Genomic DNA, 71,570 nt, shown 5'->3' with positions numbered 1-71,570 from the left:
AATTTTACATGTATTGTCTCATTTAATCCTCACAATAACCAACTTGCCTAAGATTTTGCTGCTAAAAATGCTGCTGAACTGGACAAGTATTAGACCCTAAAGCTCATGCTCTTCAGCGCTAGATCATCCCGTCTCATGTACAAAGATCATTTATTTTACAATCAGAGAAACCATGAGTTTGAGAAAATCCTGTTCAAAACTCCACCTCCCCAGGTCTCTGTATTCCCAGGACAATGTGTGTCTTATAGCACCTATGGCGATCTGATTAGCGCACAATTGGCTGAGTCCCTTTCTCTACCTTAGATCCCATGCAGCCGGCCTGCCTGAAACCCAAGCCCACCTTCTAGCGGGTTTTTTGCAGCGCGCGCTCCTTACGCGTTACATTGAAATGTGCCCTTCTTTTGGGATGAGCACTGGCTGTTGTATGCAAACCAATTTGACAATAAATTTCATATATTGAAAAAAAAAAAGAAATGTGCCCTTAACTCGGCTCACGAAGAACTTGAATTGAGGGGTAGTGCTCACACGCTATAATTTCTTTCCAAGAAATATAGGCCCGGGGCAAAGCGAGGCCTCTCCGTTTCCCCCCCCACAAATTGGTTTCTTTGCAAGCACCTGCTTTATCAACTCTCCCTCCCCAGTTTTCTCCCCTAACCCGGGGCCCAGAGTCCGAAGGCGTCTTCGGTCGTAGGCCGTCCCCGGCCAGCAGCCACTAGAGCCCAGCGCCTGCTCTCAGACAGGAACAAGGAGAAGGCTCGGACCGGACTTCCACGTGGGCACGGAGGCGGCCATCTCGCGTCCTGGCAGGAGCAGTCCGCGGGGTCAGAGCGGCAGCCGGACCGGGAGCTGCCGCCCGTACTCAAGATGGCGGCCATGGAGGGCGTGGCCTGTGACTCGGAGGTTCCGAAAAGGTGCCGTATCATGGCGGCGACGGAGGAGCGGAGCCGAGAGGAAGAAGAAGAGGAAGAAGAGGAGGCAGTGAGTGGTATTGCGACGGCCTGTGCGGCGGAGGCGGCGTGTGGGGCAGGGAGTCGGGATGCGGCCGGCGGGAGGCAGAGTCCCCAGCGCGTGAGGCCAGGAGGGCGGGCCCCTGCCCTGGCTGCCACACGGTCGTTAGAATGGGGAAGTAGAGGCAGTCGCTTTCGGTAACGTCGCTTGCTTCCTCTCATTGAAAGCAGGACTTAGCGTTCACAAAGGTTGGGGTCGTTGCATTGGGGAGTTTTGGCTTCTCTTGTTAACTGCCTCTTTCTGCACACTGCGGTGCTAGCATGTTAACTCCTCTTTCTTCCACCAGGAGCAGTTGGTTCTGGTGGAATTGTCCGGAATTATTGACTCAGACTTTCTATCAAAATGTGAAAATAAATGCAAGATTTTGGTGAGTCTTCTAGAGTTAGAGGATATTTGTAGGTTTTCTTACATTTAAACAAGAATGAAAGAAATACGTATCCCCGAAGATCTATTCCTCGTTACAAAGCATTGAATTCTAAGGACAATTAGGTAGAAGTACAAAGGGATTGTGGGAGAAAATGCCACACTCGGCCTGAGGGTCTGAATGTGTGGCTGGCGAGAGTTTAAGATTTAGAGGGGGTAGCATTTTGATATGGAACAATACATTTTGAAAAAAACCCACAGTGTTTTAGATAGTGCGGGAGAAAAAACGCAGCGAAGAGAGCTCAGATGTGCACGCAGACGCCACCTGGAGAAGGGAGAAAAGATTCGTACTAAACTTGTAAGACCTCAAGCTCTGCTGTTGACTTGAGCTATGGTGTCATAAGTTACCATCTGTTTTATCACTTTACTTTAAAATCTTTCAGCTATTGTGGACAACACTGCTTTTACCTTGAGGAGGATGTTGATTGAAATACACGTTACTCCTTGGATATGAATTAAGTGTTCTTCAGGCCCTTAGCTGCTGTATTCAGAGCATTTTTATCTTATCTTGTACTTGCTAGTTCAAGCTCCAGAGGTTCCCCAGTTGTGGAGATCACTCTCCTTGGTAGCAAGGTTATGTATTGAGTGCTCTTTTATGGCTTTAATTGAGATAAAATTGACATATAACATTATATTTCAGAGTACAACATAATGATTTAATAGTTGTATGTGCTGGGAAATGATCACCACAAGAAGTCTAGTTAACATCCATCACTACACACAGTTACAATATTTTTTCTTACAGAATTTTTGTTTGTTTGTCGAAGTAAGTTCTGTGCCCATTGTGGGGCTTGAACTCAGGACCCTGAGATGAAGAGTTGCATGCTCTACAGACTGAGCTGGCCAGGCATCCCATCATAACGAGAACTTTTAAGATTTGCTCTCAGCAACATTCAAGTATACAATATGGTATTATTAAGTAGAATCACCATGCTGTACGTTACATTCCCAGGACTTATTTATTTTATAACTGAAAGTCTATATCTTTTGACTGCCTTCACTCATTTCACCCAACCCTGCAAGGCTTTTTCTAATGATGATTTTTTTATGATCCTGTGTTCTGTTGTAGGGAATTGACACTGAGAGGCCCATTCTGCAAGTGGACAGTTATGTCTTTGCTGGAGAGTATGAAGGTAGGAGGATGTCAGATAGATGAAACTTCTTTTTTTATATGCTTCCCACAGAAAATCATTGTTATTTCTCAACAAGGTGCTTTCAACTTTTCTGCAGACACTCTTGGGACCTGTGTTATTTTCGAAGAAAATGTTGAACATGGTAAGTGCTTGCAGTGCTGACTCAGATCTTTTTACTGTGAAATATTACAAACTTATGTACAGTGAATGTTAAACTTAAACATCTCATGTATCCATTGTCTAGCTGTATCCAATCCTACCATTTTGCCAGATAGCTAAAAAACATTCCAGATACATTTGAAGCCTCTTGTATACCTCTCTCTAAACATATGTCCCTTCCTCTGTCTTGATAATCACTATTCTGAATTTGATGTATTTCTTTCCTGTATTTGATTTTGTTATATATATATATATATATACACACATATATATATATATACATGCATATATATGTATATGTATATATATATATGTGTATATGTATACACACATCTATCCATCCACAAACAATAAATAGCTTTTCTTTTAGTATATTTTCAAACTTGATATAAATTACATGTATCATTCTATAACCCTTTTCAGTTATAGATAGGTTTTGAGATTTATACATATCGGTATGTATAATTCTATTTTCCCTGTTGCTTAGTATTCTATTTATGACCATACCGCAGTTTATTCTCCAGTTACTGGACAGGTTGATCACTTTTATTTTTACCGTTAAATATTGATAACTCTGAACATTTATTGAATGCCTTCTATTTGTTAGACACTGTTCTAAATGCCACATGTATTAACTCATTTAATCCTCATCACATCTGTGAGGTAGATACCATTGCTGTCTTCATTTTATATTTGAAAACACTGAAGCACAGAGAGGTAGGTAACATTCCAAAGATCATACACGAAGTGCGACAGCCAGGATTTGAACCCAGGTTGTCTGGTCCAGAGCCTCTGATCTTAATTATACGTATTAACTCATTGCAGAAATGCGGCCATGAGTATTTGTGTGTCTCCTTGTGCATGTATGTAAAAATGTCTCTAACATATACGCTTAGAAATGGAATTACTAGGTTGCTGAGTGTGTGTTAGGTTTAACCATATGAAGTGACCAGCTTGGACTGAATATGGACCGTTTCATGTGGTTCAACCAAACAGATATGACTGGATCCTTTCTAAAGGGTAGTATCAGTTACACTCATGTAACAGCATGTGCAAATTTTCATTGTGCTTCACACCTGTAGCTCAGAGCCTCATCCTCCCTCTTGCCCGTGCCCACGGTTTCCTATAAAGCTGTACCCCCAGGCAGCAAGTTTTTTTCTGAGCCTTCTTTCGTGATTGGGAATGTCCTCACTCCAGTCTCTGGCTGCAGGTAGTAGGTCTGACTTCGGTGCTTCATTTTGAGTGGTAGAATTTGAGACCTCATTACCCTGTAAGGCCAGCTTCCTGGCCCCACTTCTGTACTTCAGGGCTGGAGCCTAACAGGCCTATAGCTTTAATTTCACTCGCAGTTTTGTGTTTTAGTCCTCTGGAGATGTTTGCTGTTTTTGAGTCCAGTTTTGCCTTCAGTTGTTATGTATTTTATCTGTTACTTCTCTGTGCTGGGAGCAGGAGGGATGAGTTAAATTTTGAACTTACTACACTATTTCTACAGGAAGTAGTTTAGTCTAATTCTTTAACTGGAATTATTACTAAAAAAATTTTTTTTTAAGTTTACTAATTATTTTGAGAGGGAAAGAGAGCACAAGTGGGGAAGGGGCAGAGAGGGAGAGAGAGAATCCCAAGCAGGCTCAGCACCACCAGTGCAGAGCCGGATGTAGGGCTCGAACCCGCGAACCACAGGATCATGACCTGAGCTGAAGTTGGACGCTCAACCACCTGAGCCACCCAGGCGACTCTGAACCGGAATTGTTGGGGCTTAACATGACTATTTGATGGCATCAACAATAAAATAATTGAGTTCATTTTATGTTCTAGGTGATGCAGAAGGCAGTAATAGAACAGTGTTAAAATATAAGTGCCATACAATGAAGAAGCTCAGCATGACAAGAACTCTTCTGACAGAAAAGAAGGAAGGAGAAGAAAACATAGGTTAGTTCACTTAGTTCTCTGAAAGTAGGTGATTTAGTATCGGCTTTGATAATGACACATTGCTGCCAGGACATTCCTGTACTTTGTAGTAATAGCTATGTAATATGAAAATTGAGGGTGTTCCATGAAAAGTATCAAACATAGATTTAAAATTTATTTGAACTCTGGTGTGGCAGAGGGCACTAGAGACGTATAAGAAATCTTTTATCTGCTTTGCGTGGAAACAATTGTGAGGAGTCTGTCAAAAAACTTGATAGATTTTCAGCCCCTAGGGAATTCAGCAGCTGCTACCCACCCCATCCCCTTAATTAAAACTTCTTTGTAAATGGAGACGACAGGATCTGTGTCGTCAAGATGTAACCCCAGAGGAACTCCTGGAAACTTGTGGCAGCGGTGGCATCCTTTCCCAAGAAGCTCACAACTGGAAGAAGCTGGCTCTATATGTGAGGGAAGGACTCACAGGTTTTAGACCGAAGACTTTTTTTTTTTGAGTTGGAAGGGAGCACAAATGAGCGAGGGGGAGAGAGAGAGAAGCAGGGCTCATCCAGGGCTCATGTTTTACCCGGTGCAACGCTTGTGTTCTCCTGAATCAGGGCTCAAGCTCACCCGATATGGGACCTGAACTCAGGAATGTTGAGATCATGCCCTGAGCTGAAGTCAGGTGCTTAATGACAGAACCACCCAGGTGCCCCTAAATCTCATTCTTAATTTGCATCTGCTGAGGCTTCTCCAATTGCTGGTCATCCCAGAGTAGAGACTTTGAACTAGTGCTTCTTGAACCCATCCATAGCAGGCACATATTTGTGGAGATGAGCAAATAATTACTTGGAAGTTTAAAAGCTCATTGCTCATAAGTGAAGTAAGAGAAATCACACATTTGTCTAAATATAAAAAAATAAAACAAACTAATAAACAAAAAGCAGAAACAGGCCCATAAATACAGAGAACAAACTGGTGGTTGCCAGAGGGGTGCGGGTGGTGGGATGGGCAGAATGGGTGAAGGGGAGTGGGAGATACAGGCTTCCAGTTATGGAATGAGTAAGTCTCACGAATAAAAGACAAACATGGGGAATATAGTCAATGGTACGGTAATAGTGTCGTATGGTGTATGGTGACAGATGGTAGCTGCAGTTGTGAGCATGGCATAATATATAGACTTTTCAAATCACTGTATTGTACACCTGAAACTAATGTCACATTGTGTGTCATCTATTCTTCCATTTTAAAAAATTTACTAATGAAAAAAAAGCTCATTGCTCAAAGACATATTTCAAACTCTGATAAACATGACCCTAGTGATGAATATTTGTGGCTTGATTTATTATATTTGAGGAATAAACATATGAAGGCACATTAATCATGTAGAAATTAATTATACCAGTTACATATAAGTACATAAAAAATCTTTGTTCTTAACATGTATATCCCAAAACTATCCCCATTTTTAGCATTTCGTGAAAGTAACAGGAAGAGGGGTGCCTGGGTGGCTCAGTCGGTTAAGTGTCCATCTTCGGCTTGGGTCATTATCTCATGGTTCATGGGTTCGATCCCCGCGTCAGGTTCTGTGCTGATGGCTTGGAGCCTAGAGCCTGCTTTGCATTCTGTGTCTCCCTCTCTCTCTGCCCCTTCCCCACTCACACTCTGTCTCTCTCTCTCTAAAATAAAACAAAATATAAATTAAAATAAAATAAAATAACAGGAAGAAAGAGGTACTTGAAGTTCTAGAATGGACTTGAAAGGCAGATACATATCAGATAGCTTAGCTATTATTTTGATATATTTTTTTAAAGCAGGAAGTTGTAGAATTTCCTTTCCTAGAGTCTTTAATAAACCGCCAGGTCGACCGTGGGAAGATTTGCGTGTTTTGTTTAATCAAATACGTTAGTTAGCTCAAGGCTATATTGGTTATGCATTGCTGCATAAAAAATTCCCTCTAAACTTAATGGTTTTAAAACAACAACAAAAATATTTTACACAGTTTCTGTGAATCAGGCATTTGGCCAGGTGGTTCAGCTTAGCCAGGTGGTTCTGGCTCAATGTCTCTCTTGAGGTTACCGTCAATATGTTGGCTGGACTGAAGAAGGGATCTGAAGGCTTGAATAATGTGGAACATCTGAATATAAGTTGGCTCACTCACATGCCTGGCTGGTTTATGCTGGCTGTTAGCAGGATGCCTCAGGACCTTGCCTACCCATCGTACTGTTCAAGTGCGCTCCTGACATGGCAGATGGCTTCTTCCAGATCAAGTGATCTGTGAGAACAACATAGAAGCCACAATATCTTTTATGAACTAGCCTTAGAAGTCACATTCTGTCATTTCTGCCATATCTTATTTATTATGGGAAGGGACGACACAGGGGCATGAATACCAGGAAGGTGAAGATCTTTGGGGACCATCTTGGAGGCTACCAAACATGCCAATATGCTGCAGGCAGAACAAAAGAAAAGGAGATGTGGGCCCTGCCTTCTGGGAGTTTGCACTCTAAAGTCAATCACACTGAAACAGACATGTGTGAATGGGACTCAATACCCGTTTCATTCAACTTATTTTAAGTTTCTGTTATGTGCCAAGTATTTAAGCTAAATAACAGAATAGGCAATAGGATGGATGGCTTCAAGATTTTGAACCTGGTGACTATGCGAATGATGGTATTGCAGGAAAAAAAATAATGAAAGAATGGTTGAAGCTGGCTGGAGGGAAAAGGACTAATCAACTTTTGATAGAAGGAGATTTTATAGTAGTAACATATGAGAAGACATGGCATCAGCCATAAGGATGGTTCAACAAACATTCACAGAATGTTTAGCTTCTGGTGGTGAATAGGAGCAGATGGAAGTGTGAACAGGGTGGCAAGATAGGTTGTGGTATCTTAGAGATATCTAATGGCATTTTGAAGGTATAACTAAGGCTTGCTATAGAAATTAATGAGGAACCACTGAAAATATTTGACTGAAAGGGTCAGAAGGATAAAAGAAGAAATGATTAGCATCATTGAAGCAGTTCTTTTTTTTTTCAATATATGAAATTTATTGTCAAAATGGTTTCCATACAACACTCAGTGCTCATCCCAAAAGGTGCCCTCCTCAATACCCATCACCCACCCCCCCTTGCACCCACCCCCCATCAACCCTCAGTTTGTTCTCAGATTTTAAGAGTCTCTCATGCTTTGGCTCTCTCGCATTCTAACCTCTTTTTTTTTTCCTTCCCCTCCCCCATGGGTTTCTGTTAAGTTTCTCAGGATCCACATAAGAGTGAAAACATATGGTATCTGTCTTTCTCTGTATGGCTTATTTCACTTAGCATCACACTCTCCAGTTCCATCCACGTTGCTACAAAGGGCCGGCATATTTCGTTCTTTCTCATTGCCCTGTAGTACTCCATTGTGTATATAAACCACAATTTCTTTATCCATTCATCAGTTGATGGACATTTAGGCTCTTTCCACAATTTGGCTATTGTTGAGAGTGCTGCTATAAACATTGGGGTACAAGTGCCCCTATGCATCAGTACTCCTGTATCCCTTGGGTAAATTCCTAGCAGTGCTATTGCTGGGTCATAGGGTAGGTCTATTTTTAATTTTCTGAGGAACCTCCACACTGTTTTCCAGAGCAGCTGCACCAATTTGCATTCCCACCAACAGTACAAGAGGGTTCCCGTTTCTCCACATCCTCTCCAGCATCTATAGTCTCCTGATTTGTTCATTTTGGCGACTCTGACTGGCGTGAGGTGATATCTGAGTGTGGTTTTGATTTGTATTTCCCTGATAAGGAGCGACGTTGAGCATCTTTTCATGTGCTTGTTGGCCATCCGGATGTCTTCTTTAGAGAAGTGTCTATTCATGTCTTCTGCCCATTTCTTCACTGGGTTATTTGTTTCTCGGGTGTGGAGTTTGGTGAGCTCTTTATAGATTTTGGATACTAGCCCTTTATCCGATATGTCATTTGCAAATATCTTTTCCCATTCCGTTGGTTGCCTTTTAGTTTTGTTGGTTGTTTCCTTTGCTGTGCAGAAGCTTTTTATCTTCATAAGGTCCCAGTAGTTCATTTTTGCTTTTAATTCCCTTGCCTTTGGGGATGTGTCGAGTAAGAGATTGCTACGGCTGAGGTCAAAGAGGTCTTTTCCTGCTTTCTCCTCTAGGGTTTTGATGGTTTCCTGTCTCACATTCAGGTCCTTTATCCATTTTGAGTTTATTTTTGTGAATGGTGTGAGAAAGTGGTCTAGTTTCATTCTTCTGCATGTTGCTGTCCAGTACTCCCAGCACCATTTGTTAAAGAGACTGTCTTTTTTCCATTGGATGTTCTTTCCTGCTTTGTCAAAGATTAGTTGGCCATACGTTTGTGGGTCTAGTTCTGGGGTTTCTATTCTATTCCATTGGTCTATGTGTCTGTTTTTGTGCCAGAAGCAGTTCTTGATTATGGGGGGTTCAATGGTGGGTTAGGGCTTTGTAAGTACGAGAAGGAAAAGAATTTTTTTCAAGTTTTTGTTTTTTATTGTTTGTTTTTTTTGGAGAGGTGTCTTATTTCATCATTGGATGTTCCAACTCAAAATGACATGTTACTGTTGACTTGAAAGACGATAGGGTGGTATCATCCATTATGAAAACTGAGGAGAAAATCGTATGGAAGTGACAGAATTTTCTATAAGGTGTGAGGTGGCAGTGAGAGCTCAGTGATCTCTCAGGATGATTTGGGAATTGGACTCTGGAAAAGGAGGTTGGAATGGTAACTAAAGTTAATTACTTTTAGTGATTTTTTTTTAGAGATTTATTTTTAGTCTGAATTAAAAAAAAATTTTAATTGCAGTATAGTTGATATACGATATTATATTAGTTTTAGGCATATAACATAGTGACTTGATAATTATATACATTACAAAGTGCTCACTATATAGTGTAGTTCCCACTGGTCACCATCTAAAGTTACTAAAATATTATTGACTGTATTCCGTTTTTAGTGATTTTGATGTTGCATACACTATAGGCATTCTAAGATCTCCAGATAAGATGGAAATTCCATGATTATTTATCAGTAGTTATGGGCACCATGTTCATTGGTTTACCTTCGGATTTTATTTTGACGTGTATCCATAGGATGAAAATTTAAATTAAAGAGAAATATGCTTCAGTGCCTGAAATTCCTTTTTCATGTTTCTTTCTTGGTTTGTCCTCCCATCCCTCACCCTCCCTTACCAGGTGGTGTGGAATGGCTGCAGATCAAGGACAATGATTTCTCCTATAGACCCAACATGATTTGTAGCTTTCTGCATGAAAGTGAAGATGACGATGTGGTAGCTCCAGCCTCAGAGAAACCTTTGGAGCTGGAAGAGCAAGAGATTCAAATGAAAGATAGTTCAAACCTGAGTTATGAACAGGGGAAACCACTGAACTTGGAGATAGAGAATTCTGGTTCTCTTACTGATATCCCTTCTGAGTCAGAAGGTTCTGTATTTATGGAAACTCAAGATACTGCCTTAGAAATCACTCCTAGATGAAATGTTTCTCATAGTAACTAGTAACAAACTTTTTGGAGCTTTTATATAAAATAATTGACTGTGTAGCTTTTCAGTTCACTATTTTACTAGTTTTGTTGACTCTACACACATTTCCAATTGTTGTACAGTTTAATATACCAGAGTCATTAAGGACCAGATATGAATTGAATTTTTAAAAATATGATGTAAATGACTATAGGGACCCTTCTCTGGTAAGTCTTTTAAATTGGAAGTTTTATTAAGGTAAGTGTATCATTTTTTATTGCAGCTGTCACAAATGACTCCAAATGTAGTGGCTTAAAATGACATAAGTGTAGGTCAGCTCGCTGACATGGGCTAGGCTAAAATCAGAGTGTTGGCAGGACCTCATTCTCTACTGGAGGTTGGGGTTGGGGACTCTTATTTCCTTGTTCATTCAGTTATTGGCAGATTTCAATTCTTTACAATTGAAGGATCAATGTCCCATTTTCTTACTATCATCTGAGAGCCATTTCCACCTTCTAGAGGGTGCATACATTGCTTGGCTATGGTCCTCTTCTCTTTAAAGCCAGTAATGGTCAAGTCCCTCTCACTCTTTGAGTCTCTCCTGCTTCTTCCATCATACTATTTCTGACTCATCTTGCTAATTACCTGACCCAGTATCTGTTTTTTTCTTTTTTCATTTTGTAACAATCCCAGAATTATTCAGGTTATCAATTTGCCCATGTGTATGCATATATGTGGCCATATGACTAAGTTCTGGCCAGTGACATGGAATTATAAGTGTTGAGTGATAGATGCTTCTGGAAAGTTTCCTTAAATTTTAAGACATAAAGGGAAGTGGGCCAGTTCATCTTCTCTTTCTTCCTGCTGGAACATGGATGTGGTGGCTAGAGCTTCAGCAAGCTTTTGGGACTAGAAAGTAACCTTGGAAATAGAAGCCACGAGTGGCAAAGCAACAAGATAGAAGATTGGATCTTGATATGCTGCCCTGGACTGCTAAGAATAAAGAAGGTTAATAATAGAACCCTTTCTTTTTCTCCATGGTAGAATGACTTCAAGTTTAACTTTTGGCACTGTTTTCCCTGGAAATCTACAAGATGAAATAATAGAATGTCAACTGTGATGTCAGGCAATATTGCTTATGTTTAAAAATGACCCCTTATTGGTAAATGGTATCTAGACCAGGAAGACTATATGACAACTGTAAATACCCATCGGAAAATATGGACTGGGCCTCCTGAAGCACTGTTTCTTTTTCTTTCTTTAAGCACTGTTTCTTTTTCTTCCTTTTCTTTTCTTTTCTTTTCTTTTCTTTTCTTTTCTTTTCTTTTCTTTTCTTTTCTTTTCTTTTCTTTTCTTTTCTTTTCTTTTCCTTCCTTCCTTCCTTCCTTCCTTCCTTCCTTCCTTCCTTCCTTCCTTTCCTTCTTCTTTTCTTTCAAAAATAGGCTCCATGCCCAATGTGGGGCTTAAATTCACAACCCTGAGATCAAGAGTCATGTCCTTTACTGACTGAGCCAGCCAGGTGCTTCAAGCACTGTGGTTCCTATTACAAAGATCCCTGGAAGCTACATTCATGGCTGTTTCAAGAGATACTGGTTCTTGGGGAGCCTGAAGTTTCTAAGCCAGCATGGCTTCTGCACCCACCCAGATGATCTTGTTCCCTTACACCTGAACTGACACTTGGGTGCCAGAGTAAAGCCTCCTGTTGAAACAAACCTCATGCTGTTGTGCTGTTTCCAATGAAGTGAAGTGAGCCTGGTGCCGGGTTCAGTCCCAGAAGACCTGTTGGGTCCTGAGTGTGAACGTCATTCCTAACCTGTGACTGCTGCTGTTCAGGCAGGGAAGGCACTGCAACTACCTACCTCCGGCCTTTTGTGTGAGGGAGAAATACCTTTCCTCTTGTTTAAGTCATGCTGTAATAGCCACATGTAATCCTATTTAATACATTATGCATTTAGAAAACTGGAGAAAAGGGTAAGGAAGTAGAATGGAAAATTCTTGAGACCTGTAATCTTGCAAAGAAACTCATCTGATGTGTGATGTAATTCTACCTTAAGTTGAAGAGGATAATAAAGTCTTATATTCTGAAAAGAACATAATGTGTTTTTAGTTCCTTGCCTGTAAATGAGGATATGAGGATAAATGTTGGGAATTTAGTAAAATGAATCTTATTTTTCAATTATGAAATGTTTTGTCAGACTAGAACTTCACAAATTAATTTCTCCACCATTGGTCTGTCTTACTGATTTAACTGCTATCACTTACAAACGAATCTTGGAACTACATTCTCTTTGTAGCTGTCACAATACTGCTTCTGACACTGAATGCGATAGGTGGCTTTTGCTTAACAAATAATGATATTCTATTTAAAGTGGCTTTGTTTGTTTTGACTTGTTTTTGAGAGAGACAGTGCTAGTGGGGACAGGCAGAGAGAGGGAGAGAGAATCCCAAGCAGGCTCCAACTGTCAGCACAGAACCTGATGTGGGGCTCGAACCCACGAAGTCATGAGATCATGGCCTGAGCTGAAACCAAGAGTCAGACGTCTAACTGACTGAGCCACCCAGGCGCCCCAATGATATTCTATTTAATAGGATTTTATATGGCTAAGGTTCATCATGGGGAATTACTCCTTAAGGCCATTATAGAAATGTTAGGAAATCCACACATTTGTTCATTATGTACTATATAGTTGATCATAACAAATTTGTTGACAGAGTCAGCTGAAATTATTGATATTATGTGGTTAGCTATTTAGCAGCAGCTAATAATTTTCCAGAATCTACTGTTTTCATTTTTTTGTTGTTCCTATGTGAAACTGAAAAAACTTCCTAATGTGTTAGGCTTGCATACAGTTCTCTCCAGAAATGTCATTGATTCTAGAAATGGACTTGCTGTCTCTCTTTTATGACTTCCACCATTCTTTTTTTTTTTTTTTTAAGTTTTTATTTTGAGAGAGAGTGCATGCACAAGCAGGGGAGGGGCAGAGAGAGAGAGAGAGAGAGAGCGAGCGAGAGAGAGAATCCCAAGCAGGATCCACACTGTCAGCACGTAGCCTGATGCTGGGGCTCGAACTCATAAACTGCAAGATCATGACCTGAGCTGAAACCAAGAGTTGGAGGCTCACTTGACTGAGCCACTCAGGTGACCCCACCGTTCTTTCCTTATGGAATAAGAGAATCCTGTTTATAAAATTGTCTAGAGGTACATTTTATTGATTCAATACAGAGTAAATATATGCCTTTGTTAATGACAATATGTAGTTTCTAGATACTGGTATATATTTCTTTTTCTTTAAAAATTTTTTTCTTTGGGTGTGTGTGGGGGGGGGGGACAACTGGTACTTTGTTTTGGGTTTAACGTTGCCATACTTAACGTATGAATAAGGATGTAAAGATAGCAAAGGTCCTACTTTTTTTTTCAGATCCCAAGTAAGATTTCCTTCACTATCGTGTCTTCACAAACTCTTGTATTCTCTTCATATCCCATGCTTTCATTTGGTGATTGTATTAGGTTGCTACTGCTGCTGTAACAAAATACCACAATTTTAGTGGCTTAAAACACGATTAAATTTATTATATTATAGTTCTGGAGGTCAAATTCCAAGAATAAGTCTTACGGGGATAAAATCAAGATGTTGATAGGGCTGCATTCCTTCTGGACATACCACGGGAGAATCCATTTTCTTGTCTTTTTCAGCTGCTGGAGGCTGCCTGCATTCCTTGGCCTGATGCCCCTTCCTCCATCTTCAAAATCAGTAATGTAACATCTTTAAATCTCTCTCTCCTGCTTCTGTCATCACGTTTTCTCTGATTCTTACACTCCTGTGTCCCTCTTAAAAGGTCCCTTGTAATTAGATTCGTCTCATACAGAAAATCCAGGATAACCTTCCTATCTAAAGATCCTGAGGGGTAGCTGGGTGGCTCAGTCTATTAAGCATCAGACTTCGGCTCAAGTCACAATCTCATGGTTCGTTAGTTCAAGCCTCATGTCGGGCTCTGTGCTGACAGCTCAGAGCCTGGAGCCTACTTCGGATTCTGCGTCTCCCTCTCTCTGCCCCTTCCCTGCTCACTCTCTGTCTCTGTCTCTCTCAAAAAAAAACATTAAAAGATATTACAAAAAAAAAAAAAAAAAAGATCCTGAACTGAATCATGTCTGCAAAAGCCCCTTTACATAGAACATTCCCAGGTTCTGGGGAGTAGGACATGAGCATTTTAGAGAGAACTTGTTCTGTCTTCCACACTGTCATTCTACACTTTGGTGCATAACTTGTCAGGAAACAAGTGAGGTAGCCTCATGATTTCCCTAGAATACTGCCTAGAGAGAATTACCAGGTTACAGTGTAAGGAGGAGGAGTCCAGGTGGAATTCAGTCAGCTTTCTGAGTTGAGGAGATGGGACTGGAAGACCAAGAAGATCAAGAGAGCTGGAGTTTGCACAGCAGAATATCAGAAAGGGGAGAGTACAGAGAGAGAAAGCTTCAATGATCTATATAGAATCCTCCCGGAGTCTTCAGTGGAATACTGATCACATATGTGCCAGCAAAATAGTGGAGGCAGGGAAAAGAGCTGTCTGAACAATCCCTGCAGCGTGCAGTTCTCAGCCAGAGTAGAAAATCTCATATTTCATGGAGCATGAATAGAGTACTCCGAAGGGTTTTGCCTTAGAGCATAATTAGCCTAAATAAGGCTCTTGCCACACCTAGCAAAACTGAAAAGGAAGACCTGAAAGGATCAGATGGTTTCCAAGTAGCTGCATCTCAGAACAACACTGTAGAATAACATATCCAGCACCCAGCAAAGTAAAATTCACAATGTCTGGCACTCAAAATACTATCAAAGAAACTTCTGGTTTCTGGTCTGATGCTTAGAAGGTGGAAATTGCCGCTCCAGTGTAACAATAAAAAGCTGAACTGAAAAGACCTATCAATAACTCTTCACTTTAGAACAAGTGAAGTCACAGGACAAACCACAGACAGATGAATACAGAGGATCAGAACTTAATGGAGCAGAAGCCTATGAGCACAAACCTCTATGAGAACCAGTTATGGGATAGGAAAAATTGAACTGTAATCGATAAATTGCTAGAGGTTCAATGTGGATAACTTTGAATGTTAAAAACTCCAGGAGGACCCAGTTATCAGAAGTCCTCATTCACTTTTCAATTTTGCCTCCAAGAGCTCAACTCTGTTCTCACAGTGAGTGTTGGAGAAAAATCTCCTCGTGCTTCCACAAAGGAGAAGACAAAAGGAATGGTTTTGAAATGTCTCAGAGCATTCTGTCTTCTTAACAAGGTCTACCCTCAGGAGAAAGTATGTAACCAGAGCCTAACCTGCTGGGGTTTTATCAGAGGGTAACTGACCTGATGAAAAGAGATACCCAACTCCAGTCCACTCTAGTCATTCTGTCCCACCAAACAGAAGAAGAAAACCTGAGAGTCACATAGAAGACTGAGACCAACTCATGGGATTATAGAACATTTTCCCTTCCCCACACCTTACCACTACATTACTAAAGGCCTATTTACAGCAGTTCCTTTTGCCCAGCACATTATGTCCAGCTACCAAAAATATTGCAAGACATACTAAAAGGCAAAAAGCACAGTTTGAAGAGGCAGAGTAAGCATCAGAACCAGACTCAGGTATGGCAGGGATGTTGGAATTGTCAGAATGGGAATTTAAAGCTACGATTAAGGTGCTAAGGGCTTTCATGGATAAAGTAGACAGCATGCAAGTCTAGATGGGCAATGTAAGCAGAGTCTAAGAAAGAACCAAGAACAAATGCTAGAAACCAAAAACAACAGGAATGGAGAATATCTTTGATAGGTTTATTAGTAGACTGGACACGGCTGAGCAAAGAATCTCTGAACTTGAGGATATTTCAATAGGAACTGCCAAAATGGAAATGGAAAAGGAGAAAAAAGGCTGAAAGAAAAAAAAATATCAGGAAATATGGCACAACTACAAAAGATGTAACATACATGTAGTGGAAATTCAAGAAGCGAAAAAAGGGAGAAAGTAACAAGTAATATTTGAAACAATAATGACTGAGAATTTCCCCAAATTAATATCAGGCATTAAACCACAGAGAACACCAAGTGGATAAATGCCAAAAAAAACCCTAAATCTAGGGATATCATTTTATTTATTTATTTAGAGAGACAGAGAACATGCAAGTTGGGGAGGGGCACAGGGAGAGAGAGAATCCCAAGTAGGCTCAGTGCAGAGCCTGACACGGGGCTCAAACTCAAGAACTGTGAGACCATGACCTGAGCCGAAATCAAGAATCCATTGCTCGATTAACCAGCTGAGCCACCCTGGCACTCCAGGATATCATTTTCATACTACATAAAATCAACAATTAATTTAAAATTCTGAAAGGAACCAGAGCAGGGAAAATCACCATACCTATAGAGGAGCAAAGATAAAAATTACATCTAATTTCTCTTCAATAACTGTGCAGGCAAGAAGACAGATGGAATGAATTATTATTATTTTTAAGTTTATTTATTTTGAGGGAGAGAGAGAGAGCAAGTGCATGAGTGGGGGAGGGGAAGAGAGAGAGAGGGAGAAGAGACAATCCCAAGCACGCTCCACACTGTCAGCCCAGAGCCCAACGAGGGTCTTGAACTCACAAACTCTGAGATCATTACCTGAGCGGAAATCAAGAGTTGGATGCTTAACTGACTGAGCCAGCCAGGTGCCCCAGAATGTAATATTTAAAATGTGGAAAGAAAAAACACACTAAAGTAGAGTTCAGTATCTTGCAAAATTATCCCTTAAAAGTGAGAAAGAAAGACTTTCAAAAAGATAAAGACAAACACAAATTGAGGGAATTTGTTGCCAGTAGACCTGCCTTGCAAGAAATGTTAGAAGTTCTTTAGAGAGAAGTAAAATGATATGAGTCAGAAACTCAAATCTGCATAAAGAGAGGATGATCATCAGAAAAGGAATACATGAAGGTAAAATAAAAACTTCTACTTTTACTTTTTTAACTTTATTTTGAGAGAGAGAGAGAGAGAGAGTATAAAGCGGGGGAGTGAGAGAGAGAGAGAGAGAGACAGAGAGAGAAAATCCCAAGCAGGCTCTGCACTGCAGGCACAGAGCCCAACATGGGGCTCAAACTCATGAACTGTTAGATCATGACCCGAGCTGAAATCAAGAGTTGGACACTTAACCAACTGAGCCATCCAGGCGCCCTATTTTTATTTTTAATTGATCTACCAGAAAAATCTGTTCAAATAATGACAACAATATATTTGATTATGTATGCCTTTGTATATATGGATTGCTATAGACAGAATGTGTCCTTCCCAAATTCATGTGTGGAAATCCTAACCCCTCAATGTGATGGTATTACAAGGTAGAGCCTTTGGGAGGTGATTAGGTCATGAGGGTAGAGGCCTCCTGAATGGTATTAGTACCCTTATAAAAGAGACCCTAGAGTGCTCCTTTGTTCCTTGTTCCACGTGATGACACAGTGAAAAGATGCTGTCTACGAATCAGGAAATGGGCCTTCATCAGACAGCATATCTGCTGATGCCTTGATCTTAGACTTTAAAGCTTCTGGAACTGTGGGAAATACATTTCTGTTGTTTATAAGCCACCCAATATATGGTATTCTGGTATATAGCCCCTTGAATGGACTAAGACCTATGTGCTTATGTATAAGTGAAATTAATGACAGAAATGATACAAGGGACTGGCAGGAGAAATTAGGAGTTTTTTTTGTACAACCCATGAAGTAGTATATTGTTATTTGAAAATGGATGTGGATTAATTGTAAATGTATATTGCAAACTCTAGGGAAACCACTAAAAAGTGTTTATAAAGAAGGGTGCAGGGGTGCCTGAGTGGCTCAGTTGGTTGTTTCTGACTCTTGGTCTTGGCTCAGGTCATGATCTCATGGTTTGTGGGATCAAGCCCTGCATTACACTGCACATTGACAGCAAGGAGCCTGCTTGGGATTCTCTCTCTCCCTCTCTCTCTCTCAAAATAAATAAACTTAAAGGAAAAAAGTGTACGGGCTCCTGGCTGGCTCAGTTGGTAGAGCATGTGACTCTTAATCTCAGGGTTGTGAGTTTGAGCATAGGTTGGGTGCAGAGGTTACTTTAAAATCTGAAAGATTTTAACCAACTAAACTAAGAAAAGAGAGAAAATGGAATCATATAAAATGGTTAATTAAAATCACAAAATACAGGGGCACCTGGGTGGCTCAGTCAGTAGAGCGTGTGTGGGGAATAAGGTTAGGAATTCCCTGAATTTGCACCGATGGGTTAACAAGACATAAAGAAATAGAAAGCCACGGGATGAACACATCCAAGACTAGGCAAACAAGATTAGGTAAACAGGGCAAAGGCCCCCAGTATAGGACAAAGGTATAGGAATAGGAAATCTCAGGATGAAAACATCCAAGATTAGTAAACAAGATTAGGTATTCAGGGCAGAAACACCCCCCAATTTAGTACAATAGCAGAAAGCTTCTTTCACTGGAAGGAAGGACAAAAACAGGTAAACAGGGCTATAGACTGCAGCAGGAGGAAGTTGCCTGGAGAGGAGCTAATTAGCAAAAGAAAGGTGTCTTTTTGGCCCTGAGGTAGCATACGCTGTCTTTCTTGTCCCCTAGACCAGTTTAGGTAAACAGAGGTGGTGCCTCATGTCTGCTGTAAACAACCTTCTGCCCAGGATTTAGTTTTGTATTGACCCAAACCCCTAACACCGCATATCTTCAAAACCCCCTTTCCCTCACACCCACAAGTTAATGTTCATGGTTTCATTGTCTCTTTGTGCACGTCCATCATGCTTGTAAGCCTTCTGATCCTAATAAAAACGGAGCAAGGACACTTACTTGGGACTCTTATCTCCTCTTGGACATTATCGTCTCTTGCATTTCAATCCTGCATCCGCTCCCTTGCTGGACAAGAGAGAACTCCAGACCCAGAGACTACGAGAAGCATGCAACTCTTGATCTTGGGATTGTAAATTCAAGTCCCACCTTGGGTGTAGAGATTACTTAGAAATAAAATCTTAAGGCGCGCCTGGGTGGCTCAGTTGGTTAAGCATCCAATTTCAGCTCAGGTCATGATCTCACGTTCATGAGTTTGAGCCCCGCATCAGGTCTTGTGCTGACAGCCCAGAGCCTAGAGCCTGCTTCGAATTCTGTGTCTTCCTCTCTCTCTGCCCCTCCCCTGCTTGTGCTCTGTCTGTCTGTCTCTCAAAAATAAATATTAAAATAAAATCTTTAAAAAACAGACCCACAGAAGACAGAAAAATAATAGGAGACAAAAATAGGAACAAAGAACAAGGGCAACAAATAGAAAACAGTAATATATATGGTAGATATGAATCCAACTATATAAACAATAATTTTGAATGTCAATGCTCTACATGCACCAATTAAAACAGAGATTGTCAGACTGGATCAAGAAACAAGACCCAACTAAATGTTGTCTACCTGGAACCTACTTTATGTATAAAGACACATAAAGATTAAAAGTAAATGGATGGAGAAATATATCATTCTAACCTTAATCAAAACAACATAGGAGTAGCTATATTAATTCATACAGAGCCAACTTCAGAACAAGGAAATTTATCAGGGATAAAGAGGGGCATTACATATTGATAAGGTGGTCAATTCTCCTAGAAGACATACTAATCATTAACATGTATGTGTCTAACAACAGAGCACCAAAACACATGAGGCAAAAACTGATAGAACCTCAAGGAGAAATAGATGAATCCACTAACATAGTTGGAGACTTCAACATCTCTCTATCAGAAATGGAGCGATCAAGCAGGTAGAAAATCAGTAAGGACATGGTTGAACTCAACAATCCCATCAGTCAACTGGACATAAGGGACATCTATAAACTACTTCATATAACAACAGAACATACATTCTTCTCAAGCTCACATGGAACATTCATCAAGAGAGACCACATTTGGGGACAAAAAACACTTTATCAAATTTAAAAGAATAGAAATCATACAATGTCTGCTCTCAGACCACAATGAAACTAGAAACCAATAAACAGACAGTTAGAAAATTCCAAAATACTCAGAGATTAAAGAACACCCTTCTTTTTTTTTTTTTAATTTTTGGTGTTTATTTCTGAAAGAAAGAGAGAGAGAGTGCACAAGTGGGGGAGAGACAGAGAGAGAGGGAACACAGAATCCAAAACAGGCTCCAGGCTCTAAGCTGTCAGCACAGAACCCGACACAGGTCTCGAACCCATGAACCATGAGATCATGACCTGAGCCGAAGTCAGACACTGAGCCAACTGAGCCGCCCAGGTGCCCCTAAAAAACACCCTTCTAAATATCACACAGGGCAAGTAAAACTCTCAAAAGAAATTTAAAAATATTTTGAACTAAATGAAAACACAATTTGTCAAAAGTTGTGGGATACAGTGAAAGCAGTGCTTAGACGGAAATTTATAGCATGGAATGCATATGTTAGAAAATAAGAAAGATTTAAAATCAATCATCTAAGTTTCCATGCTAGGAAACTAGAAAAAAAAAGAGCTAATTAAATTCAAAGTAGGCAGAAAAAAGAAATAATACAAATTAGAACAAAAAAGCCAATGAAATTGAGAATAGGAAATCAATTGAGAAAATTAATGAAACCAAAAGCTGGTTCTTTGAAAAGATCAATGAAATTGATAAGCCTCAAGCCTGGCTAACTAATTAAAAAGAGAGGAGACAGATTATTAATATCAGGAATGAAAGGGGAACTTCCTCAACTTGATAAAGACTATCTACAAAAATTCTACTGTTAACATCTTGTTTATGGTGAGAAACTTGAAGCTTTCTCGCTAAGATCAGAAATAAGGTAAGAATGTCCCCCTTCACCACAGCTTTTTAACATTACACTGGAAGTCCTAGCTAATGCAAATAAAGAAGAAAGGGAAATAAAACTGTTCTCAGATAATATGATCATCTATGTGGAAAATAGCATGTACAAACAAACAAACAAAAACTCCTGGAACTAATTAGCAATTATAGCAGGGATGCAGGGTAAAAGTTAATGCACAAAAAGCAATTGCTTTCCTATATACCAGCAATGAACAAATAGGATTTGAAATTTAAAACACAATACTATTAATATTTTATTTTTTATTTGTTTTTTATACCATTACTATTTTAAATAATTCAAGCTTTATTTTTTCTTTTTAAATTTTTATTCAAATTCTAGTTAGTTAACATACAGTGCAATATTGGTTTCAGGAGTAGAATTCAGTGATTCGTCACTTATATACAACACCCAGTGCTCATTATAACAAAGCACAATACTATTTATATTAGCATTCCCAAAATGAAAAGTTTAGGTATTAATGTAACAAAACACATACAAGATCTATATGAGGAAAACTACAAAAACTCTGATGAAAGAAATCAAAGAAGAACTAAATGGAAAGATGTTCCATATTCATGGAAAGGAAGACTCAACATTGTCTAGATATCAGTTCTTTCCAGCTTGCTCTATAGATTCAATGCAATATCAATCAAAATCCTACCTAGTTATTGTGTGGATATTGGCAAACTGATTCTAAAGTTTATATGGAGGAGCTTTTGGTGGCAGGGTCTGGGGAAGGGGTGTCAGGTGCCATGTCTGACCATGAAGGTGGCAAGAAGGAGCCCCTGAAGCAGCCCATGAAGCAGGCCAAGGACATAGATGAGGAAGATAAGGCACTCAAGCAGAAACAGAAAGGGGAGCAGAAGAAACTCAAGGAGCTAAAAGCAAAGGCTATGGGGATGGGCCTCCTGGCCACAGGTGGAATTAAGAAATCTGACAAAAAGTAAGCTGTTTTTTTATGCCTGAGACAATGTGATTCTTTTTTTTTTTTTTTAACGTTTATTTTTGAGACAGAGAGAGACAGAGCATGAACGGGGGAGGGTCAGAGAGAGGGAGACACAGAATCTGAAACAGGGTCCAGGCTCTGAGCTGTCAGCACAGAGCCCGACGCGGGGCTTGAACTCATGGACCGCGAGATCATGATCTGAGCCAAAGTCGGCTGCTTAACCGACTGAGCCACCCAGGCGCCCCGAGACAATGTGATCCTTAATTCCATTCCTGTTCAAACATTTGGATTCCTTGTCATAGTATCTGTTGCCACCTATAGCTAGAATCAAGTGTTGTCTTAGATCCGTTAGTACATTTAAGAATAAACTTTTGTAAAAAAGAATCATAACAAAAATAAAGTTTATATGGAGTGGCAGAAGGCCTAGAATGGCTAACACAATATTGAAAAACAAAGTAGGAAGACTGACACTACCCAACTTCAAGACTTGTTATAAAGCTACTATAATGGAGATAGTGAGAATTGGCAAAAGAATAGAAAATACCTAATAGACAGAATACAGAGCCCAGAAATAAATCCACGTAAATATAGTCAACTGATTTAAGACCAAGGAGCAAAGGCAATAAAATGGAGCAAAGATAATCTTTAAAAAAAAAAAATTAATTAATTAATTTTGAGAGAGAGAGAGAGAGAGAGTTTGCGCGTGCACATGCAGGGAAGGGCAGAGACAGAGGGAGAGAGAATCCTAAGCAGGATCCATGCTGATGTGGGGCTCCAACCCACAAACCATGAGACCACCATCTGAGCTGAAGTTGAGTCCCATTGCTTAACCCACTGAGCTACCCAGGCACCCCAAAGATAATCTATTCAACAAATGATGCTGGGACAACTGGATATCCATATACAAAAGAATGAAGTTGGATCTCCTATCTTATACGATATACAAAGATTAATTCAAAATGGGCCAAAGGCCTAAATGTTGGAGCTGAAATTATAAAACTCTTTGAAGAAAAGAAGGTGTAGGGTAATGGTCTGGCTTGGCCAGAGGAAGTCAGCAAATCAGTGTGATGGCAGAGGCCAGGCCACAGACGTTGATGCCCCTAGGCACCCCAAGGCAGCTCTTGAAGAGCTTGGGATTTCTTACCACCAAGTTTGTGTCAATTCTGTAGGAGGCAAAAGAGGGCATGGCATGCTTGACCTCAAGCTTAGGTAGCTGACAGCCTGTGTGTTACCGCACAGGAAAATGGGTAGTGACTACTATTGGGTTGATAGGGTGGGTGTCTCCTTTTGGGGTGATAAAGATGTTCTGATATTAGATGTGGTGATAGTTGCACCTTTGTGAATATACTAAAAACCAGTGAAATGTACACTTTACAGGGGTAAAATTTATGGCATATGAATTATATAGCAATTTAAAAATTGGGGCTATAAATGAAGATCCATAGTGTTAACTTTCAATGCACACCTTCTATGTGTCGGGCACTGCAGTATTTATAAATTCTGCCTCATTGAGCTTACAGTTCGGTCAATAGTGCATATTTCACATTGATTTCACTCACTGTGTGAGTACCTACCATGTGAACCTTTCTGACATTCTGGGAGATTCCCAGAAAAATAACATCTGGTCCCTGAATACCTTATTCCAGGTATACACACAGGCGCGTCCAACAAGCTGCTATAGACGATGTTACCTAAAGTGTTAATTTCCGGCTAAAAGCCAAGGCAAAAATCTGTTACCAAGGGAAAGGGCGCAATTTCATTAAAGGGAGAAGGGGGAAAAAAAAAAAAAGCCTAGGCATCCATGATGGGGCGGTCCCAGGAAGTGACGCCACGCTCAAGTTCCGGTTCCGCCTGTTCCGGGCCACTGGCGTATCTCGCGTAACTGCGCTGTGCACGTGTGTTGTCCGGGTTCGTGTTGCGGTAGACATGGACGCTTTGGATCGAGTTGTGTAAGTGCGCTGGGTACCTTCTCTTGGGGACGTTGGGGAGTGGGACTCGTGTGGTGGGGACGAGTGAAAAAAACCTCCTCTCCGCCTGGGCTACTCCTCTCGTTCCTTCCGCTGTTTGGCTTGTGGTGGGTCGATGCATCCGCTAGCCTAAGTCTCTAGCAGTGCAGCTCGCTGGGCGATGAAGTGCCGGGAAGCCCACTGGTGGGAGCTGCCAGGCGGTAACACGGAGGTGTTCGCCGCTTTTATAGCCAGTTAGAAAAGTCCTGGTTTCCCGAGAAGCGTGAGGAAGGTGGTCGAATGAATGGTTACGAGCACAAGGCCTCGGAATCTGACAGATGTAGGTGACAGTTCGGGCGCGTTCACAAAACTTTGTGACTTTAGGCCATTTAATCCCCCTAAACCTCAGTTTACTTTGTATAATAGCGTTCGTAATAATCGTACTTCATTGAACTGTGAAGATTACTGGCGAGAATGTATGTACGTAAAGCCTTTGCTATAGCACGTAGAAATGTTCGTTAGTTTTTTTGTTCCCTTGAGTTGATGTTTGTTTTAAATGCGTTCAGAAAATACTTATTGGTCTTCTGAATAGTCCTGTTATTTCTTGGGATTTGCCTGGATTAACATCTAATCGAAACAAATTCTTCTTTTAGCCATTAATTCAGAGAATTTTGTGCATCTGCTATGTATTCCTCTAGGTATGGGGACTGCAAAGATGAGTAAGACTATGATCTGATTGGGGAACAAACAGCTGATACAACACAGAAGATGTTATTTGCATTAGTTGGTTAGTGAGAAGTAATAAACCACATGAAATATAGAGCACTGTTTTTTGCCATAAGACATACTAAATATTTTTTGATTTAATAAATAATGTGTATCTTTATCAAACAGTAAGTGATTGGAAGCTTTATTTATATTGCTTAACACTTTGTCTGCAGGAGAATTTTTAAACTCTGCTTGATAAATGAAGTGTGTGTATATTGTGTTTTTCTTTTCCTGCTCAAAGTGTCCACAGGACTGAAAGGAGGATGGTGGGTCGTAGTTATTTAAGAGAGGAGGAATTCTTTCAGTAGATGGCCAAGAACTGTTGGAAAAGCAAGATATAGTGGAAGCAGAACAGAATTTCTCTGAACAGAATTGTATAAAACCATTCTACTCCTGCTGTCACATCATAAAGTCAGAATAATGAATTTGTTTTCCCTTCATATTTTGCACAGTGGTCGAGATGAGTTTTTAAATTTTGCTCATTTTGAAGATTGGCTTACTTGCAAGTTGTGTGACCTTGGCCAAATTACCTCTCTGGCTTCAGTTGCCTCAACTGTAAAATGAAGACAATAATTTTACCTGTGTGGTAGGGTCTTGGTGAAGATAAGCCTTGGTAAGGTAACTCTATAAAAGTGTCAGTCATTATTATTCCCCGTTGGCGGCAATAATGTTTGACTTTTTCAGCTGTGATGTTGGAGTGGGATAGTGTATACTTCCCGGTAGGTCTACAACCTGTAGGAGAGATAGACAATGAGTAGCCTCCCTGTGTTTGGTAACTGCCCACAGATTGATCACTAGTTGGTGTGCAATGCTTTGTGTTAGGGTAAGAGTGCTGTTTGCTCTAAGGCTGAAGGAAAAATGATGGAATAAAAATAGCAACAGTCTTCATTGAGTCTTTTTTTTTTTTTTATGAAAGGTTTAGAGAAAAAACAGTAATAAAGGAATGTTGGTGATATTAAAAAAATGAAAGCCTTTAAAAAAAATCAAAAGCTAATAAAGGTAACACTTACTTAATAGTAATAGCTGAATACTTTTTGTTAATATCTCCCTAAAAAGTGAGATTTTTGTTTAGTGGTGGAATCCTAACTGATAAATGTTATGTAATATTTGTTGATTTTTAAGAATTTGCATGTTAGTAAAGTCATGATTTTGTACTATGAGGAAAATGTTTTAAGTTGTTACAAATTGTGATTTTCCAAACAGAAAGCCAAAAACGAAACGAGCCAAGAGATTCCTTGAGAAGAGAGAACCGAAACTTAGTGAAAATGTTAAAAATGCTATGCTGATTAAAGGGGGAAATGCAAATTTACTGGTGACACAAGTACTTAGAGATGTGGTATGTATATAATAATTTTTTTATTTTTATTTTTGAAAGGTTTTATTTTTTAAGTAATCTCTACACCCATTGTGGGGCTCGAACTTACAACCCTGAGATCAGGAGTAGCACACTTTACTGACTGAGCTAGTCAGATGTCCCTATACACTTATTTTTTAAATGGTATTGGAATCATTTTAGGAAATTTTCAGCATACAAGTTTGGGCTGCTGGATACGTGGATAAGTTTGCCTTGCGTTAGAAAAAAGCTCAAGTTGGAGATAATTTGCCATGGCAAGACACTATCCACTGGTTTTCCTTAAAGCAACTACTGTTGTTCCTTTTGTAAATTTGAACTGATTTCAATGACTGGACTTTGGTTTACCCACATTTAAGGAACATCTCTAGTTTGTAAAGTGAAATAACTGCATATCACTATCTGTTTATTCCGTCAGCAACGCCAAGCACTGCGCTAGGTGCTGAGGATTAAGAGTTACATAAGACACGTCTGTCCCTTCAGTGAGCTTAATGAGGGAGACAGGCAAATAAGAAATTATAACACTGAATTAACTGCTGTGCTGGAGGCATGTAGAGGCTAGGATAGGAGGCAGTTAAAATCCCATAGGGGTAGCCATACACGGAATGGGCTTCCCAGAGGAGACACTTCATTTTGAAGGAGGAGTCAGAACAAGGAGGAGGAGAGGAAGAGAAGCAGAAAGTCGTCCAAGGTTGAGAAAAAAACTTGTGCAAAAGGGAACGTGAAGGAGCATATGATGTGTTTGGGGAACTGCAAATAATTGGGGGTGGCTAAAGAAAAGTGGGCTCGATGGAGCTAGAAGAACATGCAGGGATCAGGTAGCAACACGGAGTTTGAGCTTTGTTGTAAAAGATCTGAGGAACCACTGAAAGATTGGAGGTGGCAGGTATGATCAGTCCTTTTAATCAGTTTGACCAGGGAAAACTGAGAGCAAATGTAGCAACTGATTCAGCCATTGTTTTCAGCCGGGTAATGAGTATCTGGAATGTGGTGGTGCCAGTGAAAATGAGAGATCATCAGAGAGACTAGATGATGAGGGTAGAAGAGTTTAGGCATGAGTAAGAAGTATGAACTTCCCAGGTTTCTGGGTTGGGTTCTTCATAAGTGATAATGGCAAGTAGAGAATATGTCATGTGGAGCAGGTTTGAAGAGAAAAGTAGTATGTTCAGTTCAGGGCCTATAATATAAGTGATGAAGTTAAAAGCTTTATGTTTTTCCTACCTACGTAGCCTCATGTCTAGCCCTTTGTGTGACACACAGTAGGTGCTCAGTAAATATTTAATCAGTGAATGAAAGGCATAGTCCATGGAGATACCTAGTAAGTGGCTGATTATTTAGGCCTTGGATACAGCAGATAGATTCTTTGAGTTAAATCAACTAAATAATTGATTTTTAAACTTGACTAAACTGTTGACGTTTGTTAAACACAATAGTCAGTTTAGATAGCTGAATAATCTAATACATGCTCATCCTTCTCAGTGTCATTGTGTTGATAGGATTCTGGCCCTGTATTTAAGTAAGTTCCAAGAATAGCACAATGTTACAGGTTATTACAGTAGTTAACATTCATATTGATGATTCTTGAGTTGTCACTGTGCTAGTGTGCATTACACCAAGGCAGGGAAATATTTGGTCAAGAATTACCAAAAAGTTTTCCTACTGAAGGGGTGCCTGGCAGGCTCAGTCAGAAGAACATGCGACTCTTGATCTTAGGGTCATGAATTCAAGCCCCAGTTTGGGTGTAGAGATTACTAAAACAAATAAATAAACTTAAAAAAAGAAAAAAAAAGTTTTAGTACTTAAAAGATAGGTTTTACTGCTGGATTTCCTTTATCTATCAGCTCTGATAGTCATTTTCCTTTTCATTGTTTCCCTCATTTACTCCTTTCCCTAATGTAAGGTAATGCCTTAGATCTTTGTTATTCCTTATAGTAGAGCAGAACTGATCATACTGGTAACAACTGATTATTAGTGGATGAGTGGAAAGAAATAAGAAAAAAATGAAAAGAGGGCTGAACGACAGGAACTTAAAAAAAATTTGTTTTTAATGTTTATGTTTGAGAGAGAGGTACAGCGTGAGCGAGGGAGGGGCAGCGAGGGAGGCACAGAATCTGACACAGGCTTCAGGCTTCGAGCTGTCAGCACAGAGCCCGACACGGGGCTCGAACTTGCCAACTGTGAGATCATAACCTGAGCTGAAGTTGGACACTCAACCAACTGAGCCACCAAGTGCCTCGACAGGAATTTTTTAAAGGGCTGAATTTAAAAACTGTAGTTCTTATTGTCCTCATTGTAACTGTTTCTCAGCTCTCTCATCTCCAGATAACATTATTTCAATTCTGTCAGCTTTTCTTGATAGGTTTTATTTATTTATTAAAAAAATGTTTTTAATGTTTATTTATTTTTGAGAGAGAGAGAGAGACAGAACTCGAGCAGGGGAGGGGCAGAGAGAGAGGGAGGCACAGAATCCGAAGCAGGCTCCAGGCTCTGAGCTGTCCGCACAAAGCCTGACATGGGGCTGGCTCAAACCCACGAACCATGAGATCATGACCTGAGCCAAAGTCAGACGCTTAACTGACTGAGCCATCTAGGTGCCCCGATAGGATTTGTTTTTATCTGCTTTCTTTTGCTTTTCTTTCTACTCTCAAATTGTTTTCCTGGAAAGAATAGAATAGGTAGAATTTAAAGAAATGAAAGAAATCATTTAAGTTGGATAGATTTTTGAAAGGGCATAGAAACTTTTTTTTTTTTTGAGAGACGGCACAAGTGAATGAAGGGCAGGGGAGTAGAGAGAGAGAGAGAGAGAGAGAATCTGGGGGGTGGGCAGAGAGTCGGAAAGAGAGAGAAGTGGGGTTCATGTTTTTACCTGAAGTGGGGCTTATATTCACATCAAGTGGGGGCTTGAGCTCGCCTGATGTGGGACTGGAACTCCTGAATTGTGAGATCATGACCTGAGTCAAAGTCAGATGCTTAATCGACTGAGCCACCCAGGTGCTCAGGGCATAGAAACTTTTAATTGGGAAAGTGTAGTCTAAGTCAGAATATTAAGCTTATGTTACAGGTTTAGATAAGTGATCAAAAGAGAGCCAAGCAGAAGACCTCAGAATAGGATTCAGGGACCAGGTAATCTTGTATAATGACTGATATGATACAATTTAATTTTTATCTCTGCTTTTCAGAACGTAATTTATTTTGAAAACTAAATTATGTTTTACAGTATGCATTGAAAAAACCATATGGCGTTCTGTATAAAAAGTAAGTAGTGATTTATTTTAACTCCTATTATTCTGTTATAAAAGTAATAATTACTTTATGGGAGATTTAGAAAAATACTTTGTTTAAGAAATATGACAGGGGCGCCTGGGTGGCTCATTTGTTTAAGCAACCAACTCTTGGTTTCAGCTCAGGCCATGATCTCACGGTTTGAGCTTGCTTGGGATATTCTCTCTCTCTCTCTCTCTTTCTTTCTCTCTCTCTCTTCCCCCTCTCCCCCCTCTCTCTCCCCCTCACTTCTCCCCCCCTCCTTCCTCCTCTCTCTCCCCCCCTTCTTCTCTCTGTCTCTCTTTGCCCCTCCCCGCTATGGGCACTGTCTCCCTCTCTGTCTCAAAACGAATAAACATTAAAAAAAAAAAAAAAGAAAATGACAGTTCCTTAAATACAGCTATTAACATTACTTATTTATTTCATCTATTTATGTTTTTATTTAAATTTTTGAACATTTATTATTTGAGAGAGAGCGCATGCATGTGCACACATGCATGTGAGCAGGGGATGGGCAGAGAGAGGAAGAGAGAGAGAGCATGCATCCCAAGCAGGCTCCTCAGTATCAGCATGGCCTGACTTGGGGCTTGAACTAATGCATTGTGAGATCATGACCTGAGCCAAAATCAAGAATTGGATACCTAATTGAGCCACCCTGGAGCCCCTATTTTTTTATTTTTTATCATTAGTATTTTTAAAACTTATTTCTTTCTAGTTTGTGTTTTCATTTGTATGAATATTCTTACATGGTTGTAATCTTATCATATGTATATTATTTTGAGTGATTATAGATTTAAAGAAAAGTTGCAGAAATAGTAGAGTTCTCATATACCCTTCATCCAGCTTCTCTTAATGTTATGTTTTATGTAACCATAGTACAATTATCAAAAGTAAGAAATGAACATTGGTACAATAATGTTTTAACTGCACTATAGACTTGACTTGTTTCACCAGTTTTTCCAATAATATCCTTTTTCTCTTCCAGGATCCTATATTGCATTTAGTTGTCATGTCTCCTTACTCTCCCATTTGTGACAGTTCCTCAGTCCTTCCCTTTTTGATGACTTTGATGTTTTTGATGAGTACTTGTTAATTATTTTGTAAAATATACCTCACTTTGTATTTGTTTTACATTTCTCATGAATAGATTGAGCCTTATGTGTTTTTGGCAACGGTATCACAAAAGTGATGTGCTTTTCTCAATAAATGATACCAGGGATGTCTTATGTTGGTAGCATTAACCTCGGTTAAAGTGATGTCTGCTTGGTTTCTCCACTAGAAATTTACTATTTTTCCCTTTGTAACTAGTAAATGTTTGGAGGAAATATTTGGAGACTGTGCAAACACTGTGCAAATAATCCTCTTTCTCCTCACACTTTTGCTTATTAATGTTAGCATGCATCAGTGACTGTTGTCTACATAGGGGATTACTCTTGGTGTTCCAATGGTGGTTTTCTGTCTCATTCCTTCTACATTTATTAATTGGAGTTTTGTAAGGAAAATCTCTCTCTTTGTTGAATTACTCATTTATATTAGTGTGGACTTACAGATACTTATTATATTCTTTGAGTTATAATCCAATGCTGTCACTATTTTGTTGCTCAAATTATTATACCTTTTGCCATTAAGATCTCTTTCAGGGTGGCTCCTATGTTCTTTCAACATGCCCCTTGTGTTTAAGTCCTCCTTTTTGGTGCCACACGATGCTGCAAGCTCATCTTGTATTTTAAAGCTCTGGAATCAATCCCTTCTCTGTGGAGCCCTGTTTCCATATATCGGGGGCTGGTAATTTAGAAAACAGAGATCTGGGCACAAAAGTATGCTTAGTTGCTACAGAAGTGTCATTGTCTCTAGATCCTCTTAGCAGACAGACCTTGAAAATAAGTATTATGCATGTTAACCCATGCATACATGTACATCTAATTTAATTTTATGTATTTAAAAAACTCTGAATTCATACTGATACTTCCTAAAAAAATCATGAGTCTTTTTTTTTTTTTTTAATTTTTTTCAACGTTTTTTATTTATTTTTGGGACAGAGAGAGACAGAGCATGAACGGGGGAGGGGCAGAGAGAGAGGGAGACACAGAATCGGAAACAGGCTCCAGGCTCCGAGCCATCAGCCCAGAGCCTGACGCGGGGCTTGAACTCACGGACCGCGAGATCGTGACCTGGCTGAAGTCGGACGCTTAACCGACTGCGCCACCCAGGCGCCCCAAAATCATGAGTCTTAATACTACTTCCAACTCTAGTCCAGTGCCACAGACTTCATTCCAGCCTTTCTTCTTTTCTTATTTGTAACTTTGCTTCTTCTGACAGTAAGAAACCTGGCTTTCATGATTGATAATATGTTTATTGATTTGTAGGTTTCTAGTACATGCATACTTTCAGAATGTCTAACCCTGTGAGAAACAAAATTACTAACTAAAGTATAGAATGTGTGTACAGGTCTTTGTCTTTAGCCTTAGGGTGTCCAGTTCAAACACTGTTTTCAAATGTAACTTAGGTTGGGTTTTTTTCTGCCTCTTTAATGTGATTGTATTATTACTTTATTTATTTTTTTAATTTTTTTTAAATGTTTTATTTATTTTTGAGACAGGGAGAGACAGAGCATGAACAGGGGTCAGAGAGAGGGAGACATAGAATCTGAAACAGGCTCCAGGCTCTGAGCTGTCAGCACAGAGCCCGACGCGGGGCTCGAACTCACGGACCGCGAGATCATGACCTGAGCCAAAGTCGGCCGCTTAACCAACTGAGCCACCCAGGCGCCCCGATTGTGTTATTACTTTAAACTACACTTAGGGTCATTTATTAGATTGTATTCTATTTTGAGTTTTTCTCCACTTTTCTCTCGGTTGTTTGAATTTAAGTATGTAAAATTTACTCTTTGTGGTGTACAGTTTTATGAGTTTTTAAAAATGCATTGAGCTGTGTCTGCCACATGATATGGAAACAGTCATGATACAGAAACAGTATCATCATCCTAAAAATTTCTTTGTGCAGTGCTCTTGAGGGCCACCGTTTCCCCTCCCCCCTGTAACCAGTGAACTGTTTGCTATCCTTATAGTTTTTCCTTTTTTAGCATGTTACATAAATGGAATCATATAACACATAGCCTCAGAGTCTATCTTCTTTCTTTAGCAAAATAATAAAATATTATTTGTGTTTTTGCCATACATTACATTTAAAAAAAATTTTTTTTTTAAATGTTTATTTAGTATTAAGAGACAGACACAGAGCATGAGCAGGGGAGGGACTGAGAGATGGAGAGACACAGAATCTGAAGCAGGCTCCAGGCTCTGAGCTGTCAGCACAGAGCCCAGCATGGGGCTTGAACCCACAAACCGCTAGATCATGACCTGAGCCGAAGTCAGACGCTTAACCGACTGAGCCACGCAGGCACCCCAACATACATTACATTTTATATCAAGCCTTTTTCATTTATATTATAAACACTTTTCTTAAAAAAATTTTTTTTTTAAATGTTTATGTGTTTTTGAGAGAGATGGAGAGAGAGTGCGAGCAGGGGAGGGGCAGAGAGAGATGGAGACACAGAATATGACGACAGGCTCCAGGCTCTGAGTTGTCAACACAGAGCCCAACATGAGGCTCGAACTCACAAACCGTGAGATCATGTCCTGAGCAGAAGTCAGATGCTTAACTCACTGAGCCACCCAAGCGCCCCTAAAATTTTTCTATTAGTAGGTGATCCTTTAGGTATTCTTTTTTTTTTTTTAATATTTATATTTGAGAGAGAGAGAGAAAGAGAGCGTGCAAAAATGGGGGAGGGACAGAGAGAGAGAGAGGGAGACAGAGGATTCATTACAGGTTCTGTGCTGGCAGCTCAGAGCCTGATGTTAGGGCTTGAACTCACGAACCCTCAGATCATAACCTGAGCCAAAGTTGGACACTTAACGGACTGAGCCACCCAGGTGCCCTAGGTATTATTTTCATTGCCAATATAATATCTATTAAATGGTTATACTAAAATTTATTTATAACTTACCTTAATTTTATGGTTTTTATTTTTTGCTATTCTTATAAATTTTAGCAATTTTATTGCTAAAAATGTAGGTTTTTCTTTTTTGCTAAATTATGCTAAAATGGCCATTTTTACACAAATGAATTATCCTTTTGAATTAATTCCTATGTGAGATTTCTAGACATGAGATTACTTCATGCCCAATAAAGCATATTAATTACTGCGTTTTGGAAAGGTTGTCCTTTTAGCAGAGTGCAATATACAAGTTTCATAGATGATTACCCACTTTTTGTTTATGTTTTTAAGCTAAGAAGTCAAAATCATACTTTGTGTAACTTGCATTTTCCATGTTTTCAGCAGGTCATATTTGCTTATTTGTGATTTATAGTTAGCTGATGGTTGTTAATCATAAATGCTGCAGTAGTTTTTCTTAGTTTGTTTGCCTTGCATCTTTAAAAATAATACTCTTTTTGGGGCACCTGAGTGGCTTAGTCAGTTGAGCATCCGACTTCGGGTCAGGTCATGTCTCGCGGTTTGTGAGTTCGGCCTGCATCGGGCTCTGTGCTGACAGGTCAGAGACTGGAGCCTGCTTCAGATTCTGTGTCTCCCTCTCTCTCTGCCCCTCTGCCACTCACACTCCGTCTCTCTCTCCTTCAAAAATAAATAAACATAAAAAAAAATTCTTTTTTTACTGATTATAAAAGTAATACATGCTACTCTTAGATAATTGGGATAATAGAATAATCACCCATAGCACTATGTACATTCTGACATGTTTTCCCTGTGTATATACATATTTTAATTGGTTTTATTTGAGTATGGTTGACACACAATGTTACATTAGTTTCAGGTGTAAAACATAGTGATTTGACAAGTGTCTCCATTATGCTGTGCTCATCATAGGTGTAGCTACCATCTGTCATTATTATGTTATTGTCTATATTCTTTATGCTGTGTCTTTTATTCCCATGACTTATTGATTCCATAACTGGAAGCCTGTATCTCCCATTCCCTTCACCCATTTTCACATGTGTACAGATATTTTCATGTCTGTATGTTTATTTTATTCTTTGAACAAAATTAAGATCATGTACATAGATTTTGCTTCATAAAAATTATTAACTATTTTATGGAAACTTCATTTACATGATGAGAAATCAGAGATTATAAGTGAACACATATAGTTTCTTATGTTTTACCAGAATTTCTTTATGCATATTTAAGCAAAGAAAAATATACGTATTTCTCTCCCTTTTGCCTGAAAGATAGCATGTTCTACTCCAGCTCCCCTACTAGTGTTCTTGGTCCAATACACCATTTATTTCTTTCTCTCCTGGATTACTGTGATAGCTTCTTGCTAATTCTTTTCTCTCTTGCCATAACTACATTCCCTTTTCACATAGTGGACAGAATAGTCCTTTAAAAAGAAAATTTGAGGGGTACCTGAGTGGCTCAGTCAGTTGAACATCCAACTCTTGATTTTGGCTCAGGTCATGATCCCAGCGTCGTGGGATTGAGCCCTGCATCAGGCCCTGTGCTGAGCGGGGAGCCTGGTAGAGATTCTCTAAAATAAAAAAAATTTAAAAACGATTATGATTTTAAAAAGGTAGTAGTAAAAAGAAAATTTGAGTTCAGTCATGTCACTCTCCTGCCTGAAACTCTTTAGTGCTTCCTGTTACTATATTAATATTTACATTCCTTACCTTGACCAACAAGGCCTTACCTTGACCAACATAATCTGGGCCATGCCTACATCTTTGACCTCATGCCCCACCATTTTCCCTTTGCATGCTAAGCTTCGGTGATACTTGCCTTCTTTCCATTTCTTGAATAGTCTAAGCTTGTTTCCATCTCAGAATCTTTGGTTATTGTGTTCCTTCTTCCTAGAATACCCTTAGCCTCAAAACTTAAAAAAAAAAAAAATGTTTATTTATTTTGAGAGAGAGAGTGTGAGTAGGGGAGGGGCAGAAAGAGAGAGAGAGAATCCCAAGCAGGCTCTATGCTGAGTGGGGCTCAAACCCACAAACCATGAGATTATGACCCGAGCCAAAATCAAGAGTCAGACGCTTAACTGACTGAGCCACCCAGGCACCCTCAACCTCAAAACTTTTCAATGGCTTATTCCTTATCTATCACATCTCAGCTCAAATAGTCATTTTCCACTGTTCATAACTAACACAATACCCTATTTTATTTTTGTCACTACAGTTAATTACTGTTTGAAATTTTTATTTTTCCACTAGAATGTAGGCTGTATGAAAGCAAAGATCTTGTTTGTTTCCTAGTATCCTTAGCTCATACAACAGTGAGTGACACATAATAGGCACTAAATACATATTTGAATGAATGAATATCCCTCTAACTTTATTTTTGATCATCTACAAAATTATCTTTTTTTAATATATTACTTAATTGCTATGGGTGAATTGCTAATTAAGATTATTAAAATTAAGGTAATCTTTTAAAAATATTTTTAGGAAAAACATTACAAGACCATTTGAGGATCAGACATCATTGGTGAGTACAAGAAACTCTGATTTAAGACAGCATATACATGATTGGACTAATTACTGTTCCTTTAGTAATTTGTGATGTTTTGAATTCGAAATCATCCTATATGAGGGAATTTTGATGTAAAGTGAAAGTGAAGTAAGATTTATTAACTTAATTTTTAAAGTTTATTTATTTTGGGGGGCAGGGTGGAAGGGCAGAGTGAGCAGGAGAGCGAGAGAGTCCCAAGCAGGCTCCCCACTGTCAGCACAGAGCCCGATGCAGGGCTGGAACTCCCGAATCAGGAGGTCATTACTTGAGCCAAAGTCAGATGCTTAACCAACTGAGTCATCCAGGCGCCCCTGTTTGTTTATTTTTGAAGTAAGACTTTCATACTTTTAAAACTATGACTAAAGTTTAAAGTTTATTTTGAGAGAGAGGAGAGAGCATGTGCATGTGTGCACGAGCAGGGGAGGGGCAGAGAGAGAAGGAGAGAGAAAATGCCAAGCAGGCTCCTTCACTGTCAGCGCTGAGCCGGATGTGGGGCTCAGTCCTATGAACTGAGATCATGACCTGAGCCAAAAGCAAGAGTTGGACATTTAACCAACTGAGCCACCCAGGTGCCCCCAGAATACAGTTCGTAAAGTTCTTATATTTATGCATTAATTGGGATTTCTTTGGTTTTATAGGAATTCTTTTCAAAGAAGTCAGATTGCTCTTTATTCATGTTTGGCTCCCATAATAAGAAGCGGCCAAATAATCTAGTAATAGGTAAATATAATTTACTTTCCTAATGTTTGTGTTTACAGTCTGTTTTGTGACTCAGATTACTTGATGGTGTTGAGATTTCAGGAATAACAAGTAAGCTCTAAGCTGGTTTTTAAAAATTTTTCTTGTGCCTTTGAATGAAATTTTTAATCTATCAGACTGCAGGTAGAGAATAGGCATGTAAAAATACTACTTTACCAAAAGTTGCCAATATTTTTCTAATATAAAATATATGTATCTTAAATCAGTGTTAGAGAAAAAAACAGTAGCATACCTACCCACATAAATTAACCCTTCACCAGTAAGAATTGACGTTTAATTTGGTATCGTCATTGGCTTAGGCAACCCCTTTTACTTCTTATGTGCCTTTATTTACTCTTCTATAAAATAAGGGAGTTTGGTTAAACGATTTCCAAGATCCTTTCAGGGCCAAGATTGCAACACTGTATTCTAGGTAGAGTTGAAAGTTTAAGAAAGAAGGGGACATGTTTGATGGGGTATAAGGAGAAAAAAAAAGGGAGATAATAACATTTTGGACATGCAAATTAAGTGGGTACATATAAGGTGGCTCTTTGGGAAAAATAAATGTTTAAAAGAAAATGTATTTTCCTTCTAGGTCGTATGTATGACTTCCACGTGCTTGATATGATCGAATTAGGTATTGAGAAGTTTGTCTCTCTAAAAGACATCAAGGTACGATACTAATCATAAAAATAAAAGCATTTTGTAATGTTGTTCTTGGGCAATAGTGACATCTTGTGGTGAAGAGTACTATTACAGTTTGTAGCTTAACTTTGTTTTTATTCTAGTGTGCTCGGAGATAAAAGTAAATTTCATTTTATCTTTATGTTTTTGAGTGTCACTACTTTATTTTGGTGTAAAGACAGGAAGCTGGAAAATACACTATATTTAAAATTTTTTGTTCCTTTTCATGCTGTGGAAACTCCCTCATTTTATTTTTACTTTAAAAAGAGATATAAACATATAACACATATTTGGATCTTCTGGCAGTTAGATTCAGAGTGGTTTTTAACTCTTGTCTAGGCTCATAGTTTAAATGGTATCCTCTCCCTCAATTGTCACAGCACCTATTTTATGGAACCTCAGAAATACTGGAGTTTTCTGGGGCATCTGGGTGGCTTAGTCAGTTAAGTGTCTGACTTTGGCTGAGGTCATGGTCTCGCAGTCCATGGGTTCGAGCCCCGTGTCGGGCTCTGTGCTGACAGCTCGGAACCTGGAGCTGGCTTCAGGTTCTGTCTTCCTCTCTCTCTGCTCCTCCCCCACTGGTACTCTGTCTCTTTCTCAAAAATAATAAACATTACAAAAATTTTTTTAAATAAATACCAGAGTTTGAAAGCGAGCCTTGTTCTAAACCTACGATACTTTGGCTGGTCCTACAGTATTTTGGCTGCTGGCCACCAAAATGCTAGTTCAGTCTTTCCCTTCAGGACTTGCATCTTTGTATCTCCTTTGTTTGCATGGGATTATTAAATAGAAAGTAGTAAAGAGGCAAGAAAACTGTCCTAATTTAGCTCCTGGGTCCAAACTGGGCTTCTGTTCCCTCAGAACTCTACTTTAGCAGAATCTGTTCCATCAAATGTTCCATCAAGTAATTATTTTATTTAGATTTCATTGCTACCCTGTGTAAGGCTAAAATTACTTTTCCTATTGGATAAAGTTGGAGATTGAGGCCCAGGGGAATTCCATTGGTGATCTGGAGTCATACATATAGAACTTAGAAAGAAAGGATATTGAAGTTCGCAGTGGAAAGTTACTTAATTGTTCTTGTTTATGGGTCTTTGAAGGTCATGGTATAGTTGAAAGAATTGTAAAATGTGTCATGACTCCTTTTCCTAGTCTCCCCTAAAAAGAGGACATGCCTTCCAAGTTTGTTGTGTGTTTGCAAAAAGGCTCTTCCCAGATGTTACTTAGCTACACCAGCTTCTTCAGGTACAGGGTAGAACAGTGGCCTGAGATTGGATTTCGAGACAGAACAATTGGATTGAAGGCCTGTGTTGGCCATTTAGATGACTTTTGTGACCTGATAAATTACTTGCCTGACCTTCAGATTGCAATCAAGTATTAAATAGGTATAATAATATCAAATGAGATAATATATGTGAAAATGTTTATCAGCGAAGATAATGTTTTGGAAGGTGTTTGGTAAAGTATGTAAACTGTGATGCCTTGTTATGGTGGAAGCTATCATTTTATTACAGTTTGTCTTTAGGGCAGTGTATGAATCCTTGGAGAGCAGCAGCATATCTGGCTTGGTCACCAGGTAGTGGGTGTGAGCACTGGTTGATGCATGCATGCTAGCCCTCGGTAGCTTCTATAACCACCAGGTCACAAGACCATTATCGTTTGTCAGGTCTCACGCTTAACAAGCACCATTTAAATTGAATACTAAATTTTCACTCATGGAGCATATCCATAACTATAATAATCACTAATTCATGACCATATGCTTACATTGGCAGTCCCTACCTACACTGTTAGCCAGAGCTTCACTTTTACCTCGTTATTCCATTACAACTTGTTTTTAGTTTGTTTTGGAATTGCATGTCTGTTATACTTTCTCTTCATATTTATTTCTTTTCTGCGTCTACCTCCTTATTTTTAAGACCTCTTCGCCAGATGTTTCTTTTCTCACTTGCCTACTTTCATTGCCAAGCCAAGCCTCATCCTCCTGTTTACTCTTAAGTGAGAAGTGATTCAGTTCTACCAGGAAATTGAATGATTATTCTGGGAGCTTATTTTCTAAGATGTGGCCAAACTTTTAGGGATGGTTGTTTTACATAAAATAAGCCTTAATGGATGAAATGATTAAAATTTAAGGCCAATGTTGTTTTTTAAATTTTTATTTACTTTTTCCAATGGTTTTATTTTAGATAGGAAAAGATACATTGCAGGTGCCTTGGAGTATTTTATTGGAAAGTTTGTTTATAATTTATAAGACATTTCTGGGGTGTCTGGGTGGCTCAGTTGGTTAAGCGTCTGCCTTTGGCTCAGGTCATGATCTCACGGTTCATGAGTTTGAGCCCCACATCGGGCTCTCTGTGGTCAGCACAGAGCCTGCTTCACATCCTCTGTCCCTCACTTTCTTTGCCCCTCCCCCCACTCCCTCTTTCTCTCTCAGAAATAAATACACTTAAAGAAAAAGAAAATAATTATTTCCTTTCTTTCCCTTTGTTTTAAAAAAAACTTAATTCAGAAATTTAGTTCAAGGACATTACATAATTATAATGTTTTTAGTATACTATATGACAGTACTTATGTAATATTTTGAATTTTTAGTGCCTTTTAGATAATTCAAATAAAGCTCATCTGTTGTAGTTTCTTCTAGTTCTGGGTTTACACATTGTGAAAAATATCAGTGACCTACGTGTTAAATACTATTTCATGTAACTTGTTCAGTTACATATATATATATATTTAAAAAAAATTTTTTTTTAACGTTTATTTATTTTTGACAGAGAGAGAGAGAGACAGAGCATGAGCAGGGGAGGGGCAGAGAGAGAGGGAGACACAGAATCGGAAGCAGGCTCCAGACTCTGAGCTGTCAGCACAGAGCCTGATGTGGGGCTCGAACTCACAGACCGCGAGATCATGACCTGAGCCGAAGTCAGATGCTCAACCGACTGAGCCACCCAGGCGCCCCACTGTTCATTTATATTTTTATGATGTGTGTACTGGGTCATGACGTAACATGATATTTTTTATTACGCATTGTGGTCAGGATGTTGCTTCACTTTCTCTTACCTTCTGTGTACTTTCTTTTTTTAAAATATTTATTTTTTTTGAGAGAGGGAGAGACAGAGTTAGCAGGGGAGAGGCAGAGAGAGAGAGAGAGAGAGAGAAAAGGAGACACAGAATCTGAAGCAAGCTCCAGCTTCTGAGCTGTCCACACAGAGCCTGATGTGGGGCTCGAATCCACAAACCATTAGATCATGACCTGAACTGAAGCCTGGCGCTTAACCAACTGAGCCACCCAGTGCCCCATTACCTTCTGTATACTTAAATAGCCTCCATAGACCTAGGGGTAGCAGCAGCAGGGTCAGGGAGGCACAGATGGAACATGGAAGAGTCATTGGGTCTGGAAGGTCCATTCACACCCTAGAGGCACAGATCTTAGGTACACCTCCTAAGTAGAGACAGTTAAGGTTCAGAGTTAGGAAGCAGAGACTGTCAACAAGAGTGAACAGGAAGAGGCAACAGGTGACCTCTGGTCCTAGGGCAGAGGATATTTGTTTTCTTGTCCTGTTTTTTGTTTGTTTGTTTGTTTCTAGATGTGTACAGTCCTTGATTGATACCAAAATAGAGGTGCTAGAATCAATGGGAAGCTCAGACTAACACTTGTTCACTGTCATAAATTAATCATTCAGTTAAAGAGTTCTATTAGATTTTTTTCTTTTATTTTGGTGGCTTTTAAAGGTTATTATTATTCACATCACATTCTTCTTTGTATGGAAAATCCAGAACTGGACAAAATACTTTTTTTTAGTGAGAGCCTCAACCATGCTGAGTAAGGATTGCCCATACATTCTATAGCTTGTATAAAATTCTCTTGTTTCCCATGTTACTGTGGAGTTGGTAGTTTAATCTAGCTTTCATTTAAATACTGTTTATGTGACACAGTAGGAAAGGCACAGTGGTGGATTTAAATTAAAGAAATTAAATTAAATTTAATTTAATTTAAAGAAATTAAATTTGTTTAGACTCTGAGATGTCGGTTGTTAAAAGGCTGTGTATGTTTTGCAGCAATTTTAGCTTTCTATTCTTTGTACAGAATAACTTTAAAAAATAGCTTACATCATTCTTTGACCACTTACTAATTTGGTGATATGAAGAGAGTGGAACAAAAAATATTTTTTTAGTTTAAAAGTTGGAACTGTAGTTTTAAATCTTTAGATTTTAATCAGTATTCATAAATAGTTTTAGGACAGTTAAAATATGAAAACTAATCACTGTGTAAGAATTGACTACTTTATTTTTTTTTATTTATTTATTTTTTTAAACATTTATTGATTTTTGAGACAGAGAGAGACAGAGAATGAACTGGGGAGGGTCAGAGAGAGGGAGACACAGAATCTGAAACAGGCTCCAGGCTCTGAGTTGTCAGCACAGAGCCCGACGCGGGGCTCGAACTCACAGACTGCGAGATCATGACCTGAGCCGAAGTCAGCCGCTTAACCGACTGAGCCACCCAGGCGCCCCAGAATTGACTACTTGAAAATCAACTTATAAATAGTTTAGAATTGATAATTTTATAATTATAATTTTTTTTCTGTTTCATAGAATAGTAAATGTCCTGAGGGAACAAAACCCATGTTAATATTTGCTGGTGATGATTTTGATGTAACAGAAGACTACAGAAGGCTAAAAAATCTTCTTATTGGTAAGTATTTTAATACTTCTCCACACGTTTGCTCAAGTAGGCAATCTAAGACTGTCATTGGTGGCACTTTGCCACTTCACTGTATATATACATCTTTTTCTTTTTGATCTCTTTCCTTTCTTCTCTCCTTTTCATTATTTTCTTCTTAAAAAAAAAAATTTTTTTTTTTTTTTTTTTTGAGGTGGGGGTGGGGACAGAGAGAGAGGGAGACAGAATCCAAAGCAGGCTCCAGGTTCTGAGCTGTCAGCATAGAGCCCAACGTGTGGCTTGAACTCACGGACCACGAGATCATGACCTGAGCCGAAGTTGGACGTTTAACCAACTGAGCCACCCAGGCACCCTTTCATTATTTTCTTTATTCCCCACTAGCCGTAAGGGAGAGTTAATGGATGTTATAATGCATTGATCATTTTTATTTTTTGATGCTCTAGTAACTTCATTGTCAACCTATATATGAAACACTTTACACTTTATAAAATGCTTCCACCCATTTTATGTCATTATTGGCATCATTAAATTTAGAAAATTAAGAACTTAAATTTTCAAGACTGTTGTACATCATCCACTTCCAACTCAAAAACCTCTATTTTTCTTAGTCTTGATAGGCAAGGTTTTTTAGACTCTAACCCCTTATAACTTTTTTTTTATCTCTCCCAATTTCCTTCCTCTTTTTTCCATTTAAAGTGGCTTATTAAAAATACATTGTACACATTCCTATTGTCTTTTCTGATTTTTGTTCTCGTTTACCTAGTTTCTTCCATTCTTGCAAGTTTCAGATCAAGTTTCTTTCCCAGAAAACTTTCAGTGACTTCCCAACAGCTTTTTTTTATTATCCTTAATGATCGATCCTAAATGCCAAGCATATACTAGGTGCTTTATATGTATTGTTTTATTCTCACAACCTTGTAAGGTTGTCTTATAGATGAGTTATTCTTGGTGAACTACACTAGTTCCTAAGGACTTATGTGATGACTACATCCTTTCCTATGTGTTCACAAGTCCCCTTCATTTTTTTTTCATTTTTTTTTTAATGTTTAATTTTGAGGGGGGCGCAAGGGGCAGGGAGAGAGGGAGACACAGAATTCGGAGGCAGGCTCCAGGCTCTGAGCTGTCATAACAGAGCCTGACGCGGGGCCCAAACTCATGAACCACAATATCATGACTTGAGCCAAAGTCGGATGTTTAAGCAAGCCACCCAGGCGCCCCTATTAATTAATTAATTATCTATCTATCTATCTGTTTATCATCCAAGTTAGTTAGCATATGAATGCAACAATGATTTCAGGAATAGATTCCTTAATGCCTCTTACCCATTTAGCCCATCCCCCCTCTCCCAGCCCCTCCAGTAACCCTGTTTGTTGTCCATATTTAGGAGTCTCTTATCTTTTGTTCCTCTCCATGTTTTTATATTATTTTTGCTTCCCTTATGTTCATCTGTTTTGTCTCTTAAAGTCCTCATATAAGTGAAGTCATATCGTGTTTGTCTTTCTCTGACTAATTTCGCTTCTCATAATACCCTCTAATTCCATCCACATAGTTGCAAATGGCAAGATTTCATTCTTTTTGATTGCCGAGTAATACTCCATTGTATATATATATACCACATCTTTTTTATCCATTCATCAGTCCATGGACATTTGGGCTCTTTCCATACTTTGGCTATTGTCCATAGTGCTGCTATAAACATTGGGGTGCATGTGCCTCTTCGAAGCAGCATACCTGTATCCCTTGGATAAGTACCTAGTAGTGCCATTGCTGGGTAGTAGGGTAGTTCTATTTTTAATTTTTTGAGGAACCTCCATCCTGTTTTCCAGAGTGGCTGCACCAGCTTGCAAACCCACCAGCAGTGCAAAAGAGATCCTCTTTCTTTGCCTTCTTTCCAACATCTGTTGTTGCCTGAGTTGTTAATGTTAGCCATTCTGACAGGTGCGAGGTGGTATCTCATTGTGGTTTTGATTTGTATTTCCCTGATGATGAGTGATGTTGAGCATTTTTTCATGTGTTGGTTGGCCATCTGGATGTCTGTTCAATTGACTTATTGCAATCTTTGCTATAGGTTCTTACCTGGATTTTTGATGAGTTAAAAAAAGAAAATCATACATGAAAGACAATGACCAACATTTCCTTTTTTCAAAATTACATACCCCAAAATATCAAGGATGGTTTTTAGCTAAGATTACTTGTACTCCATTGGCCCAGATTTTCTGCCTTTTTCCCTCCAGTTGTTCCATAATAATTGTTAATTGTCAGTATATATTTGTTATAACAGAGGCTTTCATTTGCTTTTGTATAATTGGTTTTTATAAAAACTTTATTATTTTGTGCTTCCACTAGAGGGCAAGAATAACCACATAATGCAGTGGTGATGGGGAGGGAGTGAAAACCAAAAAAGGAATCTGGGGAAAGAAGGAAGGTAGAGGAGTGAAGTGAGATTGTCAGGTCCCAAGGGCAGTTGTGTTTTCAATGTAAATATGAAGTAAGCCAGCTGCAGACTCCATGGTGTATGTTTTGTGTTCATATGAAGTAAAGTAGAGTGGTGGGGAAAGAGAATGTTATCAAGGGCTTCCATCCTTTTAGGAAGTTCTCTTTTTTTGGTAATTGGCCAGAAAGAAAAGTGAAGTTATTAACTTCAGTGTTTTTATGCCAGGTGTGCATTTAGTTCATGCTGAACTAAATTTTTTTTGCTTTTGTTTTGCTTTCTTAAATACTATCTAGATTTCTATTTAATCTTAGTGGTATTGCTTTTCCTTATAGAAAATCAGTATATCTATTTTTAGATTTAGTGCATCTTTTTTTTTTTTTTTTTTTTAATTTTGAGAGAGAGGAGTAGAGAGAGAGGGGGAAAGAGAATCCCAAGCAGGCTCCGTGATGTCAGAGCAGAGCCCGACATGGGGCTTGATCCCAAAACTGTGGGATCATGTAGGTCAGGTAATTTATTATGTTTGACTCTTTCTATAGCTTTACAAAGGCAATCATGTTAGTCTGCTTGGGCTGCTGTAAAAAATACCATGTGCTGGGTGGCTTAAAAAACAAACAGTTCTGGTGGCTGAAAGTGCAAAATCAAAATTTTTGATGAGGATTCTTGTCAAGTCTTGCTTTGTGCTCCTGGCTTTTCCTTCAGGGAGGAAGGAAGGGAAGGGAAGAGAGGTGGAGGTGGGCGGGGGGGGGTCAGCTTTCTAGGGTCTCTTCTTATAAGGACAGTAATTCTATGGGACCAGGGCCCCACCCTTATGGCATGCCTCATTTAATCTTAATTTCTTCCTCAGAGGCCCATCTCCAAATTCAAACACATTAGGGGTTAGGACTTTTAACATTAATTTAGAGTGGCAAGGGGGTAGGGGCAGACATTCAGTATATTATGATAATATTATTCCCATATTGTGGATGAAGAAGTTGAGGCCAATTGAAGAGCTAGTAAGTGGCAGAATCAGGATCTGCTGTGTTCTCTAACTGTGGATCCCCTGGTCCTTCCTGTCAACACATGGTAACCTTCTGTCCCCTTTCTCGATGTGTTTACTCGTGGACATAGCCACACGTGAGATCTTATTTTTACTTGGAATTGATCCACTGAAAAAAAGATCCAAGTTGGGGCTTTCCTTCTGACCATAACCAATTCATCTTCTACTTCTTCTCCACCCCCTTACTTGTATTTAACCAGGTTTTTATGTTTATCATTACTCATTAGTATCTCTCTTGTTACCTTAGCCATCATTCCTGCCCAGTTTCGGGTCAGCTTTTTTGGCAGTGTTCTGAGTTTCCACACATTTTAATTCATTGGCCCTTTGAGGTGAGGTTTCCATGTTTCAGACTCCTCTTACACATTCATTGCTCCAGCCCTGCAATCAGCTGTTTTCTCTAAGCAGCCCTGAACTTTTATTTTTTAATGTTTATTTATTTATTTAGAGAGACAGTGTACACATGTGCAGAGGAGCAGAAAGCGAGGGAAAAGGGAATCCCAAGCAGGCTCTGGGCTGTCAGTGCAGAGCCCGATGTGGGGCGCAAACTCACAAACTGTGAGATCATGACCTGAGCCAAAGTCAAGAGTCCGACGCTTAACTGACTGTGCCGCCCAGGTGCCCCAACCCTGAATGAACATTTTTAAAATGAGAAATTATTTTAGAAACCACAGTTTGGGTGCCAGGGATTGTTTTGTGGTTGGTCATTGTAGGCTTTTTTAGAGAATGGAACTGTGAATTAAGATTTGTTTGTTAAGATAAAATGTATCTGAGTTCATACTGAAACTTCTAACTTAAATTTAGGACCAAAGGATCTTAACTGCATTGACTTCACATACGTACCTTCTTTCGTCCATGAAAAAAATCCAGGTTCTCAGTGATCCAACACAAGTATGCATTTCTACCTACCATACAGTGTTACTACTGATGATGTGAATATTGAGTGCAGTTGAAGGTTTTGTTGTGTTGTTTTTGGGGTTTTTTGCAGTTCTTTTTGTCTATAAAATGAAAGGGCGGGCCTACGCCGGCCGACTCCATCTTGTTCTGTGTCCTTCACCTAGACCACGCCTCCTCCCCTTGAGTAACCTCCCGCTCACCCATTCAAACTTCCTGATCAAAACACGCCCCTTCCCCAGCCAATCGGCCGAGGCCACGCCCCTTCCCCAGCCAATCGGCTGCCCCTAGACCCCTATAAAACCTTTGTGCTTTTGAAACTCGCTCTCTCTCCCTGGTATCTCACCGCTGCGTCGGTGCAGGTAGGGGATTGAGCTCGAGCTAGCTCGAATAAAGGCTCTTTTGCTTTTGCATCGGACTCGGCTCCCTGGTAGTCTTTGGGGATCACGAATTCTGGGCATAACATAAAATACATCCTGCTAAGAATATATGGTCAAATCACTGTTTTGAAGTCACTTGAAATAGTTCTTTTCTGTATGATTATGCCTTCAGCTCAGTACACAGGTTCATTTGTTTTCAGTTTTTAGGGATTACTTTAAATTTTTTAATTTTAAATTATATAACTTTTGAGATCTGCTTTACATAAAAGCAAGTCTGCATATTTAAAGATTTAAGATTTGATGGTTTTTGACATATGTAATACACCTGTGAAAACACCACTTCTGTCAAGGTACAGAACCTATTACACCCAAAAATTAGCCTGTGTCCCTGTGCAGTCTATCCTATTTCTGTATTCTAAGCAAACATTAATCTGCTTTCTGTGATTATGGAATAGTTTGCATTTTATAGAGCGTTAGATGAATAGAATCACAGTATGTACACTACAGTATGTACTTTTTTTGGTCTGGCTTCTTTCACTCAGCTTGTTTTGAGATTTGTTGGATCTATCAGTTCATTTCTTTTTATTGCTGAACTGTATTCCATTTATAGCTGTTCCACAATTTGTTTATTTTGTCATCTGTCAGTGGACACTTAGGTTGATTCCAGCTTTTGATTAGATCAAAATTTTGGTGAGTAGAGCTGCTATGAACACTTATATTCAGGGGGCACCTGAGTGGCTCAGTCTTAGGTCAACTGTGTGACTTTGGCTTGGGTTATAATTTCATGGTTCGTCAATTCGAGCCCTGAGTCAGGCTCTGTACTGACAGTTCAGAGCCTGGAGCCTGCTTCCCATTCTGTCTCCCTCTGTCTCTCTGCCCCTCCCCCTCATGCTATGTCTCTCTCTCTCTCAAAAATAAATAAAAATTAAAAAATTAAAACATTTATATACAAATTTTTTGTGAGGGCATATGATTTCATTTCTTGGGGCACTTGGGTGGCTCCATCGATTAAGCATTCAACTCTTGATTTTGGCTCAAGTCATGATCCCAGGGTTGTGAGATTGAGCCCTAACGTTGGGCTCTGGGCTGGGCGTGGAGCCTGCTTGAGATTCTCTCTCTCCCTCTCCCCCTCCCTTGCTTGTGCTCGCTTTCAGGAAAATTTTTTTTGATCAGTAGAGCTGCTGTGAGCATTTATATACAGATTTTTGTGAAGGCATATGTTTTCATTTCTTTTGGGTAAATACCTAGCTGGGAATGGAATGGAATGGAATGGTAGGGTCATATGAATAGCGTATGTTTAACGTTTTAAGAAACTGTTCTCCAATACGGTTGTACCATTTTACATTCCTACCAATGGTGTATGAAAAGCTCCAGTTCCACTGCCTTGTCAATACTTGGTAGACCATTCTTTTTAATTTTAGTTATTCTAACGAATATTGTATGCTCATAGTATGTGTTTCTAAATAATTTCTATAAAATTTCTAAAAAATTTCTATAAAATAAAGTAGTGCTATTGTTGAAGTTGTAATTTGCATTTTCTGATGATTAATGATGTTGAACATCTTTTTGTGTGCTTATTGGCCATTCATATATTTTTGGTGAAGTGTCTATTCAAATCCTTGCCTTATTATTATTATTATTATTTTGGAGGTTATTTGTCTTCTTGAGTAATAAGGAATAAGGTGTGTGGGGGGAGGGGGGAGCAGAGAGGGAGAGGGAAGTCCTTTGTCTCTTTGTCTGATACACAGTCTTTGAATGTTTCCTCCCAATCTGTGGCTTGCCTTTTTTTTCAGTGACGTCTTTCAAAGAACAGAAGGTTTTTGTTTTGTTTTGTTTTATTTTGTTTTGTTTTAAAAGAAGCTTTCCCTGTTTTATTTTTAACGTTTATTTAATTTTGAGAGAGAGAGAGAGAATATGTGAGCTGGGGGTGGGGGGTGGGGGATAGAGGATCCAAAGCAGACTCTGTGCTGACAGCAGACAACCCAACGTGGAGCTCGAACTCACAAACCGTGAGATCATGACTTGAGCTGAAGTCAGACATTTAAGTGATTGTGCCACCCAGGTGTCCTGAGCAGAAGTTTGTGATTTTTGTGACGTCTGTTTTACATTTTTTTTCTGTAATGGTATGTTCTTCCTGTATTTTAAGAAGCCTTTGCTTACCTCAGCAGCATCACAAAGACTTTTTCTAGTATTTTCTTGTTGAAATCTTAAGAGTTTTAGGTTTTGCATTTAGTTATGATCATGAGTATGGTGTGAGGAAAGGGCCAGTGATTAAAACTTTCTACTTCAGGGCCCCTGGGTGACTCAGTCAGACATCCAACTTCAGCTCAGGTCATGATCTTGTGCTTCATGGTTTCGAGCCCCACATCAAACTCTGTGCTGACAGCTCTCAGGGCCTGGAGCCTGCTTCGGATTCTGTGTCTCCCTCTTTCTTTGCCCCTCCCTTGCTCACGCTCTGTTTCTCTCTCTCAAAAATAAGCATTAAAAAAAAAAAATTTCTACCATCATTTTTTTCCTTTGTATTCTTAAAAGCTTATGGAAGAAACACATATTCCTGCTGTATGATTTACATTACAAAAGCTGCTTCAGGGAAACTGAAATGTACATATCTTGTTCCCCAGAAAGATTGACTTCACTAGTGCTTCCAACACAATGAGAGGGACTTTATTAACTTGGCCACTGAAGGAGAGTTAGATTTTGACAAAATAATGGGAGCCCTGTTTATTGATTATGATGCAAATTTAGATCAGATTACTTTGAAAAAGTACATACTTGGTTTATAAAAATATCCTTGAGGGATTGTTGTTGGGGGAGTAGGGAAGGGTGGTATATACATGTGCATACACAGTTGTTCCTCTTTTATACACGTTAGTGATTTTCTTTTAGTTAACCATGAGAAAGAAAAAAGCAAACAACAAAGGATGTGTATGTCCATGCACTGGAGATGTTTCTCATCTGAGCTAATCGGAAGTGAGAAGGACAATGCTGGGTGGCTACAAATTGGGACCCAATGAGTTTTTCTGTTTACTACATCACTTGCCTTGGGGCATTTCTTCCTAATTAAGTTGGATAAACTTTTATGTATAACTTTTTCTTATCTAAATATTATTTGTGTATTTATGTTTAGCCTTCTTGGGGTTCAGTCTTCTTGGCTGTAAAATGAGGGGACCAAACTTGTTTTTCAGACTTCTTTCATTCTTGTGCTACCTTCATACCTTTAGCCAAGTCCACATAGTATTATGGTGATGTTCTCCGAAGAGGTTTCTTTACACTGACTCCTCTTTTTACAAGGAAACTTTATGTCTCTTCCGTGAATGGCAAATGGTATCTGATAAAAAGATAAATAATACATAGTAAATTATTCTGCCTATGTATCATTCAAGATCACTTCATGTGCCACCCGTGGGGAAACAGCCTATTCATGGATCTCAGTGGTTCTTTTCTGGCTTTAACAATTTAGTTTGCTATCTTTGCTCATTTAATTGAGGTTTCCTGTTAGAATTTTCTTGTGTCTTGGCTTCTACCATAAAACAGAGGCCAGTTTGATTTAACAGTCAAAGTTTGAACAGCTGTTTTTATAGGAATTTGCCATCTTAACCTACCTGTCTCATAGATAAAAAAATTTATGCTTTGATTTACATTTGTAAAAAAGTGAACATGCATGATAAATGTGATGGACTCTTAATGCTGAGCATTGGCTTAGAAGGAGAACTTCACAACTGAAAAATTACATGGTTTAGTGAGCTAAACACGGAAAAATAGTCATGAGCTTAAATGGTAAAGGGATGAGAGTCTCAGACATTGTTCGGGGACCAGTTTTTGTACCACCTTTTTATCTTTTTTTGTGAGCAGTGGCACAAAATGGAGCATCGACAGTCCAGCTCTCTGTAACTGAATTTAAAAACATGTTAGTTTTTTGTCTTTTGTTTTTTTAACAACCTAAAATTTGTTTTTAGATTTCTTCAGAGGCCCCACAGTATCAAATATCCGCCTGGCTGGTTTAGAGTATGTTCTGCACTTCACTGCACTGAATGGGAAGATTTACTTTCGAAGCTACAAGTGAGTGCATTTGTTAGTATACTCTTGAATCCAGGGCTACAGCACTTTAATGTGACTTTTATAGAGCTTGAACTTAGAATTGGCGTTTGGTCCGAAGTTTGTCTGGAGAGTTGGCAGACAAGCAGTGGCAGGCACAGCAGCTCTGTGCTGATCCTCAGATGTGTCATCCCCCTGCTCACGTCTGCCTCTGAAACCCTGCTTTTCCAGGGCCCCAGAGCATCTGGTGCTGCAGTCCTCCGAGCTTAGAACACTAATTCATTGTGCAATATCTCCTTCTTTTTCTTGACTGGATTTAGAACACCGAGTCACAAGTCTTAGACCAGCCAAAGCAAATCTCAAAACTCTGAGTCTTCTGAGCCTAAAAACTGGAGTCTGAATGGAACGAGCACATTCAGTGGCTCTTTTACCCTCTGCAGCCTAGCCCTTCTACCCCTACCACAATATTATTACGAATCCTAACGCTCTGGTTTTATTTTCATTAAAAAGCTTAATGACATGCTACAATTGTGCCTTTTGAGATAAGCATGATTTTTTTTTCTTATTTATAACAAAGTGTTGGCCCTGGCTGATCAAGCCCACACTTGCCTAGAGAATATATTGACTTCCATCAGCTGCCTTCCTTTGTACATGAAAGACCGATGCCCGTTTGTTTTTGAGCTATGGTATGGAAGTGCAGCCTGAGAGCCACTGACAGTTCAGTGTTGACAGTGACTTGTGTGCCTTTGTGCTATACATGCAGCCACTTGGGGACTTCAGCATTTCATCCATGGTTTAATTTTTTTTTTTTTTTTTTTTTTTAAGTAAACTGTACCCACAACGTGGGGCTTGAACTCATGACCCTGAAAGCAAGAGTCATATGCTCTACTGATGAGCCAGCCAGGCACCCCTCATTTTGGTTTTTTTCCTTCATGATGAAATACCTGGTTGACTAGCTTCTATCAATGAACGTCCAAATGAAAGTAAATATTCACCTTTTTTGTTAATAATTTACATCTTTGTCTCAATTGTATTGAGTCAGAGATAACTCCATTCTTCTCACTATATGTTTGGTGTCATCATTTCTGTTTTTCTATTTTCCTTTTGTTTAGATAATAATAATAGGGAAAATGCAATAAAATAATCCACATGATTGCAAGATGTAGTTAGGGATTTTATAATCATTTTTAGCTGGTTGAGATTGAAAGCCCCTTAAATGTGTTGGAATTTCCCAACTTACTTTGGGGCTATGAAGAATATATTATAAAGTAGATGGCTCCAATTTATAGAAAAAGAAAGATGAAAAATCACTAAATAAAAAGAATCTTTTTGGAAACTTGTGTTAAGCAGGCCCTAGGGACATAAAGGAGCTAAAAATATGAAGATCAGAATCTTTGAGGATGAAAAATGGGTAACAGTAATCTAAAACTCTTTCATTGTAAATAGTTTCAAAGAAAGCATTCACTTATATCAGAACTCATATTTAGTGAAAGGAAAGATTAATTTGTAAAGAAAGAAATGCAGAGATAATAAAATGGTCAGAAAATTAGTAAATCAGACTTCGAAACATGGATAAATTAGCAGTGTAACTACACATATCTACCCATCCACTTACTTTAAGAAGAATTAACTGGAATCACTGTTAGGTTAGCATGGCATAACCATTTCCATCCCTTAGTGGAAAAAAAAAAAAGGTTTGAATTTTTCAGATCAGAGACCCTAGAGTAAACTTTTAACCCCAGGTATTTTGTATAGGCCCTGTAATACCTGTTAGCTGTTGATTGAAAATAGAAAATAGACTGTGGGTGCCTGCCTGGCTGAGTCAGTGGAGCATACAGCTCTTGATCTCGGAGTTGTGAGTTCGAGTCCCATGTTGGGTGTAGAGATTGCTTAAAAATAAGATCTTTAAAAAAAAAAAAAGTATTGTGTGATTGAGAGCAAGATGCTAGTGGAGAAAAAAATCACTAGATTAGTTTAGCCTGCAGGGGCTGTGCCCCACTTGGGAGAGGAAGAAAGAAGTGGTCTGAGGAATGAACATCACCTCTGAGCCTAGTGACTTGGCTCAGGGCCAGGCATTAGCCACATGACTTAGGCAGAGCACTTCTCCGGGCCTCCGTTTTTCCTTTGCAAAATGTAGCGATGCTATTTCGGTAATTCTGCAGCCCCTCTGTGATCAACAGTAATTCCTTTATAAGAGGGAAAGAGTTGCAGGTAGAGGTGGGAATATGCCAGAGAAGTGTGCCTGACTTCGTGTGGTTCCTTAGGCATTCTTGCAAGCTACACTTCTGTGTCCTGCCTTTGCTTTTACCTGAACAGTTGGTACAAGGTAACAGTTAACATTACCACACATTACTTGTGAAGATTAACAAGGTTAATTTTATAAAATGGCTTAGAGTTTCTTGAATGAAAGGAAGTGTAAACATGAAATTGTGTTAATATAACCTTTGATCTGACCTTTTGGGGGAATAAATCATATCGTTACTGGCCTCTTCCTGTATATTGTATAGTAATTAATTCCTCATATGTGAGTGATCATTTGTATTCCTTGGAGAATTTTATTCACTTAGAAAGTTAACGTTCTGAATATAAAAATTTTTAGTAACTGCCACATTTGCCTTTACGATGGCATTTGTAAGGTTTTATTGGGGAGAAACATGCAAAACGAAGTATTAGCATACCTTAAAAAGCAAACAACATTATAGGCAAGAAAACAATATCAGCAGAAGAGAGGGATATGGAAGGGAGAAAAGTAAAGAAATTAAACTTGAACAAAAGTGGTAATGGCAGTCTTTCTCAAGAAATAGGCAAACAGTATTTTAAAATATACAGAAATTACCCATCAACATATCTTATAGCTTGAGCCCGTCTGAAAGCAAAGGAGCTGGGTTGTGTTTGTGTCTTATAGTATATAACCTTGCGGAATTGAATATCACTTTTGATTACAGGGAGCCAAAACAAAACAAAGCTTGAGGTTAGGATCTGAGATGGAGATTAATAGGCATATTGGTATAACACTTTTTGGAGTAGGTACTTGGCTGGAGACATGATGGCCTAGAATTGAAATGTCTATCTTTAAAAAAATTTAAAAAGTGTGAGATGAATAATAGAATGGGGGTGAAGGAAAAGGGTTTCAATTGTGTTTTTAACGGGTCAGTGTCAGTCTCTTTGCTTAGTGTGATTATAAAAATCATTTGTAAATTCTCTATTAATACATTTCCCCAATCATTTTAGATTCTAGATTTCATTGTTAAAAGTTTAATCAAGTTGGGACGCCAGGGTGGCTCAGTCAAATAAGTGTCTGACTTCAGCTCACGTCCTGATCTCGTGGTTTATGAGTTCAAGCCCCACATTGGGCTCCATGCTGCGTGGACCCTGCTTGAGATTCTGTCTCTCTCATGCCCTCTCTCTCAAAACAAACTATAAAAAATATTAAAAAATAAAAAGTTTAACAAAGAGAAAGGATTCAAGGTCTATCACCAGCAACCATATGTAGAAAACTGATATCTGGAGAAAGTTTTCTTCTATTTCTGTCTGTTTGATGTGCAGTAAACCTGCTCAGTGAAGTAATTCAGATAAGATCATCTATACAGACAGTATGGCACTGTAACTTAATTCTTTGGTAAATGGCAACACATGTAGTTATATATATACATGTAGTTATGTAGAAAATCTTAATTATATACACCACTCAAAAGGTTACTCTGTTAGGAGGACACTTTCATAAATTAAAAGGTACTTGGGTAACATGAATCCGTCAGGCATGCCAGGAGCTGTTCTAGATCTACAACTCTTCCATTTAGCTGAAAATCAGCATTTTAAGTGGTAGAAACATTTTTAGTTTGACATTTTTATATATACAATGTCCCTGATGTCTTAAATAGTCTGTTGAACACAAGACATTAATCAAGATATTTTGATGGGAGTTTAGCTTTAAATATCCTTTATTGGAGGTACTGAAAGTATGGATGCAAAAGCAGAAGTATGTGTGTTAGAACTGAGTCAAATGGTCACTGCCACCATATGCTTTGAATTAGCTTTTATAGAAGATGCCCTGATATCACCATTTAGTTTCTAAAAGTATTTTCCCCACAGTGGGCCTGAGGCAGGCATTCTCTCAATTGTCTTCTACTGGAACCAGTATGCAGAGAGTGGCCTGAAGGCTCCTGTTTTGGCTTTTTTCTCTCTGCTTGCTCCCTTCAAGTCCCATAAAATATTCATGTTACCTTGTACTGTTATTGGAGCTTTTTTTTTTTTTAACACTTCTGCTTTTGACATATCCTAGGCTGGTGTTCGTTTTTTCTTTTTGTCTTGTTCAATTGGGTATAAATAACTATCTGATACAGCATATCTATCATTATGACTCTTCTTGCAGCTAGTGGATGTACCTCCCATGGGTGGACTGTCTGCATGTGACGCGTTTAGGGCCCAAAGGGCTGTTAATGAGCTTATTATGCACATTCACTTCTGCTTCCTGGTGTTTTCTTGCTCTTGGGTATTCCTTACTGTGCTCTACTCTTACGTTCTTTCTCTTCTCTCATGTCATTTGTTGTCTCCCTCTCATTCCACCTTTGGTGTGAAAAGTTTGACCTTTTATAAATATTGTTTTCATTCAATTCTTATAGTCCATGTGGAGATCTCGCCACTATAACAAATTGAGTCAGCTCAAATAATCACCGGATCTTTGAGCTGTTCTTGACTGTTCTGTGACTCACAAAAAGAATTTGTTAGTCTCCCTTCCTCTGGTTTCCACATTCCTCATCTGTTTCCACATCCATAGCTGTTTGGACATATGTTATCTAGAAAGTTGTGGTTTTGTTATATTAAGCTTTTAAAATTCATTCCAGTCTATGGAGATCAGTAAATGTCTGTACTATGGACAAAAGTGGATTCTGAATGGATCTTTAAAGAAATAAGAATTGTTGGGGCACCTGGGTGGCTCATTCGGTTGAGCATCTGACTTTAGCTCAGATCATGATCTCACAGTTTGTGGGTTCGAGCCCCACATCAGGCTGTGTGCTGACAGCTCAGAGCCTGGAGCCTGCTTTGGATTCTGTGTCTCCATGTCTCTCAGCCTCTCCCCCGCTCATGCCCTGTCTCTCTCTCTGTCTCAAAAATAAACATTAAAGAAATAAGAATTGTTAATCATGTAAGCATAACATTTCAAAGGGCCAACTGAAAATGTTTTTATAATTATGTAAATCTGTAAGTAAGATGAAGAAGTCAAATCAAAGGATTCCATTTCTTAAAACAGTTGTCTGTCTCACTTGCTGTTTCTCAACAGTATTGTATACTTTTGTGTTTGATTTTTAAAAACCAGCAAGCCAGAGAATATACTTGGCCTAAATGTGTAAAGCATTTAAGAAGTTTAGGCTCCTAGAGGCACCTGAGTGTCTCAGTTGGTTGGGCATCTGACTTTGGCTCAGGTCATGGTCTCACACTCCGTGGGTTCGAGCCCCGCATCAAGCTCTGTGCTGACAGTTCAGACCCTGGAGCTTGCTTCCGATTCTGTGTCTCCCTCTCTCTCTGCCCCTCCCCTGCTCATGCTCTGTCTCTCTCTGTCTTAAAAATAAATAAAAACATTTTAAAAAAGAAGTTTAGCCTCCTAAAGATGGTGTCATTTTATGGAACTGTAGTTCTCTTGAACAAAAATATTTGAGGGGATAAGGATTCCATCAAAGTCAAAGCAACATTTTTCTTTCTTTCTTTCTTTTTTTTTTTTTTTTTCTATTTCACAAAGGTTGCTGTTGAAGAAGTCTGGTTGTAAAACACCAAGGATTGAATTGGAAGAGATGGGGCCCTCATTGGATCTGGTTCTGAGGAGGACACATCTGGCGTCAGATGATCTTTACAGATTATCTATGAAAATGCCAAAAGCCCTCAAGGTTTATAACTTGCAGATTGGTGCCATATTTATTTGTATATTCCACTCTTCTTTCCAAAAAAGATTAGCAGCATAGTACATTAAAGAACATACAGAAAGAGATCGATAAAATAGATAAAATTAGACTCTCAGAACAAAGAAAAGGAGGAAGAAGCACATAAGCCAACCATAAAGGATAATAAAAGAGCTGTAGAAACCATGCATCAACTATGGCTGAGAGCTTTCTGGTAGCCAAGACTGCCAGTTTTCAGCAAGAAAGAATTGTGTGGGGCGTTGTAGAGATGGAGGATTTAGAGCACAGGATGTGTAACTCATATTGTTTAAAATGTGTTTGACTTTTGAATGGTTTTGAAAAACAAGTAGAAATGGCTTCTCTGGAATGCCAATAAAGATTGACTAGATAGTCACAATTCCTTAAGCTAAACACAGGAAATTCTCTCACTGGATGACAATGGTTAGTGTAGTCTATAGTATTGCTTTTCAAATGTTGTCTGACAGTTTACCTGGGAGTTGTTAGAAATGCTGAGTCTCAGGTCCCTAGGCCTTTTGAATTATAATATGCATTTTAACAAGATCCTTAAGTGATTTGTATGTACTTAAGTTTGGGAAGAAAAGTCTGTAGGCTTATAGACTATATCATTGAGTAGGAGCTCACGAATGGAAATTGTTAGTAAGACCTTTGTTGTACACTAGATTTTTACCAGTTTATGGTAGTAGAGACCATTACCTATATATATATGTATATATATATGTATATTCTTGTTTCATAGCCAAAGAAGAAGAAAAATGTCTCCCATGACACTTTTGGCACAACTTATGGAAGGATTCATATGCAGAAGCAAGACCTAAGCAAACTACAAACCAGGAAAATGAAGGGGTTGAAGAAGCGACCTGCAGAAAGGATAACAGAAGACCAGGAGAAAAAATCAAAGAGAATTAAAAAAAATTGATGGAACTAGCCAATAACTGCAGTGTTATTGTAGTCTGTTTACCTAATAGAGTTATCAAGCATCAGTCATTTCAGAGTTTCTTACAAGATTTTATTGTATATTTTTATAACATGGTAATTTACCTAAACTATATATAAATTTACCTAAACTTAAAAATATTATGAATTAGGTTGAAAGTAAGCCTCTTTTGATATATATATTTTTAAAATTTTTTAAAATTTATTTTGAAAGAGCACAAGTGGAGGAGGGGCAGAGAGAGAGAGGAAGAGAGAGAGAATTCCAAGCAGGCTGTGCACTGTCAGTGCAGAGCCTGATGCAGGGCTCGAACCCACAAACCGTGAGATCATGACCTGAGCCGAAATCAAGAGTCAGATGCTCAACCAACTGAGCCACCCAGCTGCCCCCTTTTAAATATTTTTTTTAATGTTCGTTTATTTTTGAGAGGGAGATAGAAAGCATGTGCGTGGGGGAGGGGCATAAAGGGCGGGAAGAACAATCCCAAGCAGGCCCTGCACTGCCAACACAGAATCCCATGTGGTGCTCAAACCCATGAACTGCGAGATCACGACCCAAACTGAAATAAGAATCAGATGTGCAACCAACCTAGCCACCCAAGCATCCCAAGCCTCTTACTTGAGACTTATCCTGGTGGGCCATTTTCTTTCAATGTTATGGTATTCCCTTTGCCCTCTACCCACCCCCCCCTCCTGGAAAGTCTCCTGTCTCATTGGATTGGTAGGTGAGGAGGGATCTCCAGAACAATGATTGGTATTTTAAAGAATTTCTGGATTAAGCTTTCAATAAAGGGAGGAAGCCATGGAAAGTAGAATTGGCCCAAAGGAACTGTATACACGCTCAGTATGAACTACCTGGAAAGTTAACCCCATCTTCCAGCACAGACCTATAGTCTGACTTTTGTTTTTTTACCTTTCTGTTACTTTATTTTGCCTGTTTGAGATTCATTTGAGATTTTTAACTTTGCGTCTTAAAACATTTCTCTAAGAGCATGTCCGGTACCTGATCATTGACATATTACCATACTATTGGGTTTTTTTGTTTCAAGTTTTTATTTAAATTCCAGTTCATTCACATACATACAGTATAATACTAATTTTAGGTTGTACTATTGGTTATCTGAAGAGATTCTGCCACTAAGCCCTATCCCCACTCCTGTGAAAGAAAGGCAGTGTTAGTAGGGCTAGAAGTGAGAGAGGAGAGAATGGGTAAGTTTTGAGACAGAGGGCACTTTAGGTACTGAGTAGCCCTGGGTAGCTAAAGGTCACATAAAGGCCCTGGGTGTTTGCACAGCAAGTGGGAATAAGCAAAAGCCAAACAGCTTGTTTTGAAATTTTCTTCAAGATGGGCCTTGTGCCTAGGAAATGGGAAGAAACTGTCCACTTCCTCCTAGTGTTGCATACTTGTTTTCCTTAAATGTCGAATTTAGGTTCCTGGTAAAGAAGCTCCTTCATGCAAGTGCAAACCTACCATGTTGTAAAAACACAAACCTCTATAAACTATGATTGTTCTAGGAAGTGGAAATGTTTTGTTTTTGATTCCATGTCAGGGGCCTGTGTGTACATTTATGGGAGTTTGCTGATACTAAGCCAAAGCTAGAGCCTCGGTTTTACCTTCCATATATTTTCCCTTGTAAACCTATTCCTTGGCCTTCCCTCTCCCCTTCCCTTTCCAGATGGCTAATACCTCTCATAAGAAAGGAGCTGTTATTATTCATTTACACTTATTGCTTGATTATACATTTAACCAAAGACCAAACATCTGAAGCAGATGTTTACGTTTTATATTTTATGTCTGAATGGGGAGAAAAAGTTAAAATAATTCATATCCAGCCATCTATAAGTAAATGGATAATAGGTGGGGAGAAGGGGAGTCATGAAAGGGGCATCAGAAATAGTGAATGCAGAGTTCTTCCCCAGTGCCTGACCCCAGACTTCCAGCTAACACTTTGGGAAATAGTGATGCAGCAAAGCAATGGGTCACATTAGCCACCTACAGGAAGGATCTTGTCATACGTTGACCTCTATCCCAGCAATTCAACTGATTTTAATGTACAGATGGCCACATTTTTGGTATGTGGGTCATTATCTTGGAGTGTTTTAAAAATTTTTGAGATTTGGTAATGCATTCTTTTGTCTCCTATGTAATTTTTTTTTTTTAATGTTTTATTTTTGAGAGAGAGCGTGAGCAGGGGAAGGACAGAGAGAGAGGGGGAGTCACAGAATATGAAGCAGGCTCCAGGCTCTGAGCTGTCAGCACGGAGCCCAATGCAGGGCTTGGACCCATGGACCGCAAGATCATGGCCTGAGCCAGAGTTGAATGCTTAATGACTTAGCCATCCAGGTGCCTCTCTTATGTAATTTTTATCTCAGATTATAGAGTGTCTAGTAAGTGTTTGCATCCTGTTCAGTAAGAGAAGTATATAGTATTACTGAAATGTAGTTGGAAGCCTTTTTTTCTCTTTCTCTCTCTCTCTCTTTTTTTTTTTTTTAAAGGAATCTTTGTCGTAGTTGTTGAGCCATCTGGAACCCTTGATCCACCATTTATATCACCATTTCTGTGGAAAATACGTTTTAATTTCCACTTGTCCTTGAACTTAGGACACAGCATACATAAATTGGAGAGGTGGTAAACTGCCTGTCTTACTTCGTTTTTACTTAACCAAGTTTTACTTAACACTTTGGATTTTGGTAGATGAAGAATTTTTTTTTTAATACCAAATTTTTCTTTTTTCTAGGTTGTTAATACTGATACCAAGTTATATATAATTTCATGAAATTTGGTTCCTTTTTATAACCTAAATGCTACTATTTGTTTTCTTGGTATTGAACATAATCCAAAGTAGAGATGTTATTACTCAGGAAAGGAAGAAAAGAATTCACCCCAAGTCAGTTTTCAGTTATCTGATTACCTAGCTTCTTCTGATCTCTCTTTCCTTTCGTTTATACTGTTAGCAATTTCATGTCCCCCAACCCCCAGGTGGGGCCGGGAGAAAAGCTTTATTTATAATGGAAGAAGTTAAAACTATTCCTAACATTTGACCAAGGAAAGGCTTGTTTTTAAACCGAATTTCAGGGGCACCTGGGTGGCTCGTTCAGTTGAATGTCAGACTTAGGCTCAGGTCACGATCATGTGGTTCATGGATCGAGCTCTGTGTCAGGCTCTGTGCTGAAGGCTCAGAGCCTGGATGGAGCCTGCTTTGGATTGTGCCTGCTTTGGATTGCGCGCGTGTCTCTCCCTCTGCCCCTCCCCTGCTTGCTGTCTCTCTGAAAAATAAACATTAAAAACTCCTAAAAATAATTATAAACTGAATTTCAGTTATTGGTGCTTTGTCCATCATAAAATTCAGTGCCTGCAAATAAATATACAGGGTCTTCATTATATCAACAGTATTTTTAATAGATCGTCAACATGGTCAAAATATCCCCAAGCCGCATTAAAGGCAAATATATCCTACCATATCTTCTACACAATTGAATAATGTTTTACACAATTTCATTATGTATATAATGAAATATATATGAATAATATTCTACACATTAATTGAGATAAGTTACTATGGACCAGGAGGTAAAATGGGCTCACTGGCTTGAAGTTTATACTAGCTGTGACAAAGTCAACTTGCTTTTAAATGTGTATTGTTTTTCCCTTAAACCAACAACTTGAGTTCAAGTTTAAAAATAGCAAAACTGTCACTATGTTTCCTGTATCACCCAGAGTGGCCCATGTTAGGATTTAACTGTGCTTAGGTTGAATTGGAGCTGTTTGCACTTTTTCCATTTGAAAGCTCTTTGGGAAAGATTTTTAAAATAAGGGGAATATATAAGGTAAGCCTTTCTTTTTAGATAACATGCATTTTAAGTCTATTTTTGTTCTTTTAAACAACTTTCCCTCCTCCCTCCCCAAATCCATTTCCCCCCCACCTCCACCTTCACACCCACTCTAGGGCATCAGAAAATGTGTTCCAAATACGGGAGAAATGGCTGGCACCACAAGGTCCTGCTGAGCAGGGTTGGGGCTTGTATGAAAGATGGCAGATCATGGGGAAATGACAAAGCTTGTAGAACTCAGCAGTTAGCATTTTTGCCAAGCAAAGATGAAAGCCCCTGAACTTTACTGGGGTTGGATTGGTTCTTCCTTCAAACTGAAAGCCAGGGTTCTGAGGGCTCAGCAAGAAGCAGAGTGGCGGGTGTTGGCTCTGGGAGGCACACCCTCCCACTCAGCTGCAAAGGCACCACGTTTGGGTGCCTGATCAGGGTAAGGGGCTTGAAGCCAGGCCTTGTTCAGGTAACCCCTCTGTCCATCTCAGAATGCTGGAAGTGAGCGCAGGGGTTCTTGGAAGCAAAGTGCAAACTAGTAGGTGCATTTGAAATAGATTGGAAGATTCACATTCATCAACTTGAGGAATTTACTACCTCAGTCCCTTAGCTAGTTCCCCAGAGTCCTCTGACAGAGCAGATGGCAAGGGGACCTAACAGACCTCACTTTAGATGACGACCTGTGACAGCATGTCTGGTTCAGCCTCTCAGAGGCAGCTTTCAGGTTTATGACCCTGGAGGAAAGAGCATGAGAATTCATTGTCCCCATTAGGCCCCATTTCCATCCATTTAGCTCATCACTTAAAGCTAGCCCAGGTCACAAATGTGTTTTGAGTTTTACCCCCAGCACCTTTCTCCATATAAGGGGACCTTAGGGAAGGATTAGATGGAATCTTGAAAAATCAATAAAGCACAAACGGCAGGGGAGCTCCTTAAAAGAAATTCTGACTGGAATACATGGGAGGGAGGCAGTGCAGTGTGGGGTTTGGGGAAAGTTGTGGCATTAAAAGAAACTGACTCCTGATGCTGAGAGCTCAGCTGAGATTTAAAAGGTCAGGAATCTGGGGTGCCTGGGTGCCTCAGTCAAGCGTCTGACTCTTGATTTCTGTTCAGGTCACAACATCATGGTTTGTGAGTTTGAGCCCTATGTTGGGAGAGCCTGCTTGGTATTCTCACTCTCCTCTCTCTGCCCCTTCCCTGCTCGTTCTCTCTCTTGCTCCCAAAATAAATAAACTTTAAAAAATGAAAAGGACAAGGATCCAATTAAAGAGAGCATAAAATGATGGGCAGCACCATTTAGTAGTATGGTTTTCTAAGAGTAATGTTGGAGTGGTTAGTTCCCAGCATTTTCCCCAGAAATACAAAGGAAACAAATGAGGTTTTGTTTTGTTGTGGTGGTAGTATGAAAGAATTTTTACGTGCCTAATAAGGCAGGTGGTATGATACTAGCTGACAGAATTCTTACGTTATTTCCATGCTTGAATATGAGAGGAGTAAAGCCATCATGGTTGAGAGGCAGAGTTCCAGAGAGTAATCCTTGTGACATCAAGGGGGGTTAAGCATGGTATGGAAAGCTCTTGGCTGATTGAAATGATTTGGAATCTCAATCCCAGACAGGGACAATCAGTTAATCTCAGAGGAATTGTGGGGAGTTGTGGCGGTGGGTAGAGGTAGTTATCTTCTAGAACTGGCCTTGGTAACATTTGGGAAAGAATCATGTAGGTGGCTTGTGAGCTCTTATGCAGAAATGGAGATAGTCAATGCTGGGAGCCAGGCTGGGTTCCGTGGGGACTAAGAGTGTCAACCGTTCCCCCCAACGTTTTTTAAAAATGTTTATTTTTGAGAGTGCAAGCAGGGGAGGGGCAGAGAGAGGGAGACAGGATCTTGAAGTGGGATCTGCACTGACAGCAACGAGTCCAACGTGGGGCTCAAAGTCACCAAATGCAAGATTATGACCTGAGCTGAAGTCAGAAGCTCAACCGACTGAGCCACCCTGGGGCCCAATCCCCTTTATTTTTGGAAAAGAGTTGACTCTTGAACAACACAGGGGTTAGGGGAATCCCCCTCCTGTGCAGTAAGAAATCCATGTCTAACATTTGAGCTCCCCAAACCTTACCTACTGGTAGCTACTGTTGACCAGAAGGCTTACTGGTAACAGTCAATTAACACATATTTTGTATGTTATATGTATTAAATGCCATGTTCTTATAATAAAGTGGGAAAAAGAAAACATTATTAAGAAAATCATAAGAGAAAATACATTTATAACACTGTCCTGTGTTTATAAAAAAAAAAATCCATGTGTGGGGCGCCTGGGTGGCTCAGTTGGTTGAGCGTCCGACTTTGGCTCAGGTCATGATCTCATAGTTTGTGAGTTTGAGCCCCGCGTCAAGCTCTGTGCTGACAGCTGGGAGCCAGGAGCCTGCTTCAGATTATGTGTCTCCCTCTCTCTACCCCTTCCCTGCTCATGCTCTGTCTCTTTCTGTCTCTCAAAGATGAATAAACGTTAAAAAAAAAAAAAAGCCATGCATAAGTGGACCCGAGCAGTTCAGAACTGTGATGTTCAAGGGTCAACTGACCTTGCATGGTAGATAGGGGAGTAATCATTCACTCCACATTTACCAAGTATGATTATTTTGCAGCTACCTTCATTATATATAGTTAGAAGTTAAAAAGCATTTTTCTTAAAATACAGGTTTGATTTTTTTCCCTAATTATAAAAAAGAAAAACCAAGTCATTTTTCTAATTACCAAAGAGAAAGCTGTCTTCTAATTTCTAGTCTAGTGGATCCTCAACAAAACATTTAAATTTCTCCAAGTATTCTTGTGAATCAAATGGTGAAATGTGATATAACTAACACATTTAGGCTGCTTCATAGCAATTTGAAGGGCTACTGCACATAAAAAATATTGATCAATGATGAATAAATCTGTAGCATCTGCAAAGGAAATCTTTATTGGCAAGCCACAGGGCTCTGTCCTTGGCCTTTGTCTCCTAAACAGTTTTACTTTCCACTTGAATGATGACAAAGTGACACACTTACTAAATTTGTGGATGACATAAAGCAAGGAGAATATTAGATGACATAATTGTAACGTATGTTGGGCTAGAAAATATATTGGCTAAAAAATATATTTTGACTGAAGCCAAAAGGAGAAATTTAGTAAGATAAGTGAGAAATTCCATACCAAGGGGGGAAAATATAAATATAGTTAGGATAGGGGTGCCTGGCTGGCTTGGTTGGTAGAGCATGCAACTTTTTTTTTAACTTTTAAAAATGTTTTATTTATTTGTTTTTGAGAGAGAGAGGGCCTGTTCCAGCAAGGGAGGGGCAAAGAGAGAAAGAATCCTAAGTGCAGAGCCCAACTGATGTGGGGCCAGAACTCATGAACTGCGAGATCATGATCTGAGTGGAAGTTGGATGCTTAACTGACTGAGCCATCCAAGGTCCCCATCAACTCCTGATCTTGGGGTCATGAGTTCCAATCCCATGTTGGGCATAAAGATTACTTAAGTTAAAAAAAAATAAATGAGGGGCGCCTGGGTGGCTCAGTCGGTTAAGCGTCCGACTTCGGCTCAGGTCGTGATCTCGTGGCCCATGAGTTCGAGCCTCGCATCGGGCTCTGTGCTGACCGCTCAGAGCCTGGAGCCTGTTTCAGATTCTGTGCCTCCCTCTCTCTCTGACCCTCCCCCCATTCATGCTCTGTCTCTCTCTGTCTCAAAAATAAATAAACGTTAAAAAAATGAAAAAAAAAAAAAGAAAAAACATAAGGGAGATGTGGTTCTATAGTTGAGAAACAACCCAGGAAACAAACCCCTTGTCAGTCATCAGTGTTAAGTAGACTTCCAGAAAGTTCCACAAAAATGTAAGTTGCATTGACAGAAGTAGAACATTCAGGCTGACTGAAGTAGTATACATGAGATAGAAAAGCAAGTCTGAAAATAGCACTGGCTGATATGAATATATAGTAAAAAGGTAGAGGTAACAGAGACCCAGTGTCTCTAATTTGCCCAAGCCACATCTTGGTATTGGTATTGGTTCCAGTTCTGGGGACCACCTTTGGAGGAACTTGAGCTACCTGGAGTGTGTTCAGAAGATGATGATGAGGGCAGTGAGAATCTCCAAACCTTGCCAGATGAGGCCGAAATAATTTCCCAGGGGAAAAAGGCATTCACTGAACAAAATTTGTTTTTATCAGCTTAGTTGGAATATAATTTATGTATAAAAGGGTACATCCATTTATTTTTTTAATTTTATTTTGAGGGGCAGAGAGGGAGAGAGAGAGAATTCCAAGCAGGTTCCATGCTGTCAGTGCAGGGCCTGATGCAGGACTTGAACCCATGAACCATGAGATCATGACCTGAGCTGAAACCAGGAGTCAGACACTCAACCAACTGAGCCACCCAGGCACCCCTGTATAATAAAGTGCATCCATTTAAAGTATATAATTTGGTGAGTTTTGATGTTTGTATATATCCACGAAAGCACTGGCATGTTAAAGATGGGAACATTTTCATTACCCCAGAAAGATTTTTCACCCTTCTTTGTAGTCCATTATCCCTTTATCCCAAGGCCAGGCAATCACTGATCTGCTTCCTGTCACTACAGATTAATGAAGATTTTCTAGAATTGCATATAGTAAATGGAATAGAAAAGGACATCTCCTGTGACTGGCTTCTTTAACTCAGCATGAAGATTTTGAGGTTCACACATCTTGCTGCATCTATCAGTAGTTCATTGTTGAGTAGCATTCCCTTGTATGGATGTACCACCTGATTTGCTTCTCGTTCATCTGTTTGGGAACATGTGGGTTTCCAGTTTGGGGCTATTATGAAAAAAGCTGCTATGAACACAAATGTTACAAATTTCTGTTGATAGATGTTTTCATTTCTTTTGGTTAAATACCTAGGAGTGGAATGGTTGGGTTATTTTGCACATACAGTTCCATTAGAAACTGAGTGAATGACAGAGAAGCTCCCAGATGCCATGAAACTCACATTCTAGTTGAGGGAAGGAGGCAGTAAAACACATGAACAAACAGGATAAGTTTAGAAAATGGTAAGTGATAAAAGGACAATAATGCAAAATAGGTGAAGAGTGACTAAGAAGGGTCTACTTTAACTAGAATGACAAGGAAAGATCTCTCTGTAAAGGTGACACAGGAATTGAACTGAGTTCTGAGTTGAGAAGGAAGCAGTGTATGGAGATTTGGGGGTGCGCATTCCAGGAACTGGGAACTGCTGGTGCAAAGTGTTTGTGAAATGAAAGATGGATGAATTAGGGGTGTAATAGTTATCTCCAGGTACCTGAAAAGTAATCAGGAAGAAAAGGGATTACACTTGTTCTGGGAAATGTCAGAGTCATAAATATGACCTCCGAGTTTGGAAGTTAGATGAAGACAAGTTTTGGTTTAGTCCAACCTTTTAATAGTGGGACATGCAGGGATAGGAAAATGACCAAGTTCTAAGTTCTTTTTTGTTGCTATTGAGGTTTTGCTTTCTCTCTTTTTTCTGTTTTATTTTTTAAAAATTTTTTGAAGTTTATTCATTTTTGAGAGACTGAGAGAGACAGAGCATAAGTGGGGAAGGGGTGGACAAAGAGGGAGACACAGAATCCAAAGCAGGCTCCAGGCTCTGAGCTGTCTGCACAGAGCCCGATGTGGGGCTCAAACTCACTGACCACGAGATCATAACCTGAGCTGAAGTCGGACACTTAACCAACTAAGCCATCCAGGCGCCTCAGTTTTTTTTCTTTTTTAAAAACCACATTTCCTACTAATGTGAATAACAACTATGACTAGAAGGACCTGAAACTAAACTTGTGACTTTGGTCCCTCAACGTGAATTATAGAGCAAATAGAAATCTAGCTTATAAACCAACTGCAGTAATTTGCACTACTTCGTAAGGCCACTGATAGAAGAAATATTTCTTTTTCTTACTAAGTCTGTGTTTAACAATAGACCGTTAGAAAACATTCAAGTGTGCCCTGAAAGCCTGGGAAAGGAAGGATGTGTTGTCTTCCTTCAGTCAAATGACATCTTCTGTGGTTGGTGTATAGGAAGTGTGAGCACATGTTAATAATAAACATGAGGGGGATTCTTTAGCATTTAACTACATCTGTCCATTTATTTTTAACTTTTTTAACGTTGATTTATTTTTGAGAGATGGAGAGAGGCAGAGCACAAGTTGGGGAGGGGCAGAGAGAGAAGGCAACACAGAATCCAAAGCAGACTCCAGGCTCTGAGCTGTCAGCACAGAGCCCAACATGGGGCTCAAACTCGCAAACCGCAAGTTCATGACCTGAGCCAAAGTCAGACACTTAACTGAGTGAGCCACCCAGGTGTCCCTATATCTGTCCATTAAAAGTAATAATATATCTGTCCATTAAAAAGTGTTGTACCTGGGTGGTTCAGTCGGTTGAGCATCCAACTCTTGATTTTGGCTCAGGTCATGATCTCACAGTTCAAAGTTGAGCCCTGTGTGGGGCTCTGTGTTGACATTGAGAAGCCTGTTTGGGACTCTCTCTCCCTGTCTCTCTGCCCCTCCCTCACTCTCTCTCATTCTCAAAATAAGTAAATAAACTTTCAAAAAAATAAATAAAAGTAAAAATAATGATTTCTAATGATATCTACCGAGGTTTTAACCCAGACAAAAGATGTAATTATATAATTGGAAAATGTATTAGAGGACAAAGTTATATAATTATTATTGTGCAAACTTAAGAACAATAAAGGAACAGAAGAAGGGAGAGGAGGAGGAGGAAATGGAAGAGGAGGAGAGAGAGAGAAGGAAAAGGGGAAAATAGCCCTGTCAAGAAACCGCTGCTTTCATTCTTCCGTGATCTCCTTCAGTCCTTGCCTATATGCTTCTGGAATCGTCAGGAAAGAGTGCAGGCATAATTTTAGGACTATATTACTTTGTGGAATTTTAATTCAATGAAGTAGATCATTAATTATCAATTTCTTATATAAAAGAACAGTATATTTAGAGTCTTTTGCCAGAGAAACTTATTGGTAGTTTCTCTGGATGGGAGGGGTGCATAATGGATAGGAGTAAGATACAACTCCCCAAGCGGGGCTCCTCAAGCTATGGTCTGTGGCTCCTTGTCACCTCCAGAGAATGTGATAAGGGCTACTTTCTAGCCCTGGTCATCCTCAGGGTCCTCAATTTGTACAGAAAGATCATTTACTAGTGGCAGAGAATGGCTGTTCTCCATGAACTTATCAGGGAGTATAATCTTTATTGAGATGTCATTCATATACCATAAAATTCACCCTTTCAAGGTATACAATTTGATGGTTTTAGTATATTCACAGAGTTGTGAAACTATCACCACCATCTGGTTCCAGAACAATTGAATTACCCAAGAAGAAATCCCGTACTCATCAACAGTCACTGCTCATTCTCTATTTCTTGGACTAATCTACTCCTGTCTCTATGGATTTGCTTATTTGGGAAATTTCACATATGTGGAGTGATACAGTATGTGGTCTTTGGTGTTTGGTCTTTCACTTAGCATAATGTTTTCAAGGTTCATCCATGTTGTAGCATGTGTCAGTACTTTACTCCTTTTTTTTCCTTTTTTTTTTTTTTTCCCAAGTAGGTTTCACAGCCTGCACAGAACCCAGCGTTGGGGGTTGAACTCACCACCGTGAGATCAAGACCTGAGCCGAGGGCTGCTTGGGTGGATCAGTCAGTTAAATGTCTGACTCTTGGTTTTGGCTCAGGTCATGATCTCATGGTTCATGTGCTGACAGCACAGAGCCTGCTTGGCATTTTCTCTAGGCTTCTTTCTCTCTCTGTCTCTGTCCCTCCCCCACTTCGGCTTTCTCTCTCCCTGAAAATAAATGAAAAAACATTAGGGTGGCATGGGTGGCTCGATCAGTTAAATGTCTGACTTCAGCTTAGGTCACGATCTTGCGGGTTTGTGAGTTTGAGTCCCGCATCGGGCTCTGTGCTAACAGCTCAGAGCCTGGAACCTGCTTCAGGTTTGGTGTCTCCCTCTCTCTCTCTGCCCCTCCCCTGCTCATGTTCTGTCTGTCTGTCTCTCTCTCTCTCAAAAATAAATACACATTAAAAAAATAAAACATTAAAAAAAAAAGACCTGAGCTGAAATCAAGAGTCGGGCACCTAACTGACTGAGCCACCCACGTGCCCCAATACTTTACTCCTCTTTATGGCTGAATAATATTCCATTGTATGGATATACCAGTGAGTGTAATCTTGAATTCACTGTCACTCTGTATTTAGCAAAGATAAGCCAGGCCCTTGGAAAATGGACATAATTCTCAAATATATTTGTAAAAACAACATTGTTTATGGAATTGTACTGCAAAGGTCAAACAATGAAATGAAGTCTATCCAACCAGGCTATTAAACAAATATAGTCATAAAATCACACATTTCTTAAAAGTTTGATTCACTCACACTTGCAAAAACAATATAAATTGTATACATTTTCATAAATTTTAGTGTAATTTTTCCAGATAGAATCCAAATCAAACCTTCTCCTCCCTACTCCTAACACTATTCACTATGTAATATTGATTCTTGTTTTAAGTGGGTTTCCTTTCAACAACTTTTTTCTGTAATTTTTCTTTTAATGTTTATTTATTTTTGAAAGAGAGACAGAGCATGAGCAGGGGAAAGGCAGAGAGAGGGAGATATAGAATCTGAAACAGGCTCTAGGCTCTGAGCTGTCAGCACAGAGCTGGATGTGGGGCTTGAACTCGTGAACCACAATATCATGGCCTGAGCCGAAGTCGGATGCTTAACCGACTGAGCCACCCAGGCACCCCTCAACAACTTTTTTCCAATACTACTTATCTCCAACTTCAAGGATCCGAATGCTAACAGTGATCATTTCTAGGTGATGAGATTATGGGTCATTTTCATTTCCTTCCCTCAACAAACATGCTTTATATTTGTAAATAGGAGGAGGAAAGAAAAAGAAATAGGCTGAGAGAAACAGTTACGGAAGTTCTGTAAGATGTGCAGTCTGTCCATTTCCCTAGAGTCCAGAGTGCATTCTTTGATGAAGCCAGAGGTGGGTTGCATTTACTTTGGTGCCCTAACCTGTGTTAAAGAGTATTCTATGAATATCTTCATTTCAGTTGTTGCTGCATTTATTGAAGGATATCCATGGGACTGTCTTACTACATTTCACAGGATCCTCTTTATAAACATCTGTAGAAGAAACATCTCTTTGACCTCAGTACCAGGAATAGTATTAGCATTTCCCCCAAGGAAGTAGTTTGCTTTTTTTAAGTATTACTGTTAATTTTTTAAGTAGCTTTATTGAGATCTAACTCATATACCATACAATTCACACATTTAAAATGTATCATTCAATGGCTTTTAGAATATTCACAGAGTTGTGTAACTATAACTACAATCAATTTTATAACGTTTTTATTATCCCAAAAGAAAGCACCTCCCCTGAGCCACCATCCTTCGGTTTATCCTTCGCCAGTTCAAGACAACTACTAATCAATTTGCTCTCTGTGAATTTGCCTAAGCTGATATTTCATATAACAGAGTGATACAATGTGATCCTTTGTGACTGCCTCTTTCACTTAGCATGTTCGTTTGTTTGTTTTTAATTTAAATTCAAGTTGGTCAACATACAGTGTAGTGTTGGTTCCAGGAGTAGAACCCAGTGATTCATCACTTACACACAACACCCAGTGCTCATCCCAACAAGTGCCCTTCCTAATACCCACCACTCACCTCACCCATCCCCCCACCCCTCTCCCTTCCAGCAAACTCCAGTCCATTCTCTGTATTTAAGAGTCTCTAATGGTTTGCCTCCTTCTTTGATTTTATCTTATTTTTCCTTCCCTTCCCATATGTTTATCTGTTGTGGTTCTTAAATTCCACATGAGTGAAATAACATATTTGTCTTTCTCTGCCTGACTTATTTCGCTTAGCATAATGCACTCTAGTTCCATCCACGTTGTTACAAATGGCAGGAATTCATACTTTTTTCAAAAAAATTTTTTAATGTTTATTTATTTTTGAGAGACAGAGCATGAGGAGGGGAGGGGCAGAGAGAGAGGGGGACACAGAATTCGAAGCAGGCTCGAGGCTCTGCACTGTCAGCACTGAGCCTGACGCAGGGCTCTAACTCATGAGCTGTGAGATCATGACCTGAGCTGAAGTTGGACACTTAAGCAACTGAGCCACCCAGGCACCGCAAGATTTCATACTTTTTGATTGCTGAGTAGTATTCCATTACACACACACACACACA

The 71,570-nt window shown here is 39.3% G+C and overlaps 3 protein-coding genes across 4 annotated transcripts; all 3 read left to right on the top strand.

Annotated features, from left to right (window-relative positions):
* The first annotated feature begins 673 nt into the window (after window positions 1–673).
* GTF3C6 (general transcription factor IIIC subunit 6) lies at window positions 674–10,208 on the top strand. 2 transcript variants are annotated; one of them, XM_027057087.2, is made up of 6 exons: window positions 674–978; window positions 1,295–1,375; window positions 2,501–2,564; window positions 2,641–2,706; window positions 4,539–4,652; window positions 9,845–10,208. In XM_027057087.2, exons 1-6 carry the CDS (start codon window positions 865–867, stop codon window positions 10,141–10,143), a joined length of 738 nt encoding a protein of 245 aa, XP_026912888.1. In that variant the 5' UTR covers window positions 674–864; the 3' UTR covers window positions 10,144–10,208. The 2 variants fall into 2 exon arrangements, with proteins under 2 accessions (XP_026912888.1, XP_014920848.2); XM_015065362.3 differs by having other exon boundaries at window positions 700–978; window positions 2,662–2,706.
* A 4,815-nt stretch (window positions 10,209–15,023) lies between these two features.
* LOC113598486 (translation machinery-associated protein 7-like) lies at window positions 15,024–23,617 on the top strand. Its single transcript, XM_053222370.1, has one exon. It carries the CDS (start codon window positions 21,683–21,685, stop codon window positions 21,923–21,925), a length of 243 nt encoding a protein of 80 aa, XP_053078345.1. The 5' UTR covers window positions 15,024–21,682; the 3' UTR covers window positions 21,926–23,617.
* A 121-nt stretch (window positions 23,618–23,738) lies between these two features.
* RPF2 (ribosome production factor 2 homolog) lies at window positions 23,739–58,594 on the top strand. Its single transcript, XM_027057085.2, has 10 exons — window positions 23,739–23,873; window positions 25,842–25,974; window positions 29,207–29,244; window positions 35,710–35,749; window positions 36,412–36,493; window positions 37,107–37,183; window positions 41,789–41,888; window positions 50,574–50,676; window positions 56,390–56,534; window positions 57,304–58,594. The coding sequence occupies exons 1-10, from the start codon at window positions 23,851–23,853 to the stop codon at window positions 57,481–57,483; spliced, it is 921 nt and encodes a 306-aa protein (XP_026912886.1). The 5' UTR covers window positions 23,739–23,850; the 3' UTR covers window positions 57,484–58,594.
* The last annotated feature ends 12,976 nt before the right edge of the window (window positions 58,595–71,570 follow it).

The sequence above is a fragment of the Acinonyx jubatus genome, chromosome B2 (genome assembly GCF_027475565.1).
Source record: "Acinonyx jubatus isolate Ajub_Pintada_27869175 chromosome B2, VMU_Ajub_asm_v1.0, whole genome shotgun sequence".
NCBI classification, from domain to species: Eukaryota; Metazoa; Chordata; class Mammalia; order Carnivora; family Felidae; genus Acinonyx; species Acinonyx jubatus.
The sequence above is the reverse complement of the archived record's forward strand: the minus strand, read 5'-3'. Positions and strand labels throughout refer to the sequence as shown.

What these genes read in the sequence shown, in the direction of transcription:
- GTF3C6 (XM_027057087.2), top strand. Translation starts at nt 865, where the DNA reads ATGGCGGCCATGGAGGGCGTGGCCTGTGACTCGGAGGTTCCGAAAAGG. An exon ending in CGAAGAAAATGTTGAACATG is followed by an intron (nt 2,707 to 4,538) that starts GTAAGTGCTTGC and finishes TTTATGTTCTAG; the next exon opens with GTGATGCAGAAGGCAGTAAT. An exon ending in GGAAGGAGAAGAAAACATAG is followed by an intron (nt 4,653 to 9,844) that starts GTTAGTTCACTT and finishes CTCCCTTACCAG; the next exon opens with GTGGTGTGGAATGGCTGCAG.
- LOC113598486 (XM_053222370.1), top strand. Translation starts at nt 21,683, where the DNA reads ATGGAGGAGCTTTTGGTGGCAGGGTCTGGGGAAGGGGTGTCAGGTGCC.
- RPF2 (XM_027057085.2), top strand. Translation starts at nt 23,851, where the DNA reads ATGGACGCTTTGGATCGAGTTGT. An exon ending in TCTCTCTAAAAGACATCAAG is followed by an intron (nt 37,184 to 41,788) that starts GTACGATACTAA and finishes TCTGTTTCATAG; the next exon opens with AATAGTAAATGTCCTGAGGG. An exon ending in ATTTACTTTCGAAGCTACAA is followed by an intron (nt 50,677 to 56,389) that starts GTGAGTGCATTT and finishes TATTTCACAAAG; the next exon opens with GTTGCTGTTGAAGAAGTCTG.